The sequence below is a fragment of the Mus caroli genome, unplaced genomic scaffold, assembly GCF_978045245.1.
Source record: "Mus caroli unplaced genomic scaffold, Mus_caroli_1 scaffold_7, whole genome shotgun sequence".
In the NCBI taxonomy this organism is placed as follows: Eukaryota; Metazoa; Chordata; class Mammalia; order Rodentia; family Muridae; genus Mus; species Mus caroli.
The window spans coordinates 129,532,048-129,604,136 of NW_028227262.1; positions in this window are offsets into that span (position 1 = coordinate 129,532,048).

The following is a 72,089-nucleotide window of genomic DNA, read 5'->3' on the forward strand; positions in this document are numbered from 1 at the left end:
TGAAAGATTACTGTGAGGCTGCTTTAGACAACAACTCAATTAGATGAAACCCACATTTGGCACTAGAAGCTTCATTTAGTGACAAGAGATGCCTTGTTTAGGTTCTGTCTCTCCTGTGATTTAATAATTTCATTTAGATAACCTGTATAGATGCATATATTTTGTTTGGTTTGTTTTGTTTTCATTTAGTATTATTTTACATATTCTGTTTTTTTCTGCATTTCCATATGAAAGTCCAAATTGTTCTTTTAATTTCTGTGAAGAATTGTGTTGTAATATTTGTTGCAGGATTTTCACTGTGCAATCACATTAGGGAAGTGGGAGGCCTGTGATTGAACAGGGCTAAGGGAGACTGAGCTAAGACTGGGGGAAAGAGGTTACAGGAAGAGAGTAGAGAGAGAACCAAATGGCTCCTACCCTGTACCTACATGGCATTTACCAGTCACAAGTAGCTATGATTTCACAAGGTTAGAAATATTGAGATAAAGCTTTTATCATCATCAATTAGCTCTGAAATTATTGCATTGGCATCTTGTAAATTGTGATATTATTGATACATAAAACTAACTGGTTAACTATAAGCTTAAGAGTCTTGATTTTACCAGGTTACTGAGAATTATGTTATCAAACCATGAGGATGGCTGATATATTTGGTTACTGGAGTGTGGGATCACTGGTTATAGAGGATTATAGTAGAGAGGAACTAGTGGCTCGAGGCACAAGTGAGCCAGATGTTGTGGAGGCCTAGCCGTGGAGTTGGTAGGCTGGCAGGAGTTCAAAGCATGGTCTGGCACTGCAGAGAGTTAGTAGGTACATTTTTAAAAAATATTTCCTGCAACAAATATTGATATGGTTTGTACTGAGTCTGTAAATTACTTTTTTCCTAGGATGACCACTTTTTTACTATATTAATTCTAGCGATCAATGAATATGGGAGATCTTTCCATGTTCTAATATATTCTTCAATTTATTTCTTCAAAGCCTAAACCTTTTATCCCACAAGTCTTTTAGCTGTTTAATTAAAGTTACCACATGATGTTTTTGAGACTACTGGAAAAGGTATTGCTCACAATCACCCATGGAAGGAGTTACAGAGACAAAGTTTGGAGCTGAGACAAAAGGATGGACCATCTAGAGACTGCCATATCCAGGGATCCATCCCATAATTAGCCTCCAAACGATAACACCATTGCATACACTAGCAAGTGTTTGCTGCAAGGACCCTGATAGAGCTGTCTCTTGTGAGACTAGGCCCGGGCCTAGCAAACACATAAGTGGATGCTCACAGTCAGCTATTGGATGGATCACAGGGCCCCCAATGGAGGAGCTAGAGAAAGTATCCAAGGAGCTAAAGGGATCTGCAACCCTATAGGTGGAACAACAACATGAACTAACCAGTACCCCAGAGCTCTTGACTCTAGCTGCATATGTATCAAAAGATGGCCTAGTAGGCCATCACTGGAAAGAGAGGCCCATTGGACACACAAACTTTATATGCCCCAGTACAGGGGAACGCCAGGGCCAAAAAAAATGGGAATGGGTGGGTAGGGAAGAGGAGGGGAGGGTATGGGGGACTTTTGGGATAGCATTGGAAATGTAATTGAGGAAAATACGTAATAAAAAAATTAAAAATTAAAAAAAGAATAGCACAGATTTTATGTATTAATTCATATGCTAAAAGTTTGCTCAAAGTGTTTATCAGTTGTAAGCGGTTTCTGATACTATGTATGTGTATTGGACCATTGTTTACTTATACATATATAGAGAGAATGATTAGACCATTGTTTATAAATATGTATATACACAGAAATTAGTGAAATTAGCCAAATATATAATAAAAAGATGTTTAAATTATAATATTTAAAGAGAATGACTAGGGAGCATATGTTAAACACTAACAATATAATTCATATTGTTATGAATGGCAGATTAATTGATAACAATAGTAGGGGAAAGTAATTTTGTTATGACATGACTTTGGAGTAGAAGGTATAATTCTTACCCAGAAGTGTCTTTGGATAGTCTCTTAGTGTTCTTCAGAATAATGCTATCTAAAAATAAATACTCTACAGTGATATATTGAAAAGTGGTTAGGAGACATACTCATTTGGATATGACTTATACCAATAATAAAGTTAAGGTGATGCTTATCTTTGAATAAGAAGAAATATTGCCTAGTACATTAAAACCAGAGAGAATATTATTGAATGGAGAATTTTAAAGAAGCTTTACTACTGAATTAAGGTTTAGGTAATCCCAAGAGCCCAGTTTCCTGGACTCAGTGGCTTTCCCTCATGAAACGGATATGCTCTTCAAAATACATCCAGGTTTAATGGATGAATGAAATAGATACTGATACAATCACAATTCATCTCCTGTTCAAAACCCAATGTCTCACCTTCTAGCTGCCCGGTGGCATGGTGAATCATAGAGTCATGGTAGTTGAGATAGGTTTAGGAATTAATCTCTGCTAAAAGCTAATGACTCACTAAATTCACAGCATGCAGATTTGTTAATGACTGACTGGTTTGGGATATATTAGGTTTATAAGGTATTTTGTACAATGCTGAAGCTTATAAGTGTTTCATAGCATTATATATCAGCTGGTTGTAAAATATAGATGTAATGATTGTACCATTGTTTACTTATCCATCAATTTCACTTTGTTTCACTCTATCCCTGAAAAACACTGGTATGATAAATACGCTATAAGAAAAGGGAAGAAATTATGTTTTGAATACATTTTTATTTTATTCACAGCAGATGATGTTGAAATATTATGAGGCATTATTAACTAGATTTGGAAAGTAAGAACTTTCATCAAACATCTTTTAAAAGTAGAAAGCTTATCAGGAGGCAAGGCTTCTGTGCAGCACACTGCTTCCCCCAACTACCCACACTGGCCTTACATCCCTAGCATTTGTCTACATTGTGGCAGCAAACATTCACAGGACCAAGGGCCTCCCCTCCCATTGATGCCAGAAAAGATCCCTTTAGCTCCTTAAGTCCTTACACTAACTCCTCCATTGGGGTCCCTGTGCTCCATGCAATGGTTGGTTGTGAGCCACCACATCTGTACATCTGTATTAGTCAGGATCTGGCAGAGCCTCTCAGGAGACAGCTATATCAGGCTCTTGTCAGCAATCATTTCTTGGCACCCTCAATAGAGTCTGGGTTTGGTATCAGCATGTGGGGTAGATCCCAATGTAGAACAGTCTCTGGATGGCTTTTACTTCAGTCTCTGATCCACTCTTTGTTTCTGTAATTCCTTTAGATAGGGGTAATTCTGGGTGAAAATTTTGGAGATGGGTGGGTGAAACTATCTCTCACCTGGAGGCATGTGCCTAACCTCTGGATATGGTCTCAACAGGTTCTCCCTCCCCTTTGTGAAGTATTTCAGCTAATATCATCCCCATAGGGCCCTTTCAAGGCTCTTGCTTTCCTGGCATCAGGGACTTTCCGTTTTCTACCCTCAGTTGCTCATCTCCTATAGCTACACACCTCTGTTTAATTTCTTGAACCTCTGTACATCTCCTCTCATACCTGATTCTTCCCCACTTGTACTGATCCTCCTCTTCTCTTCCTCCACAGTCAATCCCAGCCTCTACTTCCCTTGATTGTTTTGTTGCCCCTTCTAAGTGGGTTTCAAACATCTGCTCTTTGATCCTCCTTCCTTTTGAGCTTCATGTGGTACATGATTGTATCATGGGTAACCACCCTCTTTGCCTAATAAGCATTTATCAGTGAGTACATAACATGTGAAGTCTTTGTGACTGAGTTATCTCACTCAGTATTACATTTTCTAGATTCATATATTTACCTGAGTATTTCATGAACTTAATATCTTTTAATATCTGAGTAGTATTTCATTGTGTAAATGTATCACATTTTCTGTATCCATTTTTGTATTGAGGGACATCTGGGATGTTTCTATCTTCCGGTAATTATAAATATGACTTCCTTATTACATGTTGGAGCTTCTTCTGGGTACATGCCATGAGAGCAATTAGACAACAAAAGGAGGTCAAAGAGATGCAAATGGGAAAGAAGAAGTCAAAATAGTACTGTTTGGATAATATAACAGATATCAAATACCAAAGTTAAATCAGGATCAGATAAATGATCTAAATAGTCCCATGTCCCCTAAAGAAATAGAAACGTTCATTAATAGCTTCCCAACTAAGAAAAGTCCAGGACCAAATGGGTTCAGTGCAGAGTTCTATCATACCTTCAAAGAAGATGTAATACCAAAACTCCTCAAACTATTCCACAAAATAGAAACAGAAGATACTCTACCCCATTCATTCTATGAAGCCACAATTACTCTGATACATAAACCACACAAACACATAAAAAAGAAAGAGAACTTCAGACCAATTTTCCTTAAGTATATTGATGAAAAATACTCAATAAAATTCTCGCAAATCAAATCCAATAACATATCAAAATGATCATCCAAAATGATCAATGGTCATAAACCGCAGGGATGCAGGGATGATTCAATATTTGGAATTCCATCAATGTAATCCATTACATATACAAACTCAAACTTTGCTGAACAACTTCAGGAAAGTTGCTATATATAAAATTAACTCAAACAAATCAGTGGCCTTTCTCTACACAACAGATAAACAGGCTGAGAAAGAAATTAGAGAAATAACAATAGTCATGAGTAATATAAAATACCTTAGTGTGACTCTAACTAATCAAATGAAAGATCTGAATGATAGGAACTTCAAGTCTCAGTAGAAAGAAATCTAAGAAGAGCTCAGAAGACAGAAAGATCTCCCATGCTCATGCATTGGGAGGATTAATATAGCAAAAATGGCCATCTTGCCGAAAGCAATTTATAGATTCAATGCAATCCCCATCAAAATTCCAACTCAATTCTTCACAGAGTTAGAAAGAGCAATTTGAAAATTCATCTGGAATAACAAAAAATCTAGGATAGCAAAAACTATTCTCAACAATAAAAGAACTTCTGGTGGAATAACCATCCCTGACCTCAAATTGTGATAAAAACAGAGCAATTATGATAAAAACTGCATGATATTGGTAGAGTGACAGGCAGGTAGATCAATGATATAAAATTGAAGGCCCAAAAATGAATGCATACACCTATGTTCAATTATTTTTGACAGAGGAGTGAAACCATCAAGTGGAAAAAAGACAGTATTTTCAACTAATGGTTTAGGCTCAACTGGCAGTTACATGTAGAAGAAGGCAAATCGATCCATTCTTATCTCCTTGTACAAAGCTCAAGTCCAAGTAGATGAAAGACCTCCACATAAAACCTGATACACTAAAACTAATAGAATAGAAATTGGGGAAGAGCCTGGAGCACATGGGCATATATAGGGGAAAATTTCCTGAACAGAATACCAATAGCTTATACTATAAGATCAAGAATTGACAAATGGGATCTCATAAAATTGCAAAGCTTCTGTAAGGGAAAGGACATTCTCAATAGGACAAAATGGCAACCAACAGATTGGGAAAATATCTTTACCAAATCCTATATCCAAAAGAGGGCTAATATCCAATATACATAAAGAACTCAAGAAGTTAAACTCCAGAAAACCAAATAACCATATTAAAAAATAAGGTACAGAACTAAACAAAGAATTCTCAACTGAGGAATACCTAAGGAAATGTTCCGTATCCTTAGTCATCAGGGAAATGCAAATCACAAACAACCCTGAGATTCTAACTCACACCAGTCAAAATGGCTAAGATCAAAAACTCAGGTGACAGCAGATGCTGATGAGAATGTGGAGAAAGAGGAATACTCCTCCATTGTTGGTGGGGTTGCAAGCTGGCACCATCACTCTGGAAATCTTTCTGGCTGTTCCTCAGGAAATTGTACATAATTCTACATGAGGACCCACTATTACCATTCCTGGGCATATAGCCAGAAGATGCTCCAACATGAAATAAGGACACATGCTCCACTATGTTCATCACATCCTTATTTATAATAGCCAGGAGCTGGCAAAAACCCAGATTTCACTCAAAAAAGTAGTGGATATAGAAAATGTGGTACATTTATACCATAGAGTACTACTCAGATATTAAAAACAATGAATTTATGAAATTCTTAGCAAGTGGCTGGATCTGAAGGATATCATCCTGAATGAAGTAACCCAGTCACATAAGAACACACATGGTATGCACTCACTGATAAGTGGATATTAGCCTAGAAGCTCTGAATGCCCATGATATAATTCACAAACCACATGATTAAGAAAGAACTCAAGAAAAAAGAAAACCAAAATGTGGATACTTTGATCCTTCTTAGAAGTGGGAACAAAATACCTATGGAAGGAGTTACAGAGACAAAGTGTGGAGCTAAGGAAATGACTATCCAGTGACTGCCCCACCTGGGAATCCTTCCCATATACAATCACCAAACCCAGCCACTTTTGTTGATGACAGTAAGTGCTTGTTGACAGAAGCCTGTTATTGCTGTGTCCCGAGAGGTTCATCCAGTGCCTGACAAATACAGAGGTGGATGCTTGCAGGCTATCACTGGAACGAGCACAGGGTCCCAAATGAAGGAGCTCGAGAAAGTACCCAAGGGGCTGAAGGGGTTTGCTTATGTAGACTATAATATCATCTGAATATTAGAATACTTTGAAATCTTTCTTTCTGATTTATATCATTTGACATTCTTTTATTGTCTAATTGCTCTATTTGTACTTTGAATAATATTTTGAATAAAAAAGGAAAGAGTGGTCATCCTAGTCTTGTCCTGGATTTTAGTGGGATTGCTTCTAATCATTCTCCATTTAATTTGATATTTGTTGTTGATGTACAGTATATTACTTTTACTATGTTTAGATGTGTGCTTTGAATTCTTGGTGTCTCCAAGACTTTTAACATGAAGTAGTTGAATAATACATAAAGTGTATTGTTTCGAATGCATTTTCAACATCTTATGAAATAATCATATGTTTTTTCTTTAAATTTTTCTATATAGTGAATTACATTAATGAATTTTTTTTTATATTGAAATATCCCTGCATTCCTGGGAGGAAGCCTACTTGATCTTGGTGAATGGTAATTTTGATGTCTTCTTGGACTTGGTTTTCAAAAATTTTATTGAGTCATTTTGCATCATTAGCAAAATTGATCTGAAATTTCTTTGTTGGTTCTCTGTGTGGTTTAAATATCATACCAACTGTAGCTTCATAGGATGAATTTGATAGTATTGCTTTTGTATCTATTTTCCAGAATAGTTTAAGGAGTATTGTTATTAGCTCTTCTGTGAAGGTCTGGTAGGATTCTGCACTAAAACTATGTCATCCTGCATTTGTTTTGGTTGGGAGACTTTCAATGTCTACGTCTATTTCATTAAAAGTTATGGGAGTATTTAGATGGCTTATTTGATCTTGATTCAACTTTGGTACATGCTATCTATTTAAAAAATAATTCATTTCATCTAGATTTTTCTAGTTTTGTTGAGTATATGCTTTTTTTTTAGTAAGATCTGATAAATTTTTGAATTTCTTTAATTTCTTTTTTATTTCTCCCATTTCATTTTTGATTATGTTAATTTGTAGACTGTCTCTGTACTCTCTTATTAATTTGGCTAAGGGTTTACCTATCTTACTTTTTTAAAAAAGAACCAGTCCTTGGTTTTGATCATTCTTTTTAAAATTCTTTTTATTTCTAATTGGTTGATTTCAGCCCCAATTTTGATTATTTTCTGCTGTCTATTCCTCTTGTGTTCACTTCTTTTGATCCAGAGCTTCCTGGTGTGCTATTAATGTGATAGTGTATGATCTTTCTATTTTTTTTTAATGAAGGCACTTAGTGCTATGTATTTTACTCTTATCACTGTCTTCATTGTGTCCCATAAGGTTGGGTATATGTGTTTTCATTTTTACTAAATTCTAGAAGGTTTAATTTCTTTCACTATTTCTTCACTGACCAAGTTATCATTAGTATAGAGTTGTTCAGGTTCCATAAGTGTGTGCTTTTCTGGTTTTTTTGATGTTGTTGTTGTTGTTGTTGGTGGTGGTGGTGGTGAAGACAATCTTTAGTCCATTTTGATCTAAAGAATGAATGGGATTATTTCAATTATCTTGTATCTGTTGAGGCTTGTTTTGTCTATGATTATGTGTTTAGTTTTGAGGAAGGTACCATGAGATGCTGAGAAGAAATGTTTGTTATAGGGTGAAATGTTCTGTAGATATCTGTTTAATACACTTGGTTCATAAGTTCTGTTGGTTTCACAGTGACTCTGTTTAGTTTCTGTTTTAATTATCTGTCCTTTGGAGATTGTGGGAAATTAAAGTTCCCCATTATTATTGTATGACTTTCAGTGTGTGGTTTGAACTTTTGTAAAGTTTCTTTTATGAATGTGGGTTGAACTTGAATTTGTGCATAGATGTTCAGAATTGAGATTTCATCTTGGGTTTTTTTTTTATTTGATGAGTATGAATTATTCTTCCACATATCTTTGATAACCTTTGACTGAAAATTTATTCTATTGGATATTAGAATGGTTACTCCAGCTTGTTTCTAAGTACCATTTGTTTGGGAAAATTTTTCCAGCCTTTCCTCTTAGATTGTATCTGTCTTTGTCACCTAGGTGTGTTTTTTGTACATAGCAAAGTCCTAGATCCTTTTTATGTATCTAGTCTTTTATTCTGTATCTTTTTATTGGAGAATTGAGCCCATTGATGTTGAGAGTTATTAAAGACCAATGATTGTTGGTTCCTGTTATTTTTGTTGTTAGAAGTGGCATTATGTCTATGTGATTCTCTTCTCTTTCTTGTGAGATGATTAAGTCTTGTGTTTTTCTTGGGTGCAGTTACCCTTTTTGAGTTGGAGTTTTCATTCTAGTGTCCTTTGTAGGACTGGATTAGTAAAAGTTATTATTTAAATTTGGTTTCATTATTAAATAGTTTGGTTTACTGATATATAGCAATTGAGAGTTTTGATGGGTATAGTAGCCTGAACTAGTAATTTTTATTTTTCCTGATAGGATCTGACGGTATCTTTCCACTATCCAGGCTTTTAGAGTCTTTGTTGAGGAAGCTGGTATAATTCTGATAGGTCTGCCTTTATATGGTATTTGACCTTTATCCCTTGCAGATTTAATATTCTTTCTTTGTTCTGTGCAGTTAGAGCTTTGATTTTATTTGGCAGAAGGATTTTCTTTTCTGGTACAATATATCTGATGTCATGGCTATCATTTTCTTTAGTTTAGGAAAGTTTTCTTCTATGATTTGGTTGAAAATGTTTTCTGACCCTTTGACAAAGGAGTCTTTACTCTCTTCTATTTCTGTTATTCTTAGGTTTGATGTCTTCCTTGTGTCCTGAATTTTCTGGATGTTTTGGGTTTGGAACATTTTGCATTTTATATATTCTTTAACTCATATGTCAATATTTTTTACGGTTCTTCTGAGCCTGAGATTCTCTCTTCTATACCTTACATTCTGTTGGTGTTGCTTGCATCTGTAGCTCCTGATCCCTTCTCTGGGTTTTCCATGTCCTTACTACCTCCATTTGTGATTTCTTTATTGTTTTGTTAGCATTTTACGTCTTGGAGTATTTTGTTCAATTTCCTTACCTGATTTATTGTGTTTTCCTGTATTTCTTTAAAGGATTTATTTATTTCCTCTTTAAGGGCTTCTACCAATTTGCTTGTGTTTTTCTAAGTTCTTTAAGTGAGTTATTTATGTAGTTGTAAGCTGCTTGTGAACCGGGTACTCCTGAAAGGCAGGCTGGGGCTGAAAAAGAGACATAGACTGAAAGAGAAGAATGAGGCCAAGGCAAATTGCTCTGATTAAAGCCCGCTAGTTTACTAAGAGACTGTGCTTATAAATGGGGAGGGCCCATCCTCCCCACCAGTCCATCCTTGGTGCCAGGAGCCAGCCCAAAGACTCCAAGCAATGTGGATTGCCTCAAAGGTGTCTCAGCAGGCATCAGGATATCAGAAAAGAAGAGCAGGGCAGTTGACACATCAAAAGAAGCCAGCCAAGTCTGAAAGCTGCACCACAGGGGGCCCTACCTCAGTGGTGACAAGGTCTGCACAAGCCCTCTTCAGGCTGGGGGAGGCTACAATTCCTCCGATTATATAATAAAAATAGCTGGACTGAAACATACAATTTATTTATGCTCCATAGTCCTTCCTGGGAATTATGGTGGCTGGCGGCCATGCCTGGCTTGAGAAATCTCAGATTTTCCCAAACTAGTCTTATCTGTCAAGGAGTATACATGCAGCTTGTTTGTGTTTATTTTACACAAACATGGCTCTGTGGTGTATTACTAACAAACCACAGCCTCTTGGCATGTACCTCTGTCTTAGATTGATATAGTTCCGAAATCTGGTTGCCCATCATTGGCTGACTAGCCCTCATAGCACACCTTATTCTTAAATCAGACCAAAGCCACAATATATACTTAAAGTGCTTCTTCATATTGATGAATTTCTGCCACCTGTGCTTGCTGGAGGCGAGGCTGCACACTTGCTGAAATCAGGTTGTAAGGAGAGACTGGTCTGCTTGAAAAACAAAGTCTATTGAAAAACAACAGGATAAAAGCTTCTTTGGGGAAGTCCAAGTACTTTATTCGGTTGCAAATTAGCAACGATCAAGCTCAGACTTTGACCTCCCAGTGTGGGAAAGCTGGCTTTGAGAATTAACAGAAAAGGTGAAAATTCTCCCACAGTGGAGGCTGTGCTCCAAATTAACTCTTTTGGCTAAAAAGGATTTTTAGCCATCAACCAGGTTAGAATCACACTTACTTGAAGATTCAGGATCCGTGTCATCTTGACAAACCAATCTTTCAGGCAGCCATCATGCTCCATCTTTTTTTGTGTGCAATAAACACAGACAGAACCTCTTCCCTAGATTAAAATGGGGTCTAGACCATTCCACACATTAGTTAACAGGTCCTGCCATTTAACCATGGCATAAGAACTGGAAGTAACTGGATGCCAGTGGTGATCTGCTGCAGACTGACCTTTAACATCAGTTTTCAAAAAAATTTAAAACGAACAAGACAAAAGCAAGATGTGCTTTTGGTGACGGGGGGGGGGGGTATAACTGCCCCTGTTTTGTTTTTAAAAGCCAATTTTTCAGAGTGTGATGAGCACTTTAAACCATGCCTTGTCCCATAGGGTTATAAGGAATTCCAGTTTTATGTTTGATACCAAATTCCTTACAAAATGAAGTAAAATTGTTGCCAATATAGGACGGCCCATTATCTGTCTTAATGAGTTTAGGCAATCCCATAGCATTAAAGGCTTGTAAACAATGATCAATTACATTTCTAGAGGCCTCGTAGAGAAGCAAAAAGAAATCACTTGGAAATGTATTAATAGTCACATGTGCATAATTTATTTATTAATTAGAAATAAGAGTATCCATTTGCAGCAATTGATTAAGTATAAGTTCTCAAGAATTAACACCATTATGTGGAAACAGGTAAAAACAGGGGTCACTAAGAACAATTTTTTTACAATATGACATGTTCATTTTCTAAAAATAGCAAAATATTATCTTAAGCCATTATTGTTTTGATTATATAAAGAAGGAGATTATATGGCCAATTATTTTTGTGAAAGGCCGTAATCTGCCTGAGATATAAATCTATCATGGTATTTATAAATCTAGCATGGCATTGCCTTAAGGTCTTGTCCAGGCAATCTAGGAAAAATTCGTAAATCTCCAAAAACAGTCTTATAAAAAGAACAGCATGTTTTCTTATGAGTTGTATATGCATAAACCATTGCAAATTTGAGAATTTATAGTATCTGAGGGATGAACAATTTTAAGCAATTGTAAGCTCTGAGATATATATTGATAAATATACAAATTAAGGCTTGATTATTCAACATTTTAAAACACCATCTACAGCACACAATTTAATTATCTGTGCTGAAGCAAGAGGAAACTCAAAATAATAAGCATGTGATCCAATTCACATATACTATTCTCCCATAGAAGGGCTGTTTTTAAACACAGTAAATGGGATGAATGCATGCTTGAATTTATACAAGGTACAAAAGTATGCATAAAAACAATTTTTAACTCATCTTTAGGATAGTGATTATCAATTTTATTTAAAATGATGGTATGCAATAGGACAAATATCAATATTCTGCAATAACCAATTTAATGGCTGTTTGGAACAAGGAACAGACACTTTGTCAGGTTTTTAAGACACAATTTTTTGTTATAGGTTTTCTAAAATATATGAATTTATCTTACAATTCTTTATTAGCACCACAGCGGCCTTATAATATGATGTTAAAACTTTACTTTGAGGTGAAGAAAGATGATTTTACATTAATGTTTTCTCTTGCCAAAGAATTGCTGTGGGCACATTTAATAACCATAACTAAAATAAGCAACTAATATTTAATTACCATTGATTATAATTGATAACAATTATAAAAGCTTCCTTTATTTTCTGGAAAGCCTTTTGTTTTTTTCTAGTTAATTTGTGTCTCTCAAGATAACATCCAACAAAGGTTTAAGTCACTTTAAGACCTTAAGGTGAGGTCTTAGCCAGTTAACATCTCCTGGAAGCTTTTGAAAATAAAATTTTGAAGCAAATCAATGTTTTGTTCTTAGATTTTTCTATACCACAATTTTATAGTATAACTAAAACCCTAAATATTAAAAAGATATCGCCTATGAATCTTTTCTGGAGCAACAGCTACTCCCCAGAAGTTTAAAGCTCATTGTGTGAGAGCAAAGATTTGAAGTAAACTTCCCTTGAGAGGCATTAGCTAATAAAGTACTTTCCACTTAGGAAACAATATACACTGAAAGATTCAAACACTTAGCTTCATGTATAGAATCAGAGACAATAAAATTTTTTTCTTACATAATGTAGAGCTACATTAGCCATACCTAGAGGCAAAATTATCCAGTGATTACTAGTTCACTAGAAGCAAACACTTTATAATTGTCAGGATGCAAAGGAAAAAACAAACCTTTAAATATATAATAACTTTATATATGAAATAGGCGAGCCAGATTGTAATGCCTTTATACATTCTACAGTCTGATTGACCTTTTATACATTCTGAACTTAAACTTTATTTAAAACAACATCTGGATAGATCTGCAACAAAGTTCTTTTAGCTAAGGAAAAATTGCCCTGAAAGCAGGCAAGAACTTCCCTAGGCACTGTTTGCAAAACAAAAGAAAGCCCCACAAGCCCCACAGAGGCTGCTCTGAGATTTGTTCCTCTTGCTATGAGGACAGATTTTAGAATTTTTAAGTTTCTTTTGCAAAATCAGACTATAACTACAACTTTGGGAAAGCAAAACCCAATTTTAAAACAATTTATTATTTTTAAAATCAATATTAGAAACATCACTATCATGTTACAAAGTTTGGCTGCCAATTTATAACTATGAATGAATGACAGTGCAAATTTTAATGCTTCATTAAAGAGACATTGTTTTAAATCTTATCTTTATATATAAGTCGACTTTCTAGGATAAGAATCACATAAAATTCCTAGGCCAATGGATGGACCTGGAGGACATCATCCTGAGTGAGGTAACACAATCACAAAGGAACACACACAATATGTACTCACTGATAAGTGGATATTAGCCCAAAAACTTAGGATACCCAAGATATAAGATACAATTTGCTAAACGTATGAAACTCAAGAAGAACGAAGACCAAAGTATGGACACTGTGCCCATTCTTAGAATTGGGAACAAAACACCCATGGAAGGAGTTACAGAGACAAAGTTTGGAGCTGAGCCAAAAGGATGGACCATCTAGAGCCTGACATATCCAGGGATCCATCCCATAATCAGCTTCCAAACTCTGACACCATTGCATACACTAGCAAGATTTTGCTGAGAGGACCCAGATATAGCTGTCTCTTGTGAGACATTGCCTGGGCCTAGCAAACACAGAAGTGGATGCTCACAGTCAGCTATTGGATGGATCACAGGGCCCCCAATGGAGGAGCTAGAGAAAGTACCCAAGGAGCTAAAGAGATCTGCAACCCTATAGGTGTAACAACATTATGAACTAACCAGTACGCTGGAGCTCTTGACTCTAGCTGCATATGTATCAAAAGATGGCCTAGTTGGCCATCACTGGAAAGAGAGGCCCATTGGAATTACAAACTTTATATGCCCCAGTACAGGGGAACGCCAGGGCTAAAAAGTGGGAGTGGGTAGGTGGAGGGTATGGGGGACTTTTGGGATAGCATTGTAAATGTAAATGAGGAAAATACCTAATAAAAATATATAAAAAATAAAATAAAATAAAATAAAATAAAAAAGGAATCACATAAAATATTATCTCAACTAGAAGTATCCTTGGAGGCCTAGGATTTTGGCCTGCTTTATGCCACGTGTTTGAAAGACTCCAACCCTGAGTTACCAATTTAAAGCTGTCTTGCTACCAATGTTACACCTTTTAAATCATAACTAATAACTTATAAGCTAATACTCTATGATGAAAACATGTAGAGCATATTATACCTTTAAGATCAGTGAAAAACAAATTAAGTGGCTAAACAAATCTTATAAATTTAGACCAATCAAAAAATTTTAATTTTTCTAGCTATAATTATAAGATAAAAAATACTTTGTAACTTGCTAAACATAATAATCACGATTGCAGAGAGTTTTCTAGGAAACAACTATAAGCTTATTTGCCATAGAACTAAGAGGTTGTAGACTCCTTTTCTTTAAAAACAGTTTTTCATCAGTGGCTCCCCTGTTGTGCTTGATTATTGTCTAAAGTGTGGGCCATCTTGGGCTTTGCTGACCCAGCAGATAAAGTTTTAGCCATTTTTATTTTCCAACAAGAAACACAGAACATTAAGTCACTCAGACAACAAGACAAAAGCATACATGAATTGACACGTGGACGGATTGGTGCACCAAAAATAGACAATACAAAGAGGGTAGAAAGAACTTCTCCTGTAGGGGCCAGAGAGAAGGCCGGACATCTTGGGATTTCCCTGTGTCCCTGGGAGATATCTGAAATCAATTTTCCTTTATTTTATTTTATTTTATTTTATTTTATTTTATTTTATTTTATTTTATTATTTTAAGCCCCACTCCTCTCTCCTCTCGCCTGATTCAGTTCTTGACTGCGGACAACTGCCTGTTTTGAAGTTTCTATCCCCTATTTCGCTGCCAAACCCTAAGTGGAGTCAGCGCTGGGTCAGCACTGTTCCAACTTAGCCCATATCCTATTGTACCTACAGCAACACTTTAAAAAATGAAGTTTAAAACCAGCGCTAGCAAAAATATCTGTCGCTCACTGTGCACGATATGATCTTCTTATTCTTCCCTTCTCATGGAGCTCCACATAAGACAGCAGGTCCCTCAGTATATCCTGCCATTTTCAGGTCCCTGTTTGGGTGCCAATCTGTAGTTATAAGCCACTCGTGGCCTACAAGAATTGAGTATTCCTGAAAGGCAGGCTGGGGCTGAAAAGGGGACTTAGACTGAAAGAGAAGAATGAGGCCAAGACAGATTGCTCTGATCAAAGCCCATGAGTTTACTTAGAGACTGTGCTTATAAAGGGGGAAGGCCCATCTTCCCCGCCAGTCCATCTTTGGTGCCTGGAGCTAGCCCAAAGACACCGAGCAATGTGGATTGCCTCAAAGGTGTCTCAGTAGGCATCAGGATATCAGAGAAGAGCAGGGCAGTTGACACATCAAAAGAAGCCAGCCAAGTCTGAAAGCTGCACCACAGGTGGCCCCACCTCAGTGGCAACAAGGTCTGCACAAGCCCACTTCAGGCTGGGGGAGGCTACATATTTATATATTTCTTAAATGCCGCTATCAAATTCATGTGATCAAATTTTAGGTCAGAATCTAGGGTTTTTTGTTTGTTTGTTTGTTTTTCCAGACATGTTAGTGTATTCAAGGCTTGCTGTGATGGGAGAACTGCATTCTGATGGTGCCAAATTGCATTGGCTTCTGTTGTTTGTGTTCTTATGCTTGCCTCTTGCCATCTGGTTATCTCTGGTGTCAGTGGTCCTGGGTGTCTCTGAATGAAGCCTGTTCTTCCTTGTAGACAGGCAATGATTTATGGCCTGTGTTAGAGGAGGTCTCCTTGAGGCAGGCAGTGCTGTTTCTGGTCAGGAGGCCACTTTTATGTTCCTAGTGAATTCAGGTCTTCTGTGTTCCTGGTTACAACAGACCTTCTGGGAGATGTGGGATTTGGAAGACAGGCAGTTGCTCCTCATCTGCCCAGGGCAGAGTTGCAGACTCGATGTAATATGGGGTTCACAAACAGGTTCCACATCTACTGGCCTCTGTGTAGTTCCCAGCTGGGAAAGGTATTGAGACAGGGGTCTCTTCTCTGTACCTTGTTACATCAGACCAGAAGGCAGGAGTGGGGAGTGAGAGAAGAGCAGACTGGAAAGAAGATAGAGCTCAGGAAAATCACTAGTAAATATATTGTTAATAATCAGTTTAAAATAATAATCCCTAAAGAAAAGTAAAATCCTTGATTTTTCTTGTTGTCTTGTTTTTGTTTTTGTTTTTGTTTTTGCTTTCAAGACATGGTTTCTCTGTATAGTCTTGGCTGTCCTGGAACTCACCCTGTAGACCAGGCTGGTCTCAAACTCAGATATCTGCCTTCCAATGCCTCCGATGTGCTGGGATTAAAGGCATGCACCACTACTGCCTGGCTCTTAATTTTATTCTTAATTTCTGAACCAAAATACTTCATTGATGTTTACTTATAAAACTCAAGACCACATTTCTTAATGAAAATGTCAGTTTGAGGTGATAACTAACTTTAATAGCTCTACATATTCTTTCTTAAAAAATTTTAATATAAGCATATCTAATATTATGTTCATGATGCTAATAATGCCAACTATCCAGTCAATACTTTAATTTCTTTGTCTGGATTTATAAAGATAGTAAAGTCAAGGAGGACAAATGTTGCAGTTGTTATATTCTGTGACTTGGCTCTTCTTTACATCATATATCATAATGAGTTGGACTTAGTAGGAGACTTTCTCATGGTGCTCTGGGTCATTATTGAAGTGGAAATAAAATAAATTTTGCAAAGGACTACTCTGGTCTTGGTATGGTTTTTTCTTTCCACTCCATCAGCTCTATAAACTATGAATTTCTTGACTTTGAAGGCAATATGCCAGCTCCATCTGTTTACTCACAGATTGTAAGTAAAATTGGTTTAAGATGAGTTTATCTGTGAAGGGATTATTTTTTTAGTTCCTGATCTCTATTACTGGTACACAGTGTTCAGATGAGTCTGTGTCCTAAATATGCACTTGTTCAGATGTTTGAAGAAAGGATAAAAGAATATGTGTTTTTAAAGCAACATAATTTACATTTATTAATTAGACATGGGTTCACAGTCCAGCCATCACCAGATTTTCAGTGGAAATACATATTTCCATAATGCGATGAAAGAAATGAAAAAAATCTGTCTTTGAGAATTTCACTAGATATATTTTGAAATGTTTTAACTTAGCAATCACATGATTTGCTTTTACACACCATAAGCTAGTGAGCTAATGAATCTAAGTTATGTTATATCCTGATTAATAATCAACATGATTTTTAGGGCTAGGTACCTATGAAATCCTTTAAATATGCTCAGTGTGCTTGCAACTTATCTATACTCACAGGTGTTCTAAAGTTTTTATAAAATTGAAAGAAAGCTATAACAAGTATATTCATCAGTAGAGATGAGGATAAACATAAAAAAAAAACAGATGCCTTTAATTCAAGACAATAATTTTTCCATTTCTTATCTTATTAGGAAAATCCAGCCATCACCTGATAAACTAAACAAACTATGGAACAAAATTGCAAAGGAGAACTTTCCAAATATTTGAAATTTGACAAATAGCTAAGCAATTTGTTTAATAGTTGATGTTTATGAAATAATTTACTTCATATTTTACTAAAGATAACTTTATGAACTACAAAATAAGAGAATTAAGCAAGATAAAATTTAACTTTTCTCTGAGTAACAATGAGTGATTTTAATTGTAACATGTTAGCTATATTGATTATGTGATTTAGATGTGAAAAAAGGTTAAACATATTCAATTGATAGTATCAAGCTCTGTCCTCCATATATCATGGAATTCTGTACATGACTAGCATGAGAATCTTTAATTTTTCAAATAACTTGAAATGACATACTTATATTGAAAATATGTAATTTTCTACTGTTAATTCCTTAGTACAAAGACTGTTGAAGTACATAAAATAATATAAATTCATTTTAAATCTTGCATTCTTCCAATCATGGAAAAACACATCAACTGATTCTTTCATGAATAAGAAAAATTTTCATTATAAGACAACAAACACTCACACACGAATTAATTTATTTCTACCTTTCAAAACTCAGTACCAGTTAGTAAGGAGAAAAGATAATTTGTGAAATCCTTTTTGAGTCTAAGAAAAAGTGCAACTGCTACAAATTCATGTAACATAAGCTTGTCTACTGAGTGACAGTTCATATTCTAAAAAATGTCACACTTACATTTGAATCTAATTTAATCCTTCTTCAACCAGCATGGTATCTCTAAACAGATGCTCTGAAGGAAATCATTCATATTTACTCTGTTTATATCACGTTTCTTGGCTTTCTGTCTTCTTTTTTCTTTATTGATTCTCACACCTTAGCAGTAGTCCTGTAATTCATGACTGGTTCATTAAATCTATGACTCATCAAATAAACTAAGTGTAAAATTGCTTGTCTATACCCTAACTAGATGAGTTATATATTAGCTCTGACAGATAAAGACTATTACATAATTATATTTGCTATTGTAAAACAGTCGAAACTCTCCTTGAACAAAATTTCATTTTATGAGTTTAGATTATTGCATTTAACTTGATATTTTCTTATGTAAGAGAAGACCTCCCAAACAAATTCTTTGAAACTATGAATACTCCCATTTAAAATATTAAAAAATGAGAATTTTTATTATTTTAAAAAATTCTAAATTGTTTATATGATAAAATTTTTATACTCTTTATTGTTTGTTTTTTGTATATTTAGAGACATTTTAGAATATTTTCTAAGATAAAGCGTTGGGCTGTATTGTCTGTAGGAAACGCGTTGGGCTGTATTGTCTGTAGGAAACACTTCTTTGTAAAGAACATAGATACAGAAATTAGATTGATTCACATAAACATTTTGTCTGTTTTAGTGGTGATGGGTGAAAACAAGTTTAATTCTTTATCAAGCTTCCCTGTTAAAAATTATGATAAAAGATACCATTTTAAGATCATCATTTATTCTCATTTCAAAATCACATCCAAAGAACCAACACAGAACATTGTTTAGTTTCTAACTATGAGGAACAGCATAATTGAGTATTAGACGGGCATTTTTTGAAAGCTCCTAGTGAGATATAAAGTGAATTTGAATTGCTTGAAGTGCAGTCACAGTTAGATCCATTTAAAATCTGTCTTACATCTTCATATCAAGGTCATCCCTGGTCAAAAACGAAGGGATGACGTTACATTAGAAATTTGAGTCAATTTTTTTCATATTTACAAGTTTAGCATATGGGCTTCTTTTGATTAGTATGAAACTTGAAGGTCTTAAAAAAAAAAAAGAACCATGCATTTAGTATGCAACCAAAGTTCATAGGAAGTAAGGAGAAAATCCAGAGGATTATGGTGTTTTCATTGCTAGTTTTGTGTGAACAGTACCTCATAGTCAGGTTTACAGTCACTGAGTTTTCTAACAGCTTTTAATTTACTTCTTTTCCACTTTGGTAGTCTCAGAAGTAATATAAAGCATATTTTTCCTACCATGAAGAGATTAGAGTATCTTTAAGCTCAGTTGAACTCACCTTTAAAGAGACTTGTTCTTTATGATGCAGGGAGGCAGGGAGTGCACATGTGCATGTCCACATACAAACATTCCAAGTGAAGATTTTCATTTGTTCCAAAGTTATGTTTCCACCAACCTTTTACTCATATTTATCTGTTTTACTTCTATTCTCACTGAAGGTACATAAAAGGAAATGCTAGTGTCACCTATGTCACAAATATACTGTATTCTAAATGTACATAACCTGGAAAACATAATGCTAACCAAGAGATTTCAAAAAAGTAATCAAATTTAGAAAACACTGTAACTGGGAATAAAAGAATAGGTAACTTAATGGTATACTGGTGAGTTGATTTAAGGCAATAAAAGACTGTTTTGGGATAGAGAGATGGATGGGTCAGTAGATGCGAACACATATTGCTCTGGTAAAAGAAAATAATAGAAAAAGAATATTTGTCAGGCGTGGTGGCACACGCCTTTAATCCCAGCACTTGGGAGGTAGAGGCAGGTGGATTTCTGAGTTTGAAGACAGCCTGGTCTACAAAGCGAGTTCAGGACATCCAGGGATACACAGAGAAACCATGTCTAGAAAAAAAAAAAAAAAAAAAAGAAAGAAAAAAAAAAAAGAAAAAGAAAAAAATATTTCTGGTAGAAAAAGAATAGGCCGTTGTCATCTCTAATATCAAGAGGCTCACAACCTGATGTAAATCCTGTTCCACTGGATCTGACAACCTTTTAAAATTCTCCCTGCCCATACATTTACATATGCAAATCCTTAACCAGATGTAGTCTGTGCTCATGCACACACACACAGATACACAGACAGGTAGATTACTATTATTTTACCTTTCCTTTTTTTTTTGTCTTTTATTTATTTATTTATTTATTTACACTCCAGATATTATTCCCAGCCCCCAGTCCACCCACCATCTGTTCAACTTCCCATAAATCCTCCCCACCCCCCAGTCTCCATAAGGATGCCCCTACCACCCACTCAACTAGAACTCTAAACTCCCTAGGGCTCCCAGTCTTTTGAGGTTTAGGTGCATCTTTTCTGACTGAACCCAGACCAGGCAGTCCTCTGCTGTATATGTGCTGTGGGCTTCATATCAGTTGGTGTATGCTGTCTGGTTGGTGGTCCAGTGGAAGAAAGATCTTGAGGATCCAGATGAATTGAGATGCTGGTCCTCCTACAGGATTGCCCTTCTCCTCAGCTTCTTTCAGCCTTCCCTAATTCAACAACACGGGTCAGCTGCTTCTGTCTATTGGTTGGGTGCAAATATCTGCATCTTACTCATTCAGCAGCTGGTCGGGTCTTTCAGAGGGCAGTCATTATAGATCCCACTTTATGAGCACTCCATAGCCTCAGTAATAATGTCAGGCCTTGGGACCTCCCTTTGAGCTGGATTTCACTTTGGGCCTGTTGCTGGATTTTCTTTTCTTCAGGCTCCTCTCCATTTCCATCACTACAGTACTCTCAGACAAGAACAAATACATGTCAGAGGTTTGACTGTGGGATGGCAACTCACTCCCTCACTTTATGTCCTGCCTTCCTGCTGGAGGTGGGTTCTATAAGGTCTCTCTCTGTACAGTCTGGCATTTCATCTAAGGTACCTACCTCCCCTTGAGTTTTAAGAGTCTCTCAGCTCCCAGGTCTCTGGTACTTTCTGGAGAGTCCCCCCCCCCCCACCCCCAACATCCTACCTCCTGATGTTCCTGCTTCCACGCTTACTGCTGGCCCTCAGGGCTTCAGTCCTTTTCCCTCACCCAATTCTAGATCAGGTTCCCCTCTTCCCCAAATCCCCCATCCACTTTTCCCCCTATGTCACTTCCTCCCTCCCCACTTGTGTTTGCGACTGCTTTCTTCTCCCTCCCAAATGAGACTGAGGTGTCCTTACTTGGGCCCTTTAGCTTGTTGATCTTTTTGAGTTCTGTGGACTGTGTCTTGTGTATTCTCTATTTTTCTTCTCTCTCTCTCTCTCTCTCTCTCTCTCTCTCTCTCTCTCTCTCTCTCTCTGGCTAATACCCACTTATTAGTGAGTACATACTATGCATATCCCTTTTTGTCTGACTTACTTCACAGGTACTTTTTCTACAGTTTGTATAGTTTTGACAGGTACATTATTAACAATAAAATAAACCTCTCAAAAATGTCCAAAGAAATGATAAACAGATAGTCATTCCTCTAGAAAAATTACACATGTTGTAAAGTTTGTATATTTCTCTCTTCAGATGGTAGAACCTATTTTTCGTTTCTAAATCTCTTCCTTAATGTTGGGTTATATAGATTTAGGGACTCACTTCAAAGTTAGGAATTGAAAAATGTAACTGTTATTTATAAAATCATGAATTGGCAAAACAAGACTATATCTTAGAAGATGAGGGATGTTATGTGATACTTAAGAAATTATAAGTGAAAATAAATTACAGGGAATAATGTTGTAGAAATAATACTTAATTAACTAACAGTTAATCTAGTGGAAAATACACAGTTCTAATGTTTTGTCAATATTGCTGAATCTATTTATTATATGGGTCCTTGTATATGGGTACTACCTTCTTAGTAGTTATACAAATCTAAAGCAACCTTTCACCTTTTCATCTATACTTTATATATTAGAAAACGTTGAACAGTTACCCTACAATAAAAGTATGATATTCTAACTGCCTTACAATAAAAGTATGAAACCCCTTGGAGTGACTTATGTATAAAGGTGGGAGAAATGGTTAAATAAGAGCTAGAGTTCTTTAACAGAAAATTTTCAGTCCAAATCCAAAGTATATTAGACAGATATCCAACATGATTTCATTCACAAAAGACCAGTATAAATCATATGATGCTCACCATATGGAAAAAATAATGAATACAATACTGTAGACTTATTTTCATTTTATGTTCCATTCTGTTTCCTAAAATTCACAAATTTCAGTAGCTGAGAACCCAACAAAGTATAAATAAGAGTTTCATATCCCAACCATTCAAACATACATATATGCCTCTTACCATATATTATACTTTCCCTTAAATTCTAATTATTAATATTGATAATTTCAGGGTATCATCTCAGAGAGTTTTTGTATATCCACAATGATGTTATACATCAAAAAGATTTCAAAATCATAATGGTGAATAGACGCAAAGGAAAGATACCAAGCATGGAAGTCATTTGAATGATGAGGAGACAGAAAGAAATCCAAGCAGATTCATTCTCTCACTCTTAGTACTCCATGGAGGAAATGTAGTTCTGTGTAAGTGTTGAAGTTTCATGATATATAAATATATATATATATATATATATATACATATATATATATATGTATATATATATCTTGCCGGTGGTATTGCTGGTATGTAGTTTTTGTTTTCTCATATGGGGAAGAATTTGAAACTAAAGATGGCATTTAATTATTTACTAACCATGGAGTAAGTAAATTGACATCAGCCATTTTAAATTTATATGGATATAGTTAAAATTTTCAGATACTTAGATACTGTCCAATATTATGTACAGCATTTTTTCAGTCAGTCAGGGAGAGCACTAGTAATTCACTACAACTAATGTATTCTGAAAAGCTATGACTAGAAATTAAAAATTTTGAAAGATTTTAAAAATCTTTTATAAGGTTTAGTCTTAATTAATTTTTTTTAGTCTTAACTACTATTTTTTTGGAAATTAATGATGTCAGAATTGGGAACTTTGATAATGCACTAAATTGTGTTGTATTTCTATATACAAATAATAAACATGGAGAGAGGATTTTATGGTGTGATGTTCTATCAAATTAAAGAAAGGAACAGTCCCTAAAAGAAAGTTGAAATAAACAATGCAACACCATCGTAAGAGGTTTGCTCAATGCTTCATATGAATATTTTGAAATTGTAATGAAATTTCTTCTTCAAATGCTATCATACACTTCTAGATCATATTATATATGATTGATTCACATAGCATATAAAATTAATATGTATATGTATGTCAATTTAAGAACTCATTCCATTAGAGTTATTAATTAACTGAAGCTACTCAACTTAAATATTATATGCAGAAAGCAATTTAATCAAGAGTATAAAATTATTTCAGTGGCTTATGAGATAAACAACTGAGTAAAATATTTATTTTAATACAGATATTTATGGATTGGTTATATATATACTCATATTATTTATAACATATGTTATGAGTACAGCTATCCTAATTTTGTACTTTTAAAAATAATTTTCATAGTTCTCCTTGAATATTATTATGTACAAATATTCATATTCTTTCCTGTTTCTAATATGTTTCAGAATCTCTATATAAGTGTGTAGAAATATTTCAATATTCACTTACAGTACTTTAAACTTTATAAGCATCAAGGTTTTACACATGACATGCTCAAATAAATCTATGTCAATACTCTGTACAAATGCCAGCTGCTAATTATAATTCACCCTTGGAACATCTGTGTTCCTGGTTTCTTTAATTTAAGCCATACATTCCTAACCTTCATGTTTTATGAGTTTGAACTTCCTCCCTTTCTCATCTAGCTCCCTGTGTTTGACAGTAATAAATCTGTAGGAAAGTAATGTCATCCTACAGATTGATAATCAGCTTTTATTATGTTTACAATGCGCAAAGAAATGTTCTAAGTATTTAATAAATGTATTACTTAACTCTAAAATCACATAGAAATTACAACAAAAACTATCATTTTTATTTCCTTGGTCCAAAGAGTAAAGATTAATCTCCTATGTCTGGAATTCATTAGAAACCTTCACAGTATCCTCTGGTACCCATGGAAAGGTTTTTCCCTAATTGCTATACTCACAAGTATGTGCCCATGATAAAAAATGTATTTGCCTAAAATTTACATAATGAATATTCCTGCTTGGTTATCATTGATATAAACTGATTTAATAATTATATATATACATATATATATATATATATATTACAAATAAGTATTTACATATGCATACACACACACACATATATGTGTGTGGTGTGTGTGTGTGTGTGTATATATATATATATATGTATATATATATATACATATATATATATATATATAGAGAGAGAGAGAGAGAGAGAGAGAGAGTCTATCATCTTTTCCTATCTTAGAACATGCATGAACTTAAAAGCTTGCAGGTATCACTCTCCAACTTGCTTTCAGGCAAAACTAAAAGGAAAAAAACAGGATTACCTTAGAGATATGCCATTATAATTTAACATATTTTACTCTCCAAATCTCGGTAAGTAATTTGAACTTAAATGTCTATTCAAATTTATTTTACCTATATTAGTATTTTCATACACTGACTTTTTTCCTAAGAATGCAAACTTTAATAGTCACTTTTGAGAATTAATAGACTTCTTTGTTCAGTTCTTACAAATTATTTAAAAGGAGAAAATATTTAAAACTCATTGCACTTGTAGCCAATCAGAAAGCCTTATGCTGTGTCCAGTGCTTGCTGTCCCTGTTCTCTTCTTTTTCTTATTTATGGTAAAAGACATAAGCTCCTAGCATTTTGGTCCAACCTCTAAGCCTGCTGGTTTTTGCCAGCCTTCCTTGCCATGATGGATGCTTTATATCTCTGGAACTATAAGCCCAAATACACTGGAATTTTGTCAAAACAACAGAGGAGTAACTACTTTATATCTATAAACATATATGTTATCTTATGTAAGTATGCTCAAGATTTGTGTATCTCGTGATGAAGAACAGATCCAGTTAAGTAATGTACTAAAATGTTTTAACACATCTTTATATTTATGAATTTTTGAAATGTAAGAGTTATTCAATGAAAAGACAGGAAGAACTTTAATATTTGACTTCTGAAATGATTAACACACTATGGAGCCAAAGTAGGCTTTCCTTTTTTATATTGAGCTTAAAACTGTTAGTCAAACACACCATAGTAGTTCTATTTATTGAAGATAATTTTTTCACATTATATATTCTAATTATTGTTTGACCCACTTCTCATTACTCCCTAGATCTTATCCATATCTCCAGTGACAGCAGGTCATTTCTTTTCTTGTTCTGTCACTCTTTAGGAAGCCAACAGCCTTAATAATAATAAAATAAAAGTAAAGAAAGACATTAAAATAGGACAAAATACAAGCAAACATACCAGAATAAAACAGAAAAAGCATATATATGATATATATGATATATATCATGCATATATACATACATATGTATATATATATACACGCATATGTGTGTGTGTATATATATATATATATGTATGTATATGCATATGCATACAAACATATACATTTGCATGCCCAGAAATCCTCTAAAATCATAAAAGATGAGCAAAAGCCATTAGGGCAAGAAAACATAGCCCAGGCAAAACATTGTGAGTCAAAAAACTTATCATTAATAGGGGTATTCTAGGACTGGGAGGCAGGAGTTGGTGGGAGGATAAGGGAACACTTTCATAGAAGCAGGGGGATGGGTTAGGGAATTTCCTGGTGGGGGGTCTGGGAAAGGGGATAACATTTGAAATGTAAAGAAAAAAAATTACCCCCCGCCCTCAATAAAATAGAAAAAGAAACAAAAGTCCTTCAAACATACCACTGAGTTCATTTATTGGCTACTTACTTCTGGTCATGGGCCTGACATTAAGTGTGGTTTACATAGTTGATGAGATCTGATTGAGAGAACTAATTTCTCATTTGCAAATGACTGTCAATTGAATATAGCTTCTAAGTCATGGATCTGGACTCCTGTCTATCTTTCTTCTTCAGTACTTGGACCCTGTCTGTCACAGACACAAGCAGTACCTATGCATCTTCCTCGAATCTCTGAGAGTTTATGCCTCTTTTGGTATTGATGTGTAGGTAGGGCCCTGTTTCCTTGGTGTCTTCCATATCCTCTGGCTTTTACTATTTCTCTCCCTCCTCCTCCTCCTCCTCCTCCTCATGATTTCCTGGTCCATAAAGGGAAGCAATTGATAAAGACATTTCTCATATAGAACCAAGTGTTACAAGAGTTCTCTCTCTTAAGCAATAGTATATTAATAACTTTTCTTTGCATAAGAAGTAACACATTAACCACAGTAACTCAACTTATAACTCAAAATATACACAGTGTTAGAAACAAATGTTTCATAAATGACATACCCTTATACAGCCATAAACATGATATGGTTCTATATATTTGAAGCATACTTCCTTGGAATGTCTCAGGTTTCCTTATAAATTTCTTGGAACACAATGATATTTTTATAAAATTTTTGCCTGACTTTTGATCCCTTTTGCCCTAAACTTCATTCTGTTGAACACATTGAAGCTGAACCTATAGCCTTTTGGCTCATAGGTCATTGTCACTATGGATATTAGTTTATTAATTGCTAAACAGTAGAAACAACACTATATTAATACACTTTTAAAAATGTATAGTTTGAGTTTTCATTAATATCATTTGACACACAATTCAGGATACTTTAAGAAATATCAAGGACTATATTAGAAAAGATTCAACAACTGTAGTAACATAAATGATGCAAATGTAGGAAAGTTAATAAAAATAATATAAAATATGTTTGCTTCATTTGGATGAGAAAAGAATGGTGAAAAAAGAGTATGAAATAATTGATGAGGTGACCTGTGGCTTTGAGTGTACAAAACCTACTAAAATTTTGTCATAATAAAACATTAATTGTGCTATATCACACAAAATATAATTGAAAAATTTCACAGTCTGAGAAATGTGAGAAGGGCTTGCTCCATACTGTCCTGTTGTATTGGCTCATTTATATAATTTTAATTTATTGACAGAACAAATCAACGTCTGAAACTAGGACCATCTAATTGCTGCACTAAGCTCTATGCACAGAGAAATCATTCTAAAATTCTTACCATCATTTTACTATTATATTAATTCTCACCAATTTAGTCAGGCATAAGAGCATTATTTGTATTTAATGAAAAACGTAGTTTGAAAAATATGGAGAACTCACGTTTTTCAAGGCTTTGTTCTTAACAGTTTTATTTTCTTTCTACCTTTAGAATTTCTTATGAGTTTCATTGCATATTTTAATATTTTTCTCTAAAATATGGTTTCCATGTTGAGCTACTGTGCTCACAGAGGAATTCTCCACTGACTCTATCTTCTGTGTACTGACAATTAATTTTGCTGAAACTTGATCTAAATATGCAGCAGCCACCTTGGTAACACTTAACCACCATGCTGTAAATGCTGTAAGTGGAAATTAGTCCTTGGGAAGCTGGCAGTGCTGGAGCACTTGGCGGGGACATCAAGCCTAAGGACAGCATTTCTCCCATACATATTTAAGCATTCCTATTTGACCACAAAGATGCACATTTTTTTATTGTTTAATATTTACTAGCTTCCCACTGCTAACTCCAAGATGTTGAGAGACAAAAACTGCATGCCAACTTATGGCTCCTTTCAGGCTAGCCTGAAGATATAAACAAAAGAAAAGTAATTTAGCTTTGAGTTCCCTACCTCATTCACTATACCCATTGCTTTGCTTAAGGCCTTTGAGTTAACAAAATTTGTCCTAAAAGAAAAGAAAAGGAAAAAAAGAACTGTTCTCTATCATTTTTATTATCAGATTGATTTCCTGTTATGAAGTAAATTATATTTTAAGATCCAATAATATTTAAGATAAAAAGATAATGATAAAAATAAGTCCAGAGGTATTTTATTTACATTTTATATTTTACTATTTATCAATGATGTATCAAGGAAACTGCAGGTAAGATCATTTCAATACTGCCCATTGGGGCCACGATTTCATCAGAAATAATTCTTTCTTCCTAAAATACATATTCTTTGAATTTTTTGTTTTTTAAACATTGATTTCTTTTTCTATTTATTTCTGCTTTATGTGATAATGACCTTATAATTAAAGTAATATATGCTCATGTTGAAAATATTGTTTCATACTGTATTGAAAGTGATAGAAGTTTTCTAAGATCCCTTCTCTGAAAACCTGAGAAAATTTCATCTGTGCTGAGAAGTTCTCAAAAGCAGAAATGACTATACTGTTAAAAAGATTATTATTATTATTATTATTATTAATATAAAACAAGATAATAACTATTTTATAGATTATATTTGCAAATAGCTTTCTGGTTAGTGGTGAACATTTTGTCTATTTACCCTTCTCAGTTTGGGAGTTTTGTCTGTTTAGGTCATGTGTCCTTGCCTGCTGTCACAGCCTCTATTACTTTTGTGAACATAGGTGCATAAGTTTATATATATATACACACACTCACACATACATACACACTTAATGGATTCACAAGTTTTCTTCCTTTTCTCCCACATAAATACTTGTGCCTTAACAGAAATGGTTTTGATAAAGATGCGACTTTGTGACTTTTAGGGCTGTATGCTGGCTGGCTGACTGCACATTGTCCAGTTGTAGATCTCTTTGTTACCAACTATTTCTAGAAGAAGCTTTTCTGGTGAGGATTGAGAGATCCATTGGTAATTGTTATACATTGATATAGTAATATATTATTAGGTATTTCTTTATTGTTATGTTACTTTAAGAGATTATTAGTAAATAGTCAACTCCTAATTATTTGTACAAAACTACTATTATCCTGATTTTAATAAAAAGCCATACCAAGAGGCAATAACAACAAAGATAATTGCAAACCAACATCCCTCATTAACACACATGCACATTTCTCAATAAAATCATTGTGATCTGAATTCAATACACATATAAAAGATACATTTGGCTTGTCTGAGAGATGAAGAGATAAAGAAGAAAATCATTAAGTGTAACGACCACACAAACAGGTCTTCACAACCCAGCTTTTCATTTCATTACATATAGTAAACCCCTTTGAAAACTTAAATATCCACTCATGATAAAAGTCCTAGAAATAATAAGAATACAAAGGACATAAATAACATAATAAAGAAAATTTACGGAAAGCCCAAAGCCCACACTAAACTAAATGCAGAAAATTTAAAGCACTTCCACTAAAATTAGGAATAAGACAAAGATGTCTACTTTCTCTATGTTTCAAATGTATGAGTATATATACAAATATATGATGATCATACTATATATCTTCTTAGTAGAATATATTTTACATACTAAAATATATTTACATATGTATCTTAAGGCATAGAAAATGAAACTGAAATAAGAGAAGCGATATTTAGATCTCCAATGCTTTCTAGTGTGTTGTTTTTATTATTTTTGATTTTTTGATGTTTTTTTACACTCCATATTTTATTCCCTCCCTCCCCTGTTCACCCTATAACTGTTCTATACTTCATACCTCCTCCCAGCCCACTTGTCTCCACAAGGATATTCCCCTAACCCCCACCAAATCTGACCTCTTAACTCCCTGGGACATCCAGTCTCTTGAGTGTTAAGTGCATCATCTCTGAATGAACACAGACCCGGAAGTATTCTACTATGTTTTGGGGGCCTCATATCAGCTGGAGTGTGCTACCTGTTTGGTGGTCCAGTGTTTGAGAGATCTCGGGAGTCAAGATTAAATGAAACTGCTGGTCCTCCTACAGGATTGCCCCTCTCCTCAGCTTCTTTAAGCCTTCCTTAATTCAACAACAGGTATCAGGTGCTTCTGTCCATTGATTGGGTGGAAATATCTGCATCTGTCTCTTTCAGCTGCAAGTTTGGCTCTTCCCAAGTGCGGTCTTGTTGGTAGCCTTTGGTGAGTGCTCCATAGCCTCAATAATAGTGTCAGGCCTTGCCATGGTATCTTAAGACCTCTGTTGAGTGGAACAAAGCATCTGCTCTAATACAATCGAGCAGAACCTGAGACTGCATTTTAGGGAAGCAGAAAACCTGGCCTGATCAGGAGCACAAGTCCTTTCCAGTCCATTCCAGCACAGGAGTACCTTGGGCATGGAGTCTGCAGACACCCTAAAGGTATACACAGGACCATCCACAGGATCTTAAGACCTCTGTGAGTGGATCACAACTTCTGCCAGGAGGCAGGTTCAAACACCAGATATCGGGGCACCTTCCCTGCAAGAGGAGAGCCTATCTGCAGAGAGTACTCTGAGCACTGAAACTCAGAAGAGATCTAGTCTCCCAGGTCGGCTGATAGAGGCAAACATAAATACCTGAGGAACAAGATCTAACCAGAGACAACTACAACAACTAACTCCAGAGATTACCAGATGGAGAAAGGCAAAAGTAAGAATCTTACTAACAGAAACCAAGACCACTCACAATCATCAGAACGCAACACTCCCATCCCACCCAGTCCTGAGCAGCCCAACACACCCTAAAAGCTAGACCCGGATTTAAAAGCATATCTCATGATGATGGTAGAGGACATCAAGAAGGACTTTAATAACTCACTTAAAGAAATACAGGAAAACACTGCTAAACAGGTAGAAGACATTAAAGAGGAAGCACAAAAATCCCTTAAAGTATTTCAAGAAAACACGACCAAATAGGTGATGGAATTGAATAAAACCATCCAAGAACTTAAATGGGAAGTAGACACTATAAAGAAAACCCAAAGTAGGCAACGCTGGAGATAGAAAACCTAGGAAAGAAATCTGGAACTATAGATGCAAGCATCAGCAACAGAATACAAGAGATGGAAGAGAGAATCTCAGGTACAGAAGACTCCATAGAGAACATCTGCACAACAATCAAAGAAAATAGAAAATGCAAAAAGATCCTAACTCAAAACATCCAGGAAATCCAAGACAAAATGAGAAGACCAAACCTACGGATAATAGGAGTTGATGAGAATGAAGATTTTCAACTTAAAGGGCCAGCAAATATCTTCAATAAAATTATAGAAGAAAACTTCCCAAACCTAAAGAAAGAGATGCCCATGAACATACAAGAAGCCTACAGAACTCCAAATAGACTGGACCAGAAAAGAAATTCCTCCCAACACATAATAATCAGAACAACAAATGAATTAAATAAAGAGAAAATATTAAAAACAGTAAGGGAGAAAGGTCAAGTAACATATAAAGGCAGGCCTATCATAATTACACCAGACTTTTCACCAGAAGAGCCTGGACAGATGATATACAGACACTAAGAGAACACAAATGCCAGCCCAGGCTACTATACCCAGCCAAACTCTCAATTACCATAGATGGAGAAACCAAAGTTTTCTATGACAAAACCAAATTCACACATTATCTTTCCATGAATCCAGCCCTTCAAAGGATAATAACAGAAAAATACCAATACAAGGATGGAAACCACACCCTAGAAAAAGCAAGAAAATAATCCTTCAACAAACCAAAAATAAGACAGCCACAAAAACAGAATGCCAACTCTAACAACAAAAATAATAGGAAGCAACAATTACTTTTCCTTAATATCTCTTAATATCAATGGTCTCAATTCCCCAATAAAAAGACATAGACTAACAGACTGGCTACACAAACAGAACCCAACATTCTACTGCTTACAGGAAACCCATTTCAGGGAAAAAGACAGACACTACCTCAGAGTAAAACCATGGAAAACTATTTTCCAAGCAAATTATCTGAAGAAACAAGCTGGAGTAGCCATTCTGATATCGAATAAAATCGACTTCCAACCCAAAGTTATCAAAAAAGACAAGGAGGGATACTTCATACTCTTCAAAGTTAAAATCCTCCAAGAGGAACTCTCAATTCTGAATATCTATGCTCCAAATGCAAGGGCAGCCACATCCATTAAAGAAACTTCAGTAAAGGTCAAAGCACATATTGAACCTCAAACAATAAGAGTGGGAGACTTCAACACACCACTTTCACCAATGGACAGATCATGGAAACAGAAACTAAACAGGGACACAGTGAAACTAACAGAAGGGATGAAACAAATGGACTTAACATATATCTACAGAACATTTTATCCTAAAAAAAAAGGATATACCTTCAACTGGGCACCTCATGGTACCTTCTCCAAAATTGACCATATAATTGGTCACAAAACAGACCTCATCAAATAAAAAATATTGAAATCGTCCCATGCATCCTATCAGACCACCATGGACTAATGCTGATCTTCAATAACAACATAAATAATGGAAAGCCAACATTCAGTGGAAAATGAACAACACTCTTCTCAGTGATAACTTGGTCAAGGAAGGAATAAAGAAAGAAATTAAAGACTTTTTAGAATTTAATGAAAATGAAGCCACAACATCCCTAAACTTATGGGACACAATGAAAGCATTCCTAATAGGACAACTCATAGCTCTGAGTGCCTCCAAAAAGAACCTAGAGAGAGCACACACTAGCAGCTTGACAACACACCAAAAAGCTCTAGAAAAAAAGGAAGCAAATTCACCCAAGAGGAGTAGATGGCAGGAAATAATCAAACTCAGAGGCAAAATCAACCAAGTGGAAACAAGAACTGTTCAAAGAATTAACCAATCGAGGAGTTGGTACTTTGAGAAAATCAGCAAGATAGATAAACCCTTAGCCAGACTCACTAGAGGGCACAGGGACAGCAACCCAATTAACAAAATAGACTGAAAAGGGAGACATAGAAACAGATCCTGAAGAAATCTAAAACACCATCAGATCCTTCTACAAAAGGCTATACTCAAAAAACTGGAAAACTTGGAGGAAATGGAAAATTTCTCGACAGATACCAGGTACCAAAGTTAAATCAGGATCAAGTTAACGATCTAAACAATCCCATATCCCCTAAAGAAATAGAAGCAGTCATTAATAGTCTATTAGCCGAAAAAAAGCCCAGGACCAGATGGGTTTAGTGCAGAGTTCTATCAGACCTTCAAAGAAGATCTTATCCCAGTTCTGCACAAACTATTCCACAAAATAGAATTAGAAGGTACTCTACCGAACTCATTCTATGAAGCCACAATTACTATGATACCTAAACCACAGAAAGATCCAACAAAGATAGAGAACTTCAGACCAATTTCCCTTATGAACATCCACACAAAAATACTCAATAGAATTCTTGCTAACTGAATCCAAGAACACATCAAAACGATCATTCATCCTGACCAAGTAGTTTTATTCCATGGTGCAGGGATGGTTTAATATATGAAAATCCATCAATGTAATCCATTATATAAACAAACTCAAGGACAAAAAAAAACATGATCATCAAGTTAGTTGCAGAGAAAGCATTTGACAAAATCCAAAACCCGTTCATGATAAAAGTCTTGGAAAGATCAGGAATTCAAGGCCCATATCTAAACATGATAAAAGCAATCTACAGCAAACCATTTGCCAACATTAAAGTCAATGGTGAGAAGTTGGAAGCAATCCCACTAAAATCAGGGACTAGACAAGGCTACCCACTCTCTCCCTACCTATTCAACATTGTACTTGCAGTCCTAGCCAGAGCAATTCAACAACAAAAGGAGATCAATGAGATACAAATTGGAAAAGAAGAAGTCAAAATATCACTTTTTGCAGATGATATGATAGTATATATAAGTGACCTTAAAAATTCCACCAGAGAACTCCTAAACCTGATAAACAGCTTCGGTGAAGTAGCTGGATATAAAATTAACTCAAACAAGTCAATGGCCTTTCTCTACAAAGAGAATAAACAAGCTGAGAAAGAAATTAGGGAAACAACACCCTTCTCAATAGTCACAAATATAAAATACCTTGGCGTGACTCTAACTAAGAAAGTGAAAGATCTGTATGATAAAAACTTCAAGTCTCTGAAGAAAGAAATTAAAGAAGATCTCGCCGGGCGTGGTGGCGCACGCCTTTAATCCCAGCACTTGGGAGGCAGAGGCAGGCGGATTTCTGAGTTCGAGGCCAGCTTGGTCTACAAAGTGAGTGCCAGGACAGCCAGGGCTACACAGAGAAACCCTGTCTCGAAAAACAAAAAAACAAAAACAAAAAAAAAAAAAAAACAAAAAAAAGAAGATCTCAGAAGATGGAAAGATGTCCCATGCTCATGGATTTCCAGGATCAACATTGTAAAAATGGCTATTTTGCCAAAAGGAATCTACAGATTCAATGCAATCCCCATCAAAATTCCAACTCAATTCTTCAACGAATTAGAAAGAGCAATCTGCAAATTCCTCTGGAATAACAAAAAACCTAGACAGCAAAAACTCTTCTCAAGGATAAAAGAACCTCTGGTGGAATGACCATGCCTGATCTAAAGCTTTACTACAGAACAATTGTGATAAAAACGGCATGGTATTGATATAACAACAGAAAAGTAGACCAATGGAATAGAATTGAAGACCCAGAAATGAACCCACACAACTATGGTCACTTGATCTTTGACAAGGGAGTAAAAATCATCCAGTGGAAAAAATACAGCATTTTCAACAAATGGTGCTGTAGCACAACTGGTGTTTATCATGTAGAAGAATGCAAATTGATCCATTCCTATCTCCTTGTACTAAGGTCAAATCTAAGTGGATCAAGGAGCTCCACATAAAACCAGAGACACTGAAACTTATAGAGGAGAAAGTGGGGAGAAGCCTCGAAGATATTGGCACAGGGAATAATTCCTGAATAGAACAGCAATGGCTTGTGCTGTAAGATCAATTGAGAAATGACAAATGGGACCTCATGGAACTGCAAAACTTCTGTAAGGCAAAAGACACTGTCATTAAGACATAAAGGCCACCAACAGATTGGGAAAGGATCTTTACCTATCCTAAATCAGAGAGAGGAATAATATCCAATATATATAAAGAACTCAAGAAGGAGCACTCCAGAAAATCAAATAACCCCATTAAAAAATGGGGCTCAGAGCTAAACCAAGAATTCTCACCTGAGGAATACCTAATGGCTGAGAAACACCTGAAAAAATGTTCAGCATCCTTAATCATCAGGGAAATGCAAATCAAAACAACCCTGAGATTCCTTCTCACACCAGACAGAATGGCTAAGATCAAAAATTCAGGTGACAGCAGATGCTGGCAAGGATGTGGAGAAAGAGGAACACTCCTCCATTGTTGGTGGGATTGCATGCTTGTACAACCACTCTGGAAATCAGTCTGTCGGTTTCTCAGATAATCGGACATGGGCATACCTCTCCTGGGCATATATCCAGAAGATGTTCCAACTAGTAAGAAAGAAACATGCTCTACTATGTTCATAGCAGCCTTATTTATAATAGCCACAGGCTGGAAAGAACCCAGATGCCCCTCAACAGAGGAATGGATACAAAAATTGTGGTACATTTACACAATGGAGTACTACTCAGCTATTAAAATAATGAATTTATGAAATTCCTAGGCAAATGGTTGGACCTGGAGGGCATTATCCTGAGTGAGGTAACCCAATCACAAAAGAACTCAAATGATATGTACTCACTGATAAGTGGATATTAGCCCAGAAACTTAGAATACCCAAGATATAAGTTACAATTTGCAAAACACATGAATCTCAAGAAGAACGAAGAGCAAAGTGTGGACACTTTGCCCCTTCTTAGAATTAGGAACAAAACATGCATGGAAGGAGTTACAGAGACAAAGTTTGGAGCTGAGCCAAAAGGATGGACCATGTAGAGACTGCCATATCCAGGGATCCATCCCATAATCAGCCTCCAAATGCTGACACCATTGCATACACTAGCAAGATTTTGCTGATAAGATCCTGATATAGCTGTCTCTAGTGAGACTATGTAGGGGCCTAGCAAACACATAAGTGGATGCTCACATTCAGGTATTGGATGGATCACAGGGCCCCCAATGAAGGAGCTAGAGAAAATACCCAAGGAGCTAAAGGGATCTGCAACCCTATAGGTGGAACATTATGAACTAACCAGTACCCATGAGCTCTTGACTCTATCTGCATAGGTATCAAAAGTTGGCCTAGTCGGCATCACTGGAAAGAGAGGCCCATTGGACTTGCAAACTTTATATGCCCCAGTACAGGGGAACACCAGGGCCAAAAAGTGGGAGTGGGTGGGTAGGGGGGTAGGGGGGGAGGGTATGGGGTACTTTTGGGATAGCATTGGAAATGTAAATGATGAAAATACCTAATAAAAAAATAGTGGCCAGCCTTGGGATCTCCCCTTGAGCTGGATCCCACTTTGGGCCTGTTGCTGGACATTCTTTTCCTCCTCTCAATTTCCATACTTGTAGTTCATGCATGTCCTTCTGGGCCCAAGTTACCTCACTCAGGATGATATTATCTAGTTCCATCCATCTGCCTGCAAAATTCAGGATGTTCTCATTCTTAATAGCTGAGTAGTATTCCATTGTGAAAAGGAACCACATTTTCTTTATCCATACTTCTATAGTTGGTTATCTGGGTTGTTTCCAGCTTTGGGCTATTTTTTAAAAAGATATTTTTGTAGTGAACATACTGGATGCCTATCTCCTCATGCATGGTTGTAGCTTCACTGATTTGAAGATTGCCAAGTTCATGGCCTCTTGTTACTTAATTATTATTGTTACATATATAGACCATGGGTTTGAAAGGACTCATGGAGATACAGGAGGAATTTGTTGGAGAAGATGGGCAAGAGAGATCATATAAATATAACATCTGTTCATGAAATTCTCATAAAAGTTGAGAGTTTAGTTACTACCTTATTAATCATTTAGACATAAAAATCTAAAATATTTACTTCCTATTCAGTCACATGAATGTTTAGTGTTATGAAAAGATTAGTGTATTTAGAATATACAATATTTTACTTTTATTTATTTTATTTGCAATGCTGGCTGATTTTTGAGTACTATACTATATTTCTTTGGGAATGTGCATACCTGTTTACTTTCTTTTCTTTGATGATAATTTTTTTTCACACAATAAATTCTGATCATAGTTTCCCCTCTCCATGCTCTGTCCAGGTCTTATCCCACTTCCTACCCATACAATTGCTAAGCTTTTGTTTTTTCTTATTTTTAGAAAACATTCATACAAAAATTTATTAAAGAAAAAAGAATAAAAGAAAAAGCACAAGAAATATATACACACATATTTAGACACATATAAAAAAACCCAAGTTTTAAAAATATATTGTAAACCATAATATATATGAAAAAGGACTCCTGCAGTAATAATAATAATCAATAATAATCTCAACAAGCAATAAGAGAGTAAAAGATAAAACAAATTTACTATTTAGTTCTGTACATCTATTCTTGCTCTTAGGTCCAACCTTTAATTGTGTTTCATATATCCACTAATACATCATTGTAGAAAAGTAAATTTTTATGAGCAATTTTAAATTATAGTTTCTTGGGACCTTCCATCCATTGTCCTTTGTGATCAAAAATTGACTAAGTTACAACATCTGGACCCTATGATTGCTGCCTCAATTTTTTTTAGTACATCTGTGGGTCAGTGGTGTTCCATCTGGAAGGTACTGTATCCCTGTTCTCATCTAGTTCCTCTGCATCTAACACTCTCTCTGTTATCACCTACGTAGTTCCCTAAGACCTGAGGAGATACCTTCAGTAGGGACATAGCATTAGTTATCATTGACTGCATGAATAAAATTCTACGATGACATCTAATAGGGACACTTATATATAAGTATTGCAGAATGTTGTGGAGGATTTTTTTCTAATTGCTCTATTCTTTCAGTACAACAATAATATTTGGGTTTGTCACAGGCCCACTGTCTATGTAGTTTTAAGTTTTGGTTATCCAAGCAGTGTCTGGCATGAGTTCCATCTCAAGGAATAGGCCTTATATGGTTGTGGTTTAATCTGATTTGTTACTATCACAATGTTTCTGTCACTCTTACATCAGCATTAAATGTAGGCAGGTCACCACTGTAGATCATTGGCTTGGCAGCTGGTCTTGTACTTATCTTTCTCCTCTTGTATCCTCCTTATCTTCCAGTACTATTAAGATATGCTAATATGATAAAGGCTCTATTTAGAATTAGCTTGGATTCTTTGTGTTCAATGAGATATTTGTTGTTTTGTGTAATGGGCTCTTCTCATCATGATTTTGGATAACAAACAATACTCTTGACAATAAATTGAATTAAGGATGGTTTGTAGATTACCAAAGACCCCTTTGACCTATGTATCTATTATATGTAACCCCTTCCTGGCACTGGAAGTTTCACTTGGTGCCTAAAGATATCTAATTTGGATATTTTATCCATTTGTATTTAGTTGCTCCATTTAGATTTATTTAACAAATATGAACATTTTAAGAAGCTTATTTATTAGGTTCTCATGTACTCCTCAAATGGTTGTGTGATATTTGTCACTTGCCATATTTCCTGCATTAATCCATTCTTCCATCCCACTTCCCTTTTAATTCATATACCCCCTTTCCCCAAAATTATCTGTTCTACTTCCCATTCTTAGGGTGATACTCCCCTCATCCCAAGTCTGTTACCCGATACCTAATTTCTGTAGTTATGTGTATTGTAACATGCCCATGAAAATCTTGAAAGCTAACGTCCACATACAAGGAAATATATACGTTTCTTTTTTCAGTTTGTGTATGGGTTACACTACTCAGGATGACTCTTTCCAGCTCCACCACTTACCAGCAAATTTCATTTTTTTCCTTTTTAACACATGTATAATATTACATTGTATACTTGTACCATATTTTTGTTATCCATTTATTCATCAATGGACAATGGATAAATTTATCCTATTTCTAATTTCTGGCTTTTATGCATAGAGCAGCAGAGAACATTACTGAATCTTTATGGTAGAATGCAGTATCTTTTCGGTATTCACCAAAGAGAGATACAGGTTGATAGGTCTATCCCCAGCTTTCTGAGGAACTGTAGCACTGATTTTCCTAGTGTCTATATAAACAAGCTTGAATTGCACTAATAATGGATATGTGTTCCAACTACTCTATATTCATGCCTGAATGAACCATAATATTGTATTATTAATCTTGGCCATTTTTACTGGAGTAAGATAAAATCTTAAAGTAGCTCTTTTTTTTATGATTACTTATGATTTAGTAAATATTTCTCTTAGTGTATCTCAATCTTTTGTATTTTATCTTCTGAGACGGCTCTGTTTAGTTCTGCACCTCAGTTTTAATTAAGTTATTTCATTCTTGATGCCTAGTTCTTTAAGATTTTTTTTAAATATATATATTACTTATGAACTCATTCCTGGATGTGTAAAATCCTTTTCCTATTCTGTACCCTACCACTTTGCCTGAATGATACTTTTCAGTTTCATGAAAAAGTCCAATTTATTAACTGTAGCTCTTAGCACCTTGGTATTATTGTTCTATTGAGAACACCTTTGACTGTGCCAATGAATCTTTCCCAATTTCTCTTCTACTAATTTATACTTATTTGTCTTATGTAGAGGACATTGATCCATTTTCAATTGGATGATAAGTGGATCCATTTGCATTCTTCTACAGCAGACATCCAGTATCACAACATTTATGATGTCTTTCTTCTAGTGTGTATTTCTGGATCCTTTCTAAAAAACAAAAAACAAAACTAAACAAAACAAAACAAAAAAACCAAACTACATAAAAACCACCACCAACAACAACCAAAAAAAAAAAAAAAAAAACCTGATATTTTTGTGTGTAGACAAAAAAAAAAAAAAAAAAACCAAACAACATAAAAACCACCACCAGCCCAACCACCACCACCACCACCACCACCACCAAAACAATCTGATATTTATGTGTGTAGACTTATACCAGGATCTTCAGTTAAATTACATTGATCAACATGATTGCTTTTATGACAGTACCATGTGATTTTTATTATATCTCTGTGGTATAACTTGAAATCTGGGGTGATAATACAACCTTCAGTTCTTTTATTCAGTACTGTATTAGTTATCCTAGGATTTTATGTTTCCATATGAAGATGAAAATTACCCTTTCAAATTCTGTGAAGAATTGCCTCAGAATTTTTCTGGGCATTTTCAAATCTGTGCATTGCTTTTGGCAAGACAGACATTTCAATTATATTATATATATAATTGAATATATATATATATATATATATTATGAGATATACTGTATGAATAATAGAGCCATATTCACTACTCTTTATTAGACTAATGACAAATTTTATTCAGTTCTTCCTGTATAACTCTATCATTTCCAGTAAAAACTTTAACAACAATAAAGAAACCCAGCACTTCTGAGTTTCTATTATGAATTTGCTCATATCTGTAAGAGCACAGTTCACTTGACTTACATGTCAACACTCAGAAAACAGTATAAAATGAAAGTCTTTTAATAATGTGGTTTTTTTTTCAAAACCCCAAAACCAGTAATTCCTACTGAAACATGCCTGAAGCAATTCTCTGTATTGTGTTTTGTGTTATGGTTATTTATCATAAGACAGTAAAGTCAGTATAATTACACTATTGTTTCAAGAAGCAGAGCCGTCATAATAATTCAGTATTCATTCAGGCAGTTTAAAGTGGGCTCATACTATTTTACAATTAACTACTAAGATTTGGATCTGTTGTAAAAAAAATTCTATTGATAACTCTCATGTCTGAAGCTGTTAAATATAGTATCAACAAAGAGAGATTCAGGTGAATACAGTTCATAATACTATAGTACTTATAAAGTCAATGAAGTTATAAGGCAAATATGTAAATAGTCTATAGCACATATTACTTTGGCATAGTTACATGTAAATTTCCTCAGGTATTTCTTTTCAAGTAAATATTCAATGTAGTTTAATATATCAGCCATGGCTTCTTAGAACATGGGTCTATTATGTGTAAAATTTGCATGCATAATTCATAAATTAATTCAAGATGTTAAATTTGAATTTTCTAATAAAATGTTTATATTAATAACCCCTTTAAATATGAAAAATGTCAAAGCAAACCACTGATAATTATATACAAGGAACCTTGTTAATTTGTTGCAAGATTGGTAAGATAGAAAATTACTGCTAATGGAAATAGTTACATTAATTAATTCTATATTAAAATGATGCAACTTTTATGTTTTAAAATGGAAAAACCACATTTTTAACTAAATAGATTTAAGTCTTCTTTAAGATTACTAAATTTAGTGGCTTTGTGAAATGTCTATGCATATTCATTAAGCATCCGATGTCCATAATTACATTGTTGAAATTGCCCTGTTGTTGAATATTTTAATCTTCAAAATTTCAAAGTGTCACACATTAACAGTAAATGTTCTTAGAGTCCTTCAAGATTCTTTGAAGATCCACGAATAATTAGCTAGTATTCAGCCATGACAATACAAAAGGCATCTAAATGTAAAAAATTTTGTACCTTTATAGAAGAACATAAATTTTACTTAGGTTTTAGAGCTTTTGCTGGTAATTAACATAATCTAACTATACTGATAATACTTAATAGAGATTATTATGAAAGCCAGATTTATTGGTTTAAGAGCTGCCAAACTGAACTCCACATAAGAAGTACCTTAACAATTATCCAGTAAATGAAACTGATGACTAGCAAATCAATAACTGTTTAATATAGTTGTCGTCTTAATATTTTCAAAATCTCCATAAAAATTATTTCCTTATATATAATAACTTTGAAATCAAGAACAATTGCCCATGAATTAATAAGTCTTTAGTTAGATGCACCAAATGGAAGATTTCCAATTTGTTCTAAACTGATATAGAATACAATCTAAACAAAATACTTGGGCTGCATACATTTTAGCTATTTAAGAGATGAACATCAGCAAGATTGTAAGATAGGATGTTCAAGTACATATTCTTCTGCCAAGCTTAATTTTGAATAAGTATCAATCTGTAAATAAATGTTCACTAAAACTAAGAAAAATGGTCTAGTGAGGTGTTCAGTAGCTAAAGATGCTTACCTCCAAGCTGGTAATGTGATTTCTATCCCTATACTGCATGTGTTAGAAGGAAACAACCAAAAACTCACTGCTAAATATTTTTTTTCTAACCTCTATAAAAGATTGTTCAATGAAACACATATCTAGCACTAAACAAGAATATATATAAATGAGCCAAATCAAACAACACACAAAAAATGAGAATTAGTAGCACTTTTAAAATGTATTACCAATAACGACTATACACTTAAGAGAACGAATGGTGATATCGGTGTCACCTGGGATTTATTCACTCTTCCACAGAACAAAATGAAGTAATGGGGCCTTGTCTAACAGGCTGTACTTGGGATGAAATAGCAGTTCCCCTTAGTAAGGGCAGTTTCAGAGCTTCTGCTAAGTCTTGAAGCACTAATTTGATCCAAAAGGTTTAATCTTGGATATTGACCTAATTTTGGTAATTTTGAGAATCAGGCTAGTTTATCTGTCTTGGCCCTCAAACATATATATATACACACACACATTCATACATATATATGCCTGGAAAAGTACATATATGTATATACACATACATATGTATGCATATATATATATATATATATATATCACATGTTCTTTTATATAATAGCTAAATAGATACATAGATAAGTAGAGATAGAGTGAATGATAGAAGCCAAACACACACACACACACACACACACACACACTTCCTATTCCATGAAGTACTATATGGTTCTTAACCTTAGTACGGTCAGCTTCAGTCAGGTCTCAAATCTAAAATGATATAAACAATTTAATCTTAAAATTTAAACTAACTTCACTACCCTGTCAATGGGGGTTAGGCACCAATACCAGGACACATGCTCTAAGAATGCTAGATTTTTAACGGAATCTCCCTTATAAGCTGCCTACTAAGGTTCCATATTGAAAACAAAACAAAACAAAACAAAACAAAACAAACAAAGCAAAACTAACAAACAAACAAAAAAACTTAATTCAGAACTATGTTATCAGACCCAGAGTCAAAGATTGTACAAGTTTCTGACTATATGCCAAGACATGCAAAATCTAAAGGGTTATAAAAAAATGTTCTGAGCACTATGGAACAGGAAAATGCTAATAACATATAACCTACTGATATCAAATCTTAACGAAATAAGAAACCAGAGACAACTAGTAAGAACAAAGGTTGGCTTTTTTGTTTTGCTGTATGTTTTGTTTCTTTTATTAACTCTTTATTTATTTATTTATTTATTTATTTATTTGTTTGTTTGTTTGTTTGTTTGTTTATATTTGCATCCTAAACTTTTTATTTATTTATTTACAACCTAAATAAATAAATAATGTATTGGTCAGGATCTGGCAGAGCCTTTCAGGGCACAGCTATATTAGATTCCTGTTAGTATGCTCTTCTTGGCATCAGCAATAGTGTCTAGGTTTGGTGTCAGCATATGGGATAGATCCCCAGGTGGGGCAGTCTTTGGATGGCCTCTCCCTCAGTCTCTGCTCCACTCTTTGTTCCTGAATTTCCTTTTGACAGAAGTAATTCTGGATTAATATTTTTGGGGTGGGTGGCTTGCCCCATCCCTCAAACAGGGGCCATGCTTATCCAGTCTGGATTAATATTTTTGGGGTGGGTGGCTTGCCCCATCCCTCAAACAGGGGCCATGCTTATCCAGTGGATATTCTCTCTCTCTCTCTCTCTCTCTCTCTCTCTCTCTCTCTCTCTCTCTCTCTCTCTCTCTCTCTCTCTCTCTCTCTCTCTCTCTCTCTCCCTCCCTCCCTCTCCTTTTTTGGGAATTTTAGCTAATGTCCTCCCTGTTTGGTCCTGGGAATCTCTTGGTCTCCTGGCAGCTAGGACTTTCTAGTGGCTACCTCCAATTCCCACTCCCACTGCTGTATACCTCCTTTCAAATTCCTGACCCTCTGTACTTTTTCCCCATCCCCTCCCCTATCTGGATTGGCCATTTTTAAATTGGGTTATTTTGTTTTGTGGAGTCCAAATTTGGATGTTGTTTATATATTTTGGGTATTAGACCTCTGTTGGATGTAGGGTTAGTGAAGATCTTTCCCCAGTCTCTAAGGTGCCATTTTGCCCTACTGACAGTGTCATTTACCTTGCAGAAGCTTTTAAGTTTCATGAGGTCCCATTTATCAATTGTTGATCTTAGAGTTTGAGGTATTGGTGTTCTTTTTAGGATATTAACTCCCGTACCAATAAATTTAAGGTAATTTCCCACATTTTCTCCTATTAGATTTAGTGTATGTGGATTTATGTTGAGGTTTGGTCCACTTGTCTTTGAATTTTGTGCAGAGGGATAAATATGGATCTATTTACACCTTCCTACATGCAGACATTCAGTTTGAACAGGAGCATTTTTTTCCCGTTGTATGGTTTACATTCTTATTCCAAACTCAAGTGTCCAAGGATGTGAGGGTTTATTTCTGTGATTTCAATTAAATTCCATTGATAAAAAAAATGTCTGTTTCTGAATCAATATCATGCAGTTTTTATCACAATTTCTCTGGAGTACAGCTTGAGTTCAGAGAAGTTGGTTCCAACGGACATTCTATTATTGTTCAGGATTATTTTGGCTATCCTCATTTTTTTGTTTGTTTGCTCCTTTATTTTCTTTGTTGTTGTTGTTCCATATGAATTTGAGAATTCCTCCTTCAAGGGATGTAAAAATTGTTTTAGAGTTTGGTGGGACTTGGATGATGTGTGCAGATTGCTTTTGGTAAGATTGTCATTTTCACGATGGTAATCCTACTAATATCTTATCATGGGAGAGCTTCCCATCTTCTGATATCTTCTTCAATTTCTTTCCTCAGTGACTTAAAATACTTGTCATATATGTCTTTTACTTGCTTCGTTAGAGTTAAACCAAGATATTTTATATTACTTTTGACTCTTGTGAATGGTGTTGGTTACCTAATTTCTTTTTCAGCCCAGTTATCATTTGCAGAAAGGTTGGGTACTGGTTATTTCGAGTTCATTTTATATCAAACCACTTTGCTGAAGTTATGAGCTGTAGGAATTGTCTCAAAGAATTTTGGAGGTTATTTATGTATACTATCATATCACCCATGAATAGTGATACATTTATTTCTTCCTTTCCAATTTAAATCCCCTTAAAGTCATTTTGTTCTCTTATTTATCTAGGTAAATCTTCAAGTACTATGTTTAATAGATAGGGAGAGAGTGGGCAGCATTGTCTTGTTCCTGATTTTAGTGGTATTGCCTCAAGTTTCTGTCCATTTAATTTGATGTTGGCTATTGGCTTGGTTTATACTTCCTTTATTGTGCTTAGATATGTGCACTGAATCTCTAAACTCTCCAAGACTTTTAAAATGAAGTCTTGTTGCATTGTGTGGAAAGCTTTTTCAGCATCTAATGAGATGATCATTTGATGTTTCCTTTCAGTTTGTTTACATAGTGGATTACATTGATGGATTTTCTAATATTGAACCATATATATCGTGTGATATCAATTTCTGACATCTGTCTCTATCACTACATCTATTGATATATGCAATAATAATTATGAAAACGAAGTCATTATTCTGAATAAGACCCAGTAGATATATACAGAAGTGTTTGAAGTAAGGAATGGAAAAATGTAATAAAATATAATCTCAAAAAACAAACCTTATTCCCATAGATTAATGCATTTTCAACCCATATCAGCAAAACTTCTAATTGTTAGATGCTAAATAATGCAGAGACTCACAAATGGTTCAGGTACAAATAATAAAATACTGACCAATGTTCAGGCCTAAAGGGGACACCTATATGACATACTTGCATGCAGAGGCCAGAGATCCTTGAGGAATAGAGAGCAGAAGGAATGTAAATGAGAATAGAAAAAGTAGAGTTGTTTCCCAGAGGTGGTAGATAATTACACAGAAACAGTGCCTTCTAGCCATAGCACGGAACTTGTATTTTGCACATATGAACTCACATTGGCTGTGAGAGTATGCTCAATATGTGTCTAAGGTGACACTAGACAAAAATTATAGCATGAATAGGGGAGGTGAACACCAAGTCCTACTCTAATTAAGGAGATTTTGGTACTCTAAAGGTTCTGGAAAAAGAAACTTCAGTTACTACTGGATCATTGTGCTTCAGCTGCAAGCCACGTATCCAAAAATACATGAACATTACAAACTGGATATGAGTTCTTAAAAAACAAAACAAAACAAAACAAAACAAAAAAGGAAGAAAAGATAAAAAAAGTAAAAGAAAGAGAAGGACAACCAATATTAATTATGTATAGAGAAAGACTTTGCTCTGCAAGAAATTGAGGAAAACCTATGAATATATTTAACACACACCGAATGAAGTTTTAAAGAAAATTATTAAAACATTTCATCCTTGAGTTGACAAGCAAGAAAGAATTGTATACTACTATTCTTCTCTTTTAAATATAAAGCATATATACATCAACAAAGACAAAAAGAAAAACAAACTAACATCTCAGTATCTTCTGGAAAGTAACCTACAAACAGAATTTCTACACACACACACAAAAGAAGTGTGTGGTATTCAACCAATCAAGTACTCTGGAAAATTAATGTGACAACAATTTTTAATTAGAAAAACTACAATTTTCTACTCAAAATATGATGAATGAATACAGTGACTAGAAGATTAGTTTTCTCTACACCTGCACCTAGCAATTACAGCTGTGATTTGAACAACTTTTCTTTTCTTTGTTCTGAAAAGCTACATTTTATATTGCATCCCACCTGCATTCAATACAGAATAAGCCTGAAAAGCAATTATGTGGCTGTATTTAAAAGACAAATAAAGCCTATAATTATAACTTTAAAAATTCACTAACATTTGAATTTGTGCTTGAATCTTAACACTGCACGGAATAGAAATGGAAGACAGAAACTTGTAGAATGGAGTTATCTCTGGGAGAGAATAAAAGTGCTTAGGAAATAATACACTCTGTGAAAGCATTTACTGGTTGATGCTATGACAACTGAACATGAGAGTTTCCAATAGCCAAATTCATGTCACATATATCTAGAGAAATCAATTCCATATTTATATTCCATCTATGCTTTGACAATGAAATAAAACTAATTTTTTTTTTAGATACAGACCCTTGATTCTTTTAAGTCACAAGCTAACTTTATTTTAATAATGAAGAAATCTATGTCAAGAAAAGTTAAAGGTCTTTTTCAAGTTCACAATATTCATTATTTTAAAATGAACAGTGAACCCAAGGCTCCTGTTTTTAATTGAAGAATGTCTTGAATTAAAACATCAGATTTTAAGTGTATTTTATTTAATTATTAATGATAATAGTGAAAGTGATGTGCTCCTGAGTAGAATTCTCTATCAGAAAAGTTGAGGATGATATTAATTCTTATTTGAAAGCCAGATTTTCTCAAGATTTAGACAAATTATTAAGCACAATACAGAAACTAATTTTGCTTTCTCAATGATCATTTAAAGAACAAATCTTTGTCCAGGACATGTAGTCTAGGAAGGTATAGCAAAGTACCTGCAGAGACAAGAATGAATGCATAGTAAAGTGAAGCTAAATTTAATGAGTCACCTAGTATATCCTAAATAATTTGTTAATATTCTAATCATTATTTGATTCTTTCAACTCTTGAGTTTTTAAAAAATGATTATTTTAATGTAGCTTTCTATCTATGGAATTATAGGATCACTTTTATACTGTAGAAGGCTGTGAAGAGAATAATCTTTAAAAGGAATACAAAGTGGAAATTACCATTTAAAGTCTCAAAAAACCCCATAAAACATCAGTTAATCTGGTTTCTATTAAAGTAAGAACATCCATTAGCATTCTTCTAAATTCTGATTATTTCTTTGGAACACTACTTCATCTTGCATCCTGGCTCTTTATTTTCATGTATCTCCACTGATTGTTTTTAAAATTTTTGAGGGCAGCATGTACATTTATTTGAATAAATAGACTTTAAGAGCTCATGGTGTCATATTTAAGAATTAGCTACTGTCTAGTTAAAGAATAAAATTCATTAAAAGATATGGGTATCATAGAACAATGAACACAGAGACATATCCAGCTGTCAGATGGGAATATATATACTAATATGTTTTCTCAAAGCACTTATACATCATAAAATATGTAAACTGTCTGTACTTTGTAACCATTAATTCCTGGTTTATTTATTCATTAAGCTCAGAAGTTTTATAAGAGTAATATTAAATACAAGCCATAAAGATACCAAAAGAAAAAAATTACATCCACAGATTATGGATATACTAAAGCACTCTGTGTCCACTAATTAAGAAATTACACAATACATGAGGCTGCCCACTCTCTCCCTACCTATTCATAGAGTACTCAAAGTCCTAGCCTAAGCAATTAAACAACATAATAAGGTCAAAGGGATACAAATTGGAAAGGAAGAAGGTAAAATATCACTATTTGCAGATGATGAGATAGAATACTAAAGTGACCCCAAAAAGTCCACCAGAGAACTCCTAAACCTGGCAAACAACTTCAGCAAAGTGGGTGGATATAAAATTAACTCAAACAAATCAGAAGTCTTCCACTATTCAAAGATAAACAGATTGAGAAAGAAATTAGGACAAAGACATCCTTCACAATAGTCACAAATAATATGAAATACCTTGGTATGATTCTTACCATGGAATGGCAGGATTACTATAATAAAAATGTACAACTTGCCAAGAGCAATCTACAAATTCAATGCAATCCCCATCAAAATTCCAAATTAATTCTTCATAGAGTTAGAAAGAGCAATTCTCAAATTCATCTGGAATAACCAAATCCCAGGATAGCAAAAACTACTTAAACAATAAAAAAATTTCTGGGGGGAATAAGCATCCCTGACCTAAAATTGTATGACAGAGCAATAGTGGGGGGGGGGGAAACTTCATGGTGTTAGTACAGAGATAAGCACAAAAGTCAATGGAATAGAACTGAAGACCCAGAAATGAACCCACATACCTATAGTCACTTGATCTTTGACAAAGGAACTTAAACCATCCAGAGGAAAAAAGACAAATGGTTCTGGTTCAACTGATGGTACACATATAGAATAACTCAAATTGATCAATTTTTATCTGCTTGCACAAAGTTCAAGCTTAAATGGACCAAGGACCTCCACATAAAACCAGATATATTGAAACTAATAGAAGAAAAATTGGGTAAGAGCCTTGAATACATTATCACAGGAGAAGTGGTCCTGAACCGAACACACATGGTTTATGTTCTAAGATCAAGAATTGACAAATGGGACCTCACAAAATTGCAGTACAAAAAGTAGACAAGAGATTGATTGTAGGTAGTCCAACTTTAATCATTATATCTACTACAAAATTCCTGCCCATAAGGGTCAGGGAGTATGAAGAAGAAAAACCACAAATATTTAAGATCCATAGGACCTAGAAATACCAATTTGTAATTGTATTTCTTAGAATTCTCAGGGAAGGTTAATAATACCTCAAGCATATGGCTCTCTAAACAAAATATGAATGGGATAAAAAACAATAGATTTGTAACTATGGAAGGGGCAACCTTCATAGGAGTCTACACCTACACAAAGATCTATATGAAACTAGTCAATGCTGCAACTCTGAGATGCAGTATTTGACAAGGGTGAACTGTGTATTGTTTATCAAATACCAAGCAAATTGACATCCATAAAATCATATATACAGGTAACACTAGGTAGACAATAAAATTGGTTTTGGTTTTATATATTTAGGCATATATTGTTCCACAGATAGGTAGAACGAAAGGAAAGAAAGAAAGAAAGAAAGAAAGAAAGAAAGAAAGAAAGAAAGAAAGAAAGGAAAGAAGGAAGGAAGGAAGGAAGGAAGGAAGGAAGGAAGGAAGGAAGGAAGGAAGGAAGAAAAAGAAAGAAAGAAAGAAAGAAAGAAAGAAAGAAAGAAAGAAAGAAAGAAAGAAAGAAAGAAAGAAGGAAAGAAGGAAAGAAGGAAAGAACAAAAAAATAAAGAACAAAAGAAAGAATTAAACTTCATTTTCTTTGTGATTGTGACAATAACTAAGATTTGTTTTAAAGCTTCATTTTAACAATTAAGTAAATGAGGTTATATATGTACATATATATGTATTCACATTCATATATATGTAATTAAACCTCATATGTATATATATGTATATATATATTCTAAAGAGAACAATTGTGATACAGTGGAGGGGGAGGGATTGAGTCAGAAAGGGACATGTGAGATACAACTTTTAATTTTTAAAATATGCATATAAGCATATGTGTAAATATGTACACATACACACACACATACCACATAATATATTCCTTTTTAACAGAAAAGCTCAACTCAGTACATTGATTAGAAAATATTTATTGTTAAGCTGAATAAATGAAAACATGCACAAATGTCATAAAAATTTTGTTTTATAAAGAAAATTGTTAAAATTTATAAATGCAGTCTTGACAGAACACAAAGGATCATATAGATGATACTTTTAGAACTCATTATTAATTTTAATTTATGTATACTATTTGAATGTTAATTTTGTATTTTATGTATTTAGTTTTCAAAATATTATATTAATTTATTAACAATACATAGTAATAACCTTCCAATTATTTCACTGTTATGTCTACTACTATTTTCTAAATTATTGTTAAAGTGCTGTGATGTATGAAAGTTCAGAATATATATTTGGGGGCTGGAGAGTTAGTTCACTGGTTCTGATCATTTGATGTTCTTATAGCAGCCTTGGTTCAGTTCACATAGCCCACATTAGAGTATAAAAGCACATATAATTCCTGTTACAATGGATATAATAACCTCTTCTGATACATATAGACACTAGACCTGCACATGGTACATGTCATATGTACATTTAGACAAAACATTAATAAACATAAAACACAATAAAAAGTTTTTAAAAGATGTACATGTGAATCAGAAATGATTAAAAATGACCTACAGTAGAAAACATTTGACATAAAAATAAACACAATATGCATCTTGTATTTTACAACACATTCCTTATTATTCTTCTATGTGCAATCAAGCAGTAACATCAATGATTATTATGTAATTAGAAATGGACTTCTTTTCTCTTTTATTATATTTTATTTGATTATTTTTAAGAATATCTCTATGTGTATATATATATATATATATATATATATATATATATATATATATATATATAGTGATGCTGGTGATCATAGGAACCTTTGACGATCTAAGAAAGGTTTAATGTGAAAAGAAATCACTGTTGCCAAAATATTGAGTTGAAAATCCTACATGAATATATGATTTGTGATCATGTATGTTTGCACATGTATTGTTTGGAAAAGAATAGTTGTTTAATAAGTAGAAATGCTGCCTGAGGATTAAAATGTACAACTTTCAGCCTCTTCTCCAGCATCATGTCTTCCTGCTGCCATGCTTATCTCCTGATGATAATGAACTAAAACTCTGAACCTATAAGCTATCCCTAATTAAATGTTTTTCTTAATAGAAGGGTGGGTAGGGAAGTAGGGGAAAGGGTATGGGGGACTTTTGGGATAGCATTGGAAATGTAATTGAGGAAAAGATGTAATAAATAAAATAAAATAAAATAAAATAAAATAAAATAAAATACAATAAAATAAAATAAAATAAAAAGAAGTTGCCATAGTCATGGTGTTTCCTCATTGGTTTACAACCCTAACTGAGACAGCAGGCATAAAGAGGTGGAAATGTCACTGTACTCAAAATGCATGTTACTATAAAATGCTACAATAGGTACAATATATAATGCATTTTCCTTTATCTCCATATTTCCTCATAAAGATGTCAAATATCAAGTATTGTCATCTTTCTATGCAATGTTATAATTATAAAAAATACAGATGTAAAGAAACCTTACGCTTATATGACTCACTGAGAAAAGGGAGTAAAAGAAAAAGCCCTCAAGAATAATAGGCCTATGATCATGGCTCAAATTCATAATATATTATAATCTCTTGAGTGAGGTTCTGTGAAATAATTTGCTTGTCATAAGTGGGGCTTTTGCTAGTCAAATTCAGGAAAATTTATTTAGGTCAAGTTGGATTAAATAACATAGCAGACCAGGTAATTCATTTTGGACAAGTGATTAACTTATCTAATAATAATTTAACTGATGGAGTAAATATCATTTATCAGTAATCTCATCCTTTGCAATTATGAAAGAAACCTAGTAATCAGTTGTCATAGCTGTGTGACATGAAAGTCATAAACACTTGGAAACCCATCTTGTTTTCTAATGATTTTGAGTAAAGTACTAGTATTCTACCTGTAAATATATATATATATATATATAACTTTTAAAAGTTAGTGAAGTAAAACATCTAACAAATCATATGAATTTGTTACATCAATGTATATAATAATAGGAGAAAATATAAGTGCCCAATAAACACACTGCAGTGGACCTTTCAGCTTACAGTTTATGGATGACAATCAAAGATTGTTGCCAGAAAACAGATCAAGGTACCAGATCTTTTGGAAAAGGAGCTTAGTAGACAGTTGACTGTTGTGTTTTACCTGTGGAGTTCTAGTCACTGGCTTTTATAGGAAAAACAAAAAAATGTAACCCCTTTGGTCTAACATAAGATAGCTCTAAAATGTGCCTGAAGGTCTGCTTGTCTGTGCAAAGTAACCTCTGCCTTCATTTTGACTTTCTGCTAACTAATTATGTTTCTCATATATTTTATCAAGAATTTGAATATACCTCTTCATATACATTGTTTCTGATTTCTGTTTGTGAAGTAATTAGTAAATTAATTAATAGAAATTCTCCAATGGCAACATAAAGAAATCTTCCTGTAAGCTGTGCTTCTCATTAGAGCTGTTGAAATATCAACACGTAGCTACTGTTGTCAAATTGTTTTGACAATAGTATGTTTTTATGTAATTCAAAGATATTTTTTATGCAAAGGTATTACTCTCTGAGAATAAAAACCATGCATTGTTTTTACTTCATTAAAAAATATAACCAAGAAATACATTCTTAAAACATAATGCTGGAGAAACAAACACAAAGGTTATGAGAAATAAATATGATATCCTAATAAACTCAAGACTCCTGTCATAGTAGTGGAAGAAGTAGGAAAAGTTATCATGAAACTTTAAAATCATGGTAACAAAAGCATGAGACAAAAAGAAAGCAGTCATAGAATCTTACACTAGGCATACCAACATTGTATACAAATCTGGCCCTATAGGCAACAATTTCACAATAGGATTTTATGTGACAACAACAGCTGTCAGATGTCCCCAGTTTTGTCACAGTAGCAATCTTAATTTCTGGATATCCTTATTTCAGCTTTTCCATCTTCGATATGCAGTATGGTTTAAAGTTACATTTAGAAATATCGAATCTCTGCAGGATGTGCACCCAATAACTCACATTTGGGAACGACCTTTGGAACAATAGCAGAAATGCAGTCACTTTGAAAGAAATATGATTTTAGAATTCAGATAGTAATAAGGAATCATAAATAAAGGGTAGAAAAGGAAACTTTGTTCTAAAACAGAGTGAAACATCCAATGTAGACAAAAATACCTCTTTTTGTACATTGTTTCTGATGTTCTTCAATAGATTGGAATATCAGACATTATACAACTGTAGGTAACTGGTGTGTTCTTTCAAAATATATACATAAAAAGATGACAAATTTATAAGTATGTCATATATGTGCTTTACAATATGAATTTTATTACAATAGTGAAAATAATGGAATTTTTATTAAAATAATGAAATTTATTCTTGTGTATATTAAAAGATAACATTTCACTATCAAAATCAGACTTCCTTCCTTGACATTAAAACCTTAGTGGATCGGATACAGAAATATTTTCCAAAAGGAGAGAAATGATGCATTTGTCTTCTATGATTTGATATGATGCATGTTAAGTTGCTAATGGTAAGTACTTTAGCAAGTTGGACACACTGCCTTGGTGCTTCACAGACACTTTGGTTTTAGATTTGGCCATTGATGCCTCATCACACTAACACTAATCCGTCATCATGAGTTAGAGTTATGCTCTCTACAAGAAGATGAAGACTGACTGCCACTATTGTTTTGCTTTGCTTTGCTTTGCTTTGCTTTGCTTTGCTTTGTTTTTGTTTGTTTGTTTTGTTTTGTGATTACACTATCTCAGATCTAGAGTAGACACTACCTATATTTCTGCATATTGTATTACTATTTATAGTAGAGTACTTCTTGCTACTGACAAATGTTTTACACAATTGTGGTTTTGTTTATGTAGTTTTAATAAAATGGCGGAAATACTAGTTTTTCAAATTAATGTTTAAATTTGTTATAACTTAATGTCTTTAGTTTAAAGACTATTTATTTTAATATACACATATTCATTATCTTATTATTTCAATTCTGGAATGTTTATTTTACTTTGTACTACTTAGTTGAATGGTTTAGGGATTTCCTGTTTAGCAATTAATAAATTGTTTATACTGTGAAAATTTTCCATTGTCATTATTAAATTATAAAATTTTAAAGAGTTCTTCATATTAATATTAAATTTATGTATTTTCAAAAAATACAGACTTTCAGTACTCACATATCATAAAAATGTCAAAATATAATTAGTAAAGTGCCTTTTATGCCTAAGAAATTTTGAAAACATATTTCTAGGGTATTCATGACAAATACCTACTTTCAGTATTGATTTCAAAGTTCTTAAAACTGGCTTTCTCTGTTACTCTGACCAGTCCCTCAATATCTTTCCTAGTGCTACAACAGGACATCAAATGTGGTCACCCTATTTCTTGCACATATATCTTATAGAACTCATGGACCAACATGTACTCATCCCCTCTTTCCACTTCTTATTGTATCTCAGCCTTCAAAACCAGCAATACACAACTGTGAACAACCCATCAAGGTGGGTTTTTTAAATAGATGATATACAGCCACTACACACATCCAGAAAGGAAAGTGAAACAATAGAATCAAACATTAATACAACAAAGAAAACCTAGAAATCAGTACCTAGACCTGCAATCATCTCCAGCCTAGATGTCTAGATGACAGCATAGGAATATAATCAACTAAGATAAAGTGTCTCTACCATGGCCCAATTATGTCACCACAACAAGCCCTGAATATTCCATAATAGTTGAATCACAAGAAATAGACCTTAAAACCAACTACATGAATACAATGGAATCCGTTAAAGAAGGAAATGATAAAACTTTTAAAGAAGTGAAGAAAAATATAAATAAATAATAGGATGAAATGAATGAATCCTTAAATAATGTCAAGAATAAGCAAAGAGTTGAAGGAAATGAATAAAATACCTCACAACCTGAAAAAGAAGTAGAAATAAATGGAAACAAAAATGGAAGGATTTCTCACAATGGAAAATGTAGACTTTTACACAGAAACCACAAGTGCCAGCTCTACCAACAGGATATAAGAGACTGGAATAAGGACTATCTGGCAATGAAAATACAATAGAAGAAATGAATACATTGGTCAAAAATACTAAATCTAAAAAAGTTAGGACACAAATCATCTAGAAAATCTGAGAAACTATGAAAAGATCACACCTATGAATAACAGGAATAGAGGATAGAGAAGGATGACAGTTTAAAAGTCCAGAATATTTTTTCAACAAAATCATAGAAGAAAAATTTCCAAGCCTAAAGAAGACATGTATATAAAGGTACAAGAAGCATCCAGAACTCCAAATACATTGAATCAAAACCCAAAATTCACTCACTAAATATACAAAGGAAAGAAAGAATATTAAAAAAAAAAACTATAAGTAAAAAAGTATATATATGTCGTTCCTATTAGAATTATACCTGACTTCTCAATGGAGACTCTAGAAGACAAAATGGCCTGGACAGATGTGCTGCAGATGCTTATAGGTCACTGATGCCAGTCCAGATTATTATACACAACAATATTTCTAATCATTATAGATGGATCAAATAATATATCCCATGACAAACTCAAATTTAAGCAATATTTATCTGAAGAGACATTCATACAGGAGGTGATAGAAGAAAAAGTCCAACACAAGGAGCTAAACTATACCCAAGCAAACACAGGAAATAGGCTAAAATGATTTTTAAAAAAGAAGGGAAACAAACATACACACACACACACACACACACACAAACACACACACACACATGTATGCACAAACACGGATTCATTTACACACATGCACACGCACACACACACACACACAAACACTACCCCTACCACCACCACCACCATTAATAAAATATGAAACATGAAGCAATATTTAAATGTTATTAATCTCTCAATATTAATGGTCACAAGTCATAAATAAAAAGACAGACTAACAGAGTGGAAGCAAAGTCAGGATCCATCCTTTGTTCCATCTAAGAAACACACTTCAGTATTAAGTATAGAAATCACCTCAGTGTAAACTGTTGGGAAAAGAGAACTAAAACAACAAAATAGTAAAAAAGAGAAGAAGACAAAAAATTCAATGAAATAGAGGTAATTTTTTTTGACAATTTCAACTGATACACAAACACCTATACAAACTAACTACAAGAAACTTAAGAATATCCAAATTAACAAAATCAACAAATATGGTCCCTCATACCCTCTGCCCCACTCCCCTACCCCACCACTCCCACTTCTTGGCCCTGGCGTTCCCCTGTACTGAGGCATATAAAGCTTGCAAGACCAGTTGGCCTCTCTTTCCAATGAAGACCGACTAGGCCATCTTCTGATACATATGCAGCTAGAGGCATGAGCTCTGGGGGTCCTGGTTACTTCATATTGTTGTTCCACCTATAGGGTTGCAGACCCCTTTAGCTCCTTGGGTATTTTCACTAACTCTTCTCTGTGATCCATCCAATAGCTGGCTGTGAGCATCTACTTCTGTGTTTGCTAGGCCCTAGCATAGCCTCGCAAGAGACAGCTATATCTGGATCCTTTCAGCAAAATCTTGCTAGTGTATGCAATGGTGTCAGCGTTTGGAGGATGATTATGGCATGGATCCCAGGTATGGCAGTCTCTAGATGGTCCATCCTTTCGTCTCAGCTCCAAACTTTGTCTCTGTAAATCCTTCCATGGGTGTTGTGTTCCCAATTCTAAGAAGGGGCACAGTGTCCACATTTTGGTCTTCATTCTTCTTGAGTTTCATGTGTTTTGTAAATTGTATCTTTTATCTTGGGTATTCTAAGATTTTGGGCTAATAGCCACTTATCAGTGAGTACATATCATGTGAGCTATTTTGTGATTAGGTTACCTAAATCAGGATGATGCCCTCCAGGTCCATCCATTTGCCTAGGAACTTCATAAATTCATTCTTTTTAATACTTGAGTAGTACTCCATTATGTAAATGTACCATATTTTCTGTATCCATTCCTCTGTTGAGGGACATCTGGGTTCTTTCCAGCTTCTGGCTATTATGAATAAAGCTGCTATGAACATAGTGAAGCATGTGTCCTTCTTACCAGTTGGAACATCTTCTGGATATATGCCCAGGAGAAGTATTGCGGGATCCTCAGGTAGTAATATGTCCAATTTTCTGAGGAACCACCAGACTGATTGCCAGAGTGGTTGAACCACCATTCAATCCCACCAATAATGGAGGAGTGTTCCTCTTTCTCCACATCCTTGCCAGCATCTGCTGTCACCTGAATTTTTTTTAAATATTTTTATTACATATTTTCCTCAATTACATTTCCAATGCTATCCCAAAAGTCCCCCATAGCACCCCCCACTTCCCTACCCACCCATTCCCATTCTTTTGGCCCTGGCATTCCCCTATATTGGGGCATATAAAGTTTGCAAGTCCAATGGGCCTCTCTTTCCAGTGATGGCCGACTAGGCCATCTTTCGATACATATGCAGCTAGAGACAAGAGCTCCGGGTTCTGGTTAGTACATCATGTTGTTCCAACAATAGGGTTGCAGATCCCTTTAGCTCCTTGGGTACTTTCTCTAGCTTCTACATTGGGAGCCCTGTGATACATCCAATAGCTGACTGTGAGCATCCACTCCTGTGTTTGCTAGGCTCCGGCATTGTCTCACAAGAGACAGCTATATTTGGATCCTTTCAGTAAAATCTTGCTAGTGTATGCAATGGTGTCAGCGTTTAGAAGCTGATCATGGGATGGATCCCTGGATACGGCAGTCTCTAAATGGTCCATCCTTTCATCACAGCTACGAACTTTGTCTCTGTAACTCCTTCCCTGGGTGTTTTGTTCCCAATTCTAAGAAGGGGCACAGTGTCCACACTTTGGTCTTCATTCTTCTTGAGTTTCATGCGTTTAGCAAATTATATCTTATATCTTGGGTATCCTAAGTTTTGGGCTAATATCCACTTATCAGTGAATACATATTGTGTGAGTTCTTTTGTGATTGTGTTACCTCACTCAAGATGATGCCCTCCAGGTCCATCCATTTGGCTAGAAATTTCATAAATTCATTCTTTTTAATAGCTGAGTAGTACTCCATTGTGTAAATGTACCATAATTTCTGTATCCATTCCTCTGTTGAGGGACATCTGGGTTCTTTCCAGCTTCTGGCTATTATAAATAGGGCTACTATGAACATAGTGGAGCATGTGTCCTTTTTACCGGTTGGGACATCTTTTGGATATATGCCTAGGAGAGGTATTGCTGGATCCTCCAGTAGTACTATGTCCAATTTTCTGAGGAACCGCCAGACTGATTTCAAGAGTGGTTGTACAAGCTTGCAATCCCACCAACAATGGAGGAGTGTTCCTCTTTCTCCACATCCTCGCCAGCATCTGCTGTCACCTGAATTTTTGATCTTAGCCATTCTGACTGGTGTGAGGTGGAATCTCAGGGTTGTTTTGATTTGCTTTTCCCTGATGATTACAGATGCTGAACATTTTTTCTGGTGCTTCTCAACCATTCGGTATTCCTCAGGTGAGAATTCTTTGCTTAGCTCTGAGCCCCATTTTTTAATGGGATTGTTCTTCAGTTCTTTATATATATATATATATATATATATATATATATATATATATATATATATATTGGATATTAGTCTCCCATCTGATTTAGAATACATAAAGATCTTTGCCCCATCTGTTGGTGGCCTTTTTGTCTTATTGATGATGTCTTTTGCCTTACAGAAGCTTTGTGATTTTATGAGGTCCCATTTGTTAATTCTCCATCTTACAGCACAAGCCATTGCTCTTTTATTCAGGAATTGTTCCCCTGTGCCCATATCTTCGAGGCTTTTCCCCACTTTCTCCTCTATAAGTTTCACTGTCTCTGGTTTTATGTGGAGTTCCTTGATCCAATTAGATTTGACCTTAGTACAAGGAGATCTGAATGGATCAATTCACATTCTTCTACATGATAAGTGCCCATTGTGCCAGCACCATTTGTTGAAAATGCTGTCTTTTTTCCACTGGATGGTTTTAGCTCCCTTGTCAAAGATCAAGTGACCATAGGTGTGTTTTTTTCATTTCTGGGTCTTCAATTCTATTCCATTGGTCTGCTTGTCTGTCGCTATACCAGTACCATGCAGTTTTTATCACAATTCCTCTGTAGTACAGCTTTAGGTCAGGCATGGTGATTCCACCAGAGGTTCTTTTATCCTTGAGAAGAGTTTTTGCTATCCTATTTTTTTTTTGTTATTCCAGATGAATTTGCAGATTGCCCTTTCTAATTCGTTGAAGAATTGAGTTGGAATTTTCATGGGGATTGCATTGAATCTGTAGATTCCTTTTGGCAAGATAGCCATTCTAAAAGCCTATACTCCACTAAATTGGAAAATCTAAAAGAAATGGATACATTTTTTTAAAGGTACCACTTACCAAAGTTCAAACAAGATCAGACAAACAATTTAAATAAACTTATAACCCCCATTTAAATAGAAGCAAAAGTATCCCAATACTACCCCTTCACCCCAAACAAAGCCCCGGGACAAAGTTAATTTTTGTTGTCATTGTTTCTGCTTCTGCTCTTTTATATATGTATTTTAAATAAACCAGCCATTGCCCCCATTCCCAGTCACCACTCCCACAGTTCCTCATTCCATTCTTCTTCCCTGTTGTCTCCTAGAGGATGCTCCCCCATCACCAGGCCTTCATCCTCCTGAAATCTCTAGATAATTAGGCAAATTTTCTCCTATTGATATCAGACCATGCAGTCCTCTGCTGTATATATCTGAAGCCTCAGAACAGCTCCTATAAACTGTCTGGTTGTTTACTTCATGTCTGAGAGCTCCCAGGGGTCTGGGTTAGTTGAGACTACTACTCTTCCTATGGGGTTGCCCTCCTCTTCTGCTTCTTCCATCCTTCCCCTAATTGAACCACAGGGGGTCCTCAACTTCAGTCCAGTGGTTGGTTGTAAGTATCTGTTTCTGTCTCAGATAGTGCTTGTTGGTCCTCTCAGAGGACCGCCATGCTAGGCTGCCGTCTGCAAATATAAGACAGCTTCAATAGTGCTATTTGGGTTTGGTTCCTGCACATGGGATGGGTTCCAAGTTGGTCTTGTCATTGAATGGCCTTTACTTCAGTTTCTGTTCATTTTTGTTCCAGTCTTTCCTTTAAATAAGAACAATTCTGGTGCAAAGATTTTGAATTGTTTTCACTATCTTGGGTTTTTTGTCTTTCCATATGAAATTGAGAAATTTTCTTTTCACATCCATGAAGAACTCTGTTAAAATCTTGATGGGAATTGCAGTGAATCTGTAGGTTGATTTTGGTAAGATGACCATTTTTACTAAGTCAATTCTACCCATCCATGAGAATGGTAGATCTTTCTTCTGTTGTCTTCTTTGATTTTTTTTCATATATTTGATGTTCTTGTCATATAGATCTTTCAATTGCTTGGTAAGAGTTACACCAAGGTATTTTATGTATTAGTAGCTATTGTGAAGGATATAGTTTCCCTAATTTTGTTTTCATCCATTTCTCATTTGTATAATGGAAGGCTACTGATTTTTTAGAGTTAATTTTTTTATTCATCCACTTTTTGAAAGTTTTTTATCAGCTGTGGAAGTTCTCTGGTAGAATTTTTTAGGACACTTACGTATATTATAAGATCATCTGTAAATAGTGGGACTTAAACTTCTTCTTTGCTAATTTGTATACCCTTTATCTCTTTTTGTTGTCTTATTGTTCTAGATAGAACTTTGAATACTATGTTTTATAATACAAAGAGGGTGGGCATACTTTATATGTGCCTGATTTTAGTGGGATTGCTTCAAGTATCTCAATTATTTAACTTCTTATTAGCTGATGTCTTGCATATATTTCTTATGTTATGTTTAGGTAAGAGCATATAATCACTGAGTTTGGCTCAACATGATGCTATTCATTCTGTCTGTTTTCCTAAGGGTATTCCATTATTTTTCTGAAAGATGAAATCTCATCATGTATCCTTTCCACATTCTGTTGATAGATGTGTGGGCCTATTCCATAATGTACCTATTCTGAGTAGTGTTTCAATAAACATCAGTTTGCAGACTTCTCAAAAGAAAAAAAAAGAAAGAAAGAATGAATGAGAGAAAGAAAGAAAGGAAGGAAGGAAGGAAGGAAGGAAGGAAGAAAGAAAGAAAGAAGGAAGGAAGGAAGGAAGGAAGGAAGGAAGGAAGGAAGGAAGGAAGGAAGGAAGGAAGGAAAGAAAGAAAGAAAGAAAGAAAGAAAGAAAGAAAGAAAGAAAGAAAGAAAGAAAGAAAGAAAGAAAGAAATCCAGACATTATGTGTAGAGTGTCTAAATTGGAGGTCTCTATCGAGTCCCTCCATTTGGGTCTCAGGGAATTCTGAGGAAGATGAGATGACAGATTTTAGACATCGGAGGAGATGAAGGACATAAGGAGAACACTTCTGTGTACATATTATGGCTGTTAACTTGGTGATTTTATTGGACTCTTAACTCTCACAGTCGGCATGTCTTTGACATTTTGCCTGCTCTTGAGAGTCTTCTCCTCATTTGGGCTGCCTCATCTAGCCTCCATATGAGTGCTTTCACCTTGTCTTATCTTATCGTGCTTTGTGCTGTCTGGCTATTATCTCTTGAATTGATGCTCTTTTCTGAAGAGACATAGAGGGAAGAGAGGTTTTGGAGCTGAGAAAATTGGAGGGAGGAGAAATTGTGGCTTGGATATATTTATATAAGAGAAGAAGTTTTTATATTTTCAAAAAAAAGTTAAAAAGGGTAAAGTAGGTAAATAAAATCTGGGTTATTATAAACATTCCAATATCTGTCATTAGTCACCTTCTAAAGTAGTGGTCCCTTTAACTCCCTGTACACCAGCTTCATCCCGTCATTTAGACAGAGCAGAATGAGAAAACTCTCCTTCTTATTTTCCCACATTGTACCACTCCCCTTCCTGCCTTTGGATAAAATGACAATAAAGATGCTTTTAAAACATTTCCTTTAGTGAGATAAACACTATTTCAGCTACTGGTCAGAATGAAGATATAAAAACTTCCTAATTTTGTTAAAGATTTTTTTTTTCATCAGTTAAAAGCAAGGTCCTGTAAACTGTAACAAGTGAGTTTACCTGACTCATTTGAAGCAAGAACTCATCTTCTGGTTTATTTATTTACTTACTTACTTACTTTTTCAATAACTGGGTGAGTTGTAAACTGAGTGTCAGAGAGAACTGCAGGCAAAGGACAAATCTTTGTTCATAAATGTGTGCTGTGTTCCACTTGGTGTATTGCTTTTAAAGAATCAACCATTAATCCTAGCTAAAGTTGTTTCAATGCTTCTGCTTTAGAGAGGATAATCTTTTTTTGGCTCGTTGCCCACTCTCCTAGACACATGGGAGCTTGGCCATCACTTCGCTTTCCTAGTTTTCCTTTTTTGCACTGGAAAGCCTCTTGGGGGAAATGATTTATGATGAGTCACAGTTTTCTCTGTCTTCTGTGAAGGGAGAACTCTCCAAAGCAAAAACACTGTTCTGTAAATGGAAAGGCATCCAGTCATAAAAACAAATGACCTAACCAACTTCATCTTAGAGTTGAATCAATTATTAATATTTATTCACATCAAAAAAACACAAGACATTTGATTTTTTTTCCTTAAAATGATTTGAAATCAAAGAAGGCTTCATTTTATTTCTACATTGATGTTAAGAATATATATAGCACAATAATAACTATCTTAAAAAAATCTCTTCTGGTCTCTTCAGTCTTGTTTATAAACTGAAATTTTCCATTGAATAATGAAAAACACCTCTTTAATAAGACCTCCAGGAGAGAGACAGACATCAATTTGACCCTACATTTAGCAGATTGTTCTAAGTTTTGCTTTGTTCCATATTTTGAAATTTATTTCAATGTGGGGAGAAATGAAAATTGCACTTCATATTAATTATTGTACTTAACTCACTGAGTAATTTTTCACATTCCCTGAACTCTGCTACTCCTTTTAGAAATTCAACATAATAAAAGGAGAAGAATACTAAATATTGCTTGTGCTGTATATTCCGCTTTAAACCAATGATAGCTTTGTAGGATAGTGCAAACTGTTTGTCTGATAGAGAATTAATATAAAATGTCAAAAATGCAGACAAGGCTATAAAAATAAATAAACATAGTTAGATAATTTTACAAAAATATAAATAAACCCTGCAAATATATAAAGTACACACACACATATGTATGCATATATGTATATATATATATATGTATATATATATATCCATCAATATTTAATAGAATTGAAAGCAATTTCTAAATATATGAGATAAACATAGAAGATGTTTCTGAATAATTATGTGTTATGAATTTTGAAAAGAAAAGGAATATAGTCCAGAGAACAGGAATATATATACATATATATGTATGTATATATATATATATATATATATATATATATATATATATATATATTCATGTATAAGCTTTTAGGGCAATTTGAATCCAGCAACATATCTGCCCTGGCCCAGGATTACATTGAAAGTCACTCTAGATCTGTATGATTTGGCAAGGCTCCAACATGACCTAGAATACTGTATGATCTGGCTGCAATTCAGACATGCCCTTATTACACACCTTTAATTCAAAACAGTGAAGATAAAGCTAATTTATAAACAGAAACAGCTATGCTTGAAAGTTATATCTAACTGAGGCACAGATAAAATCATTAGTCAAAGAAAGAGTTGACAGTATGGGTCAGAGAAAGGTTATTTCAAACTGAGAATATTGGGAAGGAAAGGTTACTTAATAGAAAAACAAAGAAAAGAGAGAAAATTATTAAGAGCAGCAGCAGCAGGAGAGAGAGAAAGAGAGAGAGAGAGAGAGAGAGAGAGAGAGAGAGAGAGAGAGAGAGAGAGAGAGAGAGAGAGATTGATTTACTGGGACAGTTTTACAGAGACAGGTGGTGTAGGTCAATTGAAAACAAGCTAGAAAATGAGAATGAAACAGAAGGTTAGAACAGATTGAGAGAATCATTTTGAGGCCAAGTAGACAAATTCAGTCAGAACCTGAGAGAAGCCAGTTTGAAACAGTAGTATACTCTCTCTCTCTCTCTCTCTCTCTCTCTCTCTCTATATATATATATATATATATATATATATATAATTTTTCTTTATGCTTTATAGTTCACTCCCTTTAAATAATACAGATATGATATTTGAAAACTGTAATCTAGAAATTATATCAGGTTTTGAAAGGTAACTTTTAGAATGAGCTTAGCTTTAAATGTTCCTAGCATGGCTCACTACTTTAATATAAATAATCTGCATTTGTTATTTCACATGTTATTTTACATTTGATTTTATTACTATTTTTCAGGTTTTTAAATGTTTATATTTAATGTAAAAACATTCTCAAAATATGTAGGATTCTTTTCAAATATTTTAATCTCTTTATTTACTTTTTCTTTCTTTGGAGTAAAAACACATACATGAAAATTCATTCATACTTTCTTTGTATTTTTTTATTACTTCTAAACCTGATAAACAACTTGAAGGAAGTAGCTGGATATAAAATTAACTCAAACAAATCAGTGGCCTTTCTCTACACAAAGGATAAACAGGCTGAGCAAGATCTTAGGGAAACAACACCCTTCACATAGAGTCACAAATAATATAAAAATACCTTGGTGTGACTCTAACTAAGCAAATGAAAGATCTGTATGATAAGAACTTCAGGTCTTTGAAGAAAGAATTCGAAGAACATCTCAGAAGATGGAAAGATCACCCATGCTCATGGATTAGAAGGATTAATATAGTAAAAATGGCAATCTTGCTGGAAGCAATCTACGGATTCAATGCACTCCCTATCAAAATTCCAATTCAATCCCTATCAAAGTTCCAATTCAATTCTTCACAGAGTTAGACAGGGAAATTTACAAATTCACCTGGGACAAGAAAAAAACCTATAATAGCAAAAATTATTAACAACAATAATATAACTTCTGGTGGAATCACCATCCATGATCTCAAGTTGTACTTCAGTGCAACAGTGATTGAAAGCTGCATGGTACTGGTACAGTGACAAACAGGTAGACCAATGGAATAGAATTGAAGACTCAGAAATGAACCCACACACCTATGGTCACTTTATCTTTGTCAAAGGATCTAAAACCATCCAGTGGAAAAAGACAGCATTTTCAACAAATGATGCTGGCACAACTGGTGGTTAGCTTTTAAAAGAATGCAAATCAATCCATTCTTATCTATTTGCACAAAGCTCAAGTCCAGGTGGATCAAGGAAAATTCATTCTTAACAAGATGTCTGAGCTCTTTAAAGCTATGTACATTACTACAGACATACTGGGACTTTATATCCTTGTGTTATTGACATTTGAACCAGTTGAATATGTGTCCTATGTTAAGTAGAATCAAAATCAATCTGATTTGTTATTTCCTTACTTCACTTATTATAATGTTTTACAACTTCGTTGTTATAACATATGGCATTTTTATACTTTAATGAAGAATAATTTGTTTCTCTTAGCAACCAACCCACATAAATAAATTTCAAATATTTCTGCATCTCTGCTATTGTGAACAATGCTTCAACAAGCATGGAGTACACAGTTATCTATGAGTTCGTAATTTTAAATCACTTGAATAGATTTTAAGTTAAGATTAACTTATGATATAGAACTGAACTTATAATTTGAGCATTTTCCTGGTATTGAAATCACAGATTTAGTTTGGAATGTTTGATTTCGAATACAGAGTACATGAAGTATAGATCATAGTATGAAATTATGCAAACTGGAATTACATGCATTTGTTAGATATAATGATACCAGCATATAGACTCATATTTCATAAAACATTGAGCCTCCAATTATTTGTATTTTTAAATTAAATGAACAAGTAGTATAAGTTGTGATAATACTCCATAGAATCAAAACTAGTTTTCAATTAATTTCTCTAGTCTACAAATATTGAGAATTGAGAATTTCTATGTGTGACAGTTTCTCTGTGTGTGTCTGTACAACATTGTCAGTCTCTTTTCTCTCTGCCCCTTTATCTCCCCTCTCTCTCTCTCTCTCTCTCTCTCTCTCTCTCTCTCTCTCTCTCTCTCTCTCTCTCTGTGTGTGTGTGTGTGTGTGTGTGTGTTCTGGGGAATTTAATGGAAGGAATTGTACATGGTACAGGTTAGCAAGTGTTCCAGGCTAAAAGGATTTATGTTTAGAAGTATATCACAATGACTGAATCTTAAATGTGCATTGACAAGAAGATGCATGTAACAGATTCTGTTGTTATGAAAAAGATACTAGGAAGTGTGAAGAAACATATATATCAGTTTAACTCTTCACTCAGCACATTCTTTAACAAGAAAGGCTACTTGATTTCATTGCAACCCAGTTTTGTTGTCCTGGACAACAAATTAGACTATACTAAAAGGTTTTGATTTTAAACTCTACTATTCAATACCTGTGTAAATCAAGTTACTCTACCCTTTCAAGTTTAATTTTCTTCATTCCAAAATAAATACATGAATAAATAAATGAAAGAAAGAAATAATGAATGAATGAATAAATAAATAAATAAATAGATAAATAAATAAATGTTTGCATGTTCAATAGATTTTCAAATGTAGTTACATTTTTTATTGGTTATATTATTTATATATATATTTCAAATATTATTCCCTTTCCTGGTTTCACCACTAGAAACCCCCATCCCAGCCACCCTCACCCTACTTTTATGAAGTTTGTCCCCCACCCTCCCACCCACCCCCACCTCACTGCCCTGACATTCTCCTACAAAGGGGCATCTAGCCCTCCCAGGACCAAGGGCCTCTCCTCCCATTCACTTCCAGCAAGGCCATCCTCTGCTATTTATGCAGCTGGAGCCAAGGATTCCTTCCCAACACTTAACACCTTGGTTGGTGGCTTAGTCCCTAGGAACTCTGCAGAGTCTGGTTTGTTGATAAGAGAGAGAGAGAGAGAGAGAGAGAGAGAGAGAGAGAGAGAGAGAGAGAGAGAGAGAGAGAGAGAGAGAGCATGGCTATATATTCTTTCATGCTAACTAAAGTGTCATTAGTCAAATGAAGAAATTATGGGTTTCAAATCTCAATAAATCATTTTAGTTTCTCTTCACAAATGAAAACTTTTTGGCTTAGAGATTTCAGGGCTGTAGGAAAAATGATTAGTCAAGAATTAGCGGAGAAACCATTAGAATAACATCCATACAGTTAGGAATATACCCTTCTCAATAATACGTTTATAAAACAATACCATGTTTTGGTAGCAAATTAAAATTTGTGGGCAAAGCTTAGTAAATAAAATTCTAAGACAGTCAGTCAAAGCATTATCATTAGAACTTACTGGTAATATGTAGATTGAAGTCAAAAGATTTCTGTATAACCAAAAAAAAATGTAGTCTATATTCTACTCATATTTCTTTTCTATTGTATTGAATGACAGGAAAATGCTAAATATTTCTTTGAAACACATAAAAGCTTAAGATTTGAGTCTAATCATTTCTTCCTCATATGAAATGAAATCATACACATTCTTAAAGCAATCTGAATGAGTTTATTAAAGACAGGTCTTTTATTTCTGTGAAAGACTTGTTACAAAATCATTATCAGTGAAAGGTTAAATAATAGAGATTCACTTAGTTTTGATCTACTGAACAGAAAATCACTTGAAATATTTGGAGCTTTTATGCAGTGGAAAATTGTGTTAAATCCTAAAATTAATCTTTTGTCTTTCAGGCATTGGACAGGAATATGACACCTTTATGTATTTCTCATTTTATTAGTTACTGTTTTACGAACAGCTATGTCTGAATAAAATTATAACATATTCTGAATGAGAGAATTTCACACTGTGAAGGTGCGGGGAATCTTACATTAAATAACCCAAAAAGATCTTAGAAATCCTAATGCTTTCTATCTCCTAAATATACTCTATCATAAAATTACATAAGTCATTTCATTTGTTCCTGTGCATATATTAATTAGTAATCTTAACTTCAAGGGTTATTTTACTATAAGTTTCTTTGTTTGATTTGAATATTTAAATGTAAACACCCATGTTTAGAGACTTCTTTAATAACTTAAGTGACAAGTTATTACTCAATACAATTTTTCTTTTTAGATTTTAATTTTTAGAGCTAATAAACTATAGAAACTCCATATGAAATGTGTGACATATGAATAGAGCCTGAACCATAATTTCAATAAGATTTAGACATTGGTAGAACTAACTATGCAAGTAAGATATTACTTCTCTCATTGCATTATGTCCTGAAAGAAGTAATCCTTTAGCAATGCTGTGTGATAAAAATGGTACACATAGCTGAATTCTTAGTTCCAAACACTTATAATGCTATTTTTAGGAAATAATATACTCCTGATACTTTTGATTGTTCTTAGGACATATAGGAAAAGCTCTTCTCTACATCACAAATTATTCACATGTTGACATATGATACTTAATTCCAAATCTTTATGTACTATCATGGAACATTACAAATTGTTCTACTACAATTGACTACAAGTGTTTGCTTTTAAAAACCTCAGATGAACTGTGACCCTGAGTTTATGCTATAGCTTTAATCATGAACCTGTGTCATATCATAATCTGGTTATAACTTTTGAAACTTGGGTCAATATTTAGAATTCCCTGACATTCTTAATGATAGTCTGTTATGCTTGCAGACAGGGGTCTAGCATGACTCTCCTCTGAGAGGCTCTACCCAGCACCTAAGTCAGACAGATACAGCCACAAGCAAACAGTGGATGGAGCTTGTGGACTCTTATGGACTACCTGGAGGAAGCATTGAGGGCACTGGGGTATGAGAGGAATTCCACAGGAAGACAAACAGAATCAACTAGTTGATGTCTCTTATACATAATAAAGTTGAAATGAGACTCCAATCTTTCCTAGGTGATTTTCCCTTATCTAACCTTTTTTTCCTAAAGGGTTGAACTTTTTTGTTCATTTAATGGTAGAGCTTCTCCATTGTCAACTTTTTAAGTTGTCCTTTCAAAAACTTTCTGTTTTCTTTTATTGGCCTCTAAGATTAGGACTAGGATGCAAATTTCTGCAGGGATGTACCTGTACCACTGAGGGAGCCATAAATCATAACTTGTCTCTGGAGACTGCACAGCACTGACTATTAACACCAGAGCATTATTATTATCCATTAAAGTTCTCCACAACAAAATAATTATATATATATATATATATATATATATATATATATATATAATTACATATATTATATAATATATATATATATATATATATCAGTAATATGAAGGAATAATATGAAGTTCCTTATGACATTTATACTTTGCACACAGTGTCCTTTGATCATAATCATCTCCTATGCCATTCATTCTTATTTCCTAATTTTCTCTAGACCTTCTATATGCTCTGTATTTCTTTTTTGCATTCATTTTTTTTGTTACTTTTCTAACTTTTATTTATGAGAGAAAAAACTCATGTCAAAATTGTCTATCTCAGACTGAGGTACTCGTACTGATGAATGTCTTGTGTTTCCATTCCATTCTTTTTCCCTGATAATGGCAGAATTTCACTTTTCCTAAATGCTCAATAAAACTCATTACATACATTTCACATTTCTGATGATGGACTTCGGGGCTGATTCTATGATTCTGGCTGTTGTGAATTATTCCACACTTCTCAGTGAATGAAGGTTTAAGTACACATATCTATAAATTTTATAGTTGGATCACATCAGTAGAGTTGAACTTTTCACAAGTCTGTCAGCCAGTTTTTGTTTCCTTGGTTACTCTGATTAATTGAGGAAAAAAAAATACACATTTTAAAATATGTGAATCTTCATTATATTTTCTTACAGTAAACTACTATTTATCCATAATCTGTTTTAGGACCCCGATGTTGTATCTGACAGCACACATGAATCTGAACCCTAATTATCTTTCTACCTGTATAGTTTACAATAAAGATTAGTTCATAAATTACTTGTAATAAGGAGTTTATTAATAATAAATTTGATAAGTTATAGTAATATTCATTTTAATATTATTTTACACTACTTATTTTCAGACTACTTTCCTATATACTCATACCTATGGAGAACAAGGTATAGGTAAGAAAGTACTATTATATTGTGAGTTGATTAACAATCATGTTGATCTATCTATATAAAAGTTTGCAAACTCGCCATTTGTTTTGTGAGAAATGTTGAGTTTATTCTCTTGGAAATGTCAAATATACAATCCAATATTACTGAATGTAGTTACTATGATGTATACTTGAACTTCAGAGCTATCCATCTCTTATCTGATGGACCTTCCACCCAAATTTCATCGTTTCCAATACCTCTAATGCCTCATTTTCTTTCCCAACTTCCATTTATTCACAAAACAGTTAATAATGAACTCAAAGAACTTAAGAATTGATAAACCTTTTCTTGCTTGATTCCTTTATCAATATAATGCTTTTAAAGTTTTATAAACGGTAATATCTCTTTACTTTTATGTATGAATACTACACTAGTATATGTCACATTTTGTCTGTATATTTGTTTTCAGTGATACCTTAGGTTGTTGCTATATCTTAACATTTGTAAATGACCTTGCAATGAAAATACAAATGTAGAAAATTTGGACTAACTTTTTTTTTTTCTAAGTCTGCATTGTGTAGTTGCTGACTCTATGGAAATAATTCCTCTATGCTGTTTCTTGAACCATCTCTATGAGGTTTTACACAGTAACTGTCCACCTAGAGTGTGTTGTTTCATTTTCTTCTTTCTATCAGTTACTACCTCTTGTCATTTTCGAAATGGTATTTATTTTTGGTGAACTACTAATATGATGAAACATACATTCTAGATTGCTGTCCTTGTGAAATTCATCATTGTTTGCTATGTAAATCCTAAAATACAAATTCAATATTTTTCTTTAATAATCGGTAAAATGTCCAATCTATTTAATGGAATATACATGCAGTTTTTTAAATCTCATAAACAATGCATCATCAGAATGTGCAATGAAGTGAAATGGTCTTGTGTTTGGATGAGGTCAGTAACTTTTCTGATTTTTAGTATTTGGATCTTGAAATTTTTTACTTTCTCTTTTCAATTCCAGGAGATTGCATAGAGTTCGAAACACATTTTCACAGTTGCTTAGCATTACCTCTGTTAACTTCAGAGGTTTGAACTTAACTTTGCTTCTGGTCCTAGGATACTGCAGATACTCGTTGTATCCATACTCCAGATGTATGACCAA